The sequence below is a fragment of the Macrosteles quadrilineatus genome, unplaced genomic scaffold, assembly GCF_028750875.1.
Source record: "Macrosteles quadrilineatus isolate MER2022 unplaced genomic scaffold, UCM_ALF_1.0 Scaffold_2__2_contigs__length_208266976, whole genome shotgun sequence".
In the NCBI taxonomy this organism is placed as follows: Eukaryota; Metazoa; Arthropoda; class Insecta; order Hemiptera; family Cicadellidae; genus Macrosteles; species Macrosteles quadrilineatus.
In genome coordinates, this window is record NW_026542595.1 from 189,285,722 (window position 1) to 189,357,810 (window position 72,089).

At 35.0% G+C, this 72,089-nt stretch overlaps 1 protein-coding gene across 3 annotated transcripts; it reads left to right on the forward strand.

The window, feature by feature from the left end:
* The first annotated feature begins 11,759 nt into the window (after positions 1-11,759).
* LOC128985736 (RNA-binding protein 5-like) lies at positions 11,760-31,396 on the forward strand. 3 transcript variants are annotated; one of them, XM_054405559.1, is made up of 5 exons: positions 11,760-11,882; positions 21,800-21,870; positions 24,547-24,616; positions 25,655-25,744; positions 27,919-31,396. In XM_054405559.1, exon 5 carries the CDS (start codon positions 27,925-27,927, stop codon positions 30,619-30,621), a length of 2,697 nt encoding a protein of 898 aa, XP_054261534.1. In that variant the 5' UTR covers positions 11,760-11,882; positions 21,800-21,870; positions 24,547-24,616; positions 25,655-25,744; positions 27,919-27,924; the 3' UTR covers positions 30,622-31,396. The 3 variants fall into 3 exon arrangements, with proteins under 3 accessions (XP_054261534.1, XP_054261533.1, XP_054261535.1); XM_054405558.1 differs by having other exon boundaries at positions 25,655-31,396; XM_054405560.1 differs by lacking the exons at positions 21,800-21,870; positions 24,547-24,616 and having other exon boundaries at positions 25,655-31,396.
* The last annotated feature ends 40,693 nt before the right edge of the window (positions 31,397-72,089 follow it).

The following is a 72,089-nucleotide window of genomic DNA, read 5'->3' on the forward strand; positions in this document are numbered from 1 at the left end:
TTAAATTGTTTGTAAACAAATACAACTTGGAAAAAATGTTTGCCAGAGTTCCAATACCACCTGCTGTTTTGTGGCTTTTTAATTTATCTAACACAATTTTTACGACGATTTGGAATTAGAACAGAATTAGTACACAAAACTAGCTAATATCCTTAAAATCACAAAGTAAAGGAAAAAGTCCAGTAATAACATAAACAAAATCCATAAATTTTTACTTTCAGCAAAGAAAAGTGAAATTAATTGTGAAAATTGTCCGCTATTTAAACCATACACTTACTAACTGTACCCTAATTTTACTCTCTCCTGTGTAGCTTTAAAACATATTTAATTTTTAGTTTGCATTTTCATTACATCGTAAATTGATATGACAAGTTTAAAAATAATGCAAAATATGTAAATTGTGACAAAACCACAGTGGGATGTTTTAAACTGGAATTTGACCTGGAAATAATGTCCACGATAACCTCTACGAATATTTTACTTTAAGCAGTACCACTTGAATTCCCCCAAACAATTCAAGTGACCAATAGACGCAGCCTCATGATGAATAACTGCGCATCGCAACGTACAGACCACATGGCGCACATACAAACCCACCTGTGCGGTCATGAATATGGAGAAGAATAAATTACAATGTGCCCTTGTAAAAACTAGGTCCCACAAAACCGGCAAAATTAACTTTTACTGCCGGAAAACGGAAGTCGAGATACATACATTAGTTTTTCACTTTGCCCCTTGTTCTCTGGTAAAAATTGCTATTTTAATTTTCCCCCTAATCGGCCACTATTTCAGGCGGGACAGGTATATAAGGGCGAATTGAAATTGGAAATGCAATTGCGTTTGCAGTCTGCCCTGAATAACAGGGTTATTTGTTGTGCAAATTGTCTCGAGTATTATTTCAGTTTTGTTATGTTTTAGGTTTAATTTGTTCGGTGATATGTGGACGACATAAAGCTAAACAAAATAAACAAGTTCTGATGCTGATTATTGAAACCAATCTTTAGATCTTGAAAGCCAATTGCATTTATCATTTTTATTTAAATTTCTAAGCTTTAGCGACAACGTGATATCCATATCAGTGAAAATAGGTGGCTGCCTTATAAAAAAAAACTTATTAAGCTTGTAGAGGCCTATGGGAGACTCAGATGGAAGCACTGTTTGATGTTCATGTCGTTGACACTGATGCTTAATCTGATCTTGTCTGATCTTGTGTTTCCATCCCTCATCAAAACGTTATGAATAAACAAGGCCCCACTAGAAAAACTCGTTTTTCTTATTGGAATAAAGTAAAAAACTGTGCGGCAAAAGAAAACTGTGCGAAAGTAAATAAATGCAGCTATTAGCAACTTTCTGTACTATAAACAGAGCAAGGAAGGCTACTTTGTCAGGTAACTGTAGGAAAGAATATATATTTTTCTAAAATTATTGATTGTTTTCTTGTACTAACTAAAACCAAAGAGTAATAAATAATAAATAAATAAAATTGTCTTTATTGGTTCAAGCGTTAAGTCAATTTTACAAAACTGTTTTTCTCTTACAACTTTCGTCATCTTATACCTAACAAAGAATTAAAAACCAAAATAAGTACATAAGACTAAAAGCTATACATGAAATGAGCACATTTTTATATTCGTTTTGAAGCCTGTTAAACCTTTTTCTCTTATTTTTGAAGGGACAGAGTTGTACAATTTAGGTCCGAAATAAGCAAAGGCTCTCCGACCTACCTCATGGCTGACTTTAGGCACGTGCAACAAATCGTTCTGTCGGGTGCTGCGCTTAGAAACGTCCCGCCGGGCTGGCAGTTTTTCTCTCAAGTAGAGTGGCTTACCTAGGGATAACGTTTTGTGTATGAGAACACAAGTAGAGGCCTTACAAAAAACTTCAATGGGCAGCAATTTCGCATCACTTCTGAATGTACTTACGTGTTCTCTTTTTCTTAGGCCATAAATGAACCTGACTGCTGCATTCTGCGTTCTCTGTATTTTATTACAGTCACCTTTTAATATACTGTTTCCATATGCTGGAAGACAGTATTCAATAGCAGAGAGAACTAGCGACTTGACTATCTGGACCCTAGCGTCCTCAGGCAATAGGTATCTAAGCCTATACAGTCCGCGTAATCTACCCAATGCCTTCTGACACGCATAGGACACATGCTGCAAGAGGCTGAGGTTGTCATCTAATATCACACCAAGTGTTTTTACTTGGCTACATATTTCAAGGGCATGTCCGGAAAGAGATATCTTACCATAAGCCCCAATTTTTAGTGCATTCTGCAAGTCAGGAGGGGCAACATGGAGAACAGAGCACTTATTAACGTTTAAAGCACAAATCCTAAAATATGAACAAAAAATAAGAGTAAAACCATTGAATATTGGATACTGAAAACATTATCCAACATCAGTCTGCTTAAACGTAATCAGCGAGAAATATATAATACATCAAAACCTGCTTTCGATTTTGTATTAGGATAAAAAGGGTACATACGATACACTATTCAAAGACAATACTCATATGGGGTCTACAAACCCCCATGTTCAAGTTAGTCTCTATAACTAATGGAGGAAATGTGTGAAGGTTTTCTACTATAGCTTGAAAAAACAAATTTCAATTATATGGTCCCTCCCCATTAGGAAGCACGGGTATATCACCAAGTTCAAGATGATATATAAGTTTGTTTTTAACTTTGTCCTACGAACAAAATGTGCTTGAACAATGTAATAACGTGTTAGACAACACTAATGTAATGAGGTTTATATTAAGGCGAGTTGTTTTACACTAAGGTTCCCCGCTGGTTCTGTTTCTCTAATCTGAGTTTAATGTTATCAAGATTGCGTGAGACGACGCCATTTTTAATTTTCACGACGCAAGATTTGACCAAACAACGGGGTATTCCGTGACAGTTAAAAATTTGAGTATGAAAACATAAATCATCCAAGTTGACGTGATACTTCCGTGTATTAAATCATGTTTTGGAGACACGTTTATTTACATTACCGATATACTTAAGATAGTATTTAAATCCATAAACAACTGAATACAAGTTTAGGGTATAATCTATCAGAGCAATTGTGGTAGTAACTGTTCCAGGTTAGATTTTAAAGTCTTCAGGTTTTCTAGATTTATTTTTCAATGACAAGCTCGGGTTACTAGCTGCTAGTGTTCAATATTAATTATCTTGGTTTGCTGAAAATATTTCCAGGATTTAGAACCTTCCGGCTTTTTGATAAGGCTCAGACTTACGTTTCTTCCCTCTCTTGTCTTTTATGTTTTCAATAGTTTTAACCACTTATTCCATCAGGAGTGGTATACGATACCTTTTATAAGCACCATTCATCATTTCTCTCTCTCTCTCTCATTCATTAGAACGACATCACACAACATGAATGTTTAATAATAGGGAAACCTTCTATAACTTCCATGGATCACAGTTTCTGATACAATAACATAACGAATTGTTTTGAACCAGACATTTAACAATCACCATCTCTTCAGTCTAGACACCTAAACCCAAAACAAACTTCCAATCAACATTCATGTCATTTTTGGATCAGCAGATCGCAAAAAAATTGAAATCCATAAATTGGCAAAAAACACCTTTACATACAATACACCCTTGTTATTCATAAAGCGTAGGGCTTCGCCCCAATTAGGAGGGCGTATGACAAGTTAGGTCGGTGGACCTCCCGAGAAGGACTCGGCCGCGGACGGTAGCAGTTCCAAAATCACCGACCACTACACGAGAGGAATACGTAATCGCGAGTATTCGTCACCAAGTGACAAGCTGGCGGCGAGGTCCTCAGAGTCCAGAGGTCTTTGGACGTCCGTCAGAGTGATGGGACGCAAGTCTGGGGCGGCGGGCAGCGCTCGCACAAGAAGACATACATCTCCTTACAGAGTATTGGTAAAAACAACAAGTTTTTTTACAGTATTCAGCTGTACTTTGTAAAATCCTTTTTTGAGCAAAATAAAGTTCAATCATACATTATGTTTAAATTAGAAAATAGTTATATTTTGTACAAAACCCAGATATTTCCTTTCCCTGAGGATGTTGGTAAAGAAGGATAATCACAATTCGGTTGGAGGTGCTTTTGAATGTTTGAATGCTTCAAGTAAACCAACTAACCAAATTTCGCACAAGAAGTGCGAAGTATTAACTTTTGGTAAAACAAGCATGTTTAGTATGCAAATAATGTAAATAATAATAATAATGCAAATAATAATAGAAATCACAAGATGGTTTGAGTCATCACCTGTTAAAATAAAAACCTCAAGCAAAATAAAAGCGTTAATCACACTTCACAAAAGAAGACCAAAACTCCCTTACAAAGAAGGGAAATCCAAATAATTTGTTTTTCTATTTTGTTAAAACTTCTGTGAATAATTTAATGTTGAATGTAATAAACGTTGTAAAAAATTAAAAAAAACAAGCATATTTATTTGGCTGAGTTTCCTTTTGAAAATCCATGACAAATTGAGTTGGCATTTTTGTGGAAGACCACGTCAACATTTTTATCAAGGAATAAACAATTTATCTGTTTTCTTGAAAATGCAATGTATTATCCAATGGACTGGTCACAAGAGGTAACTCATAGAACAAAATAATGCTGTATTTGTCTAGTAATTGATCAGTACTTGTCTTGAATATAACTAAAATGTTGTTGGTTTAATTTCACAAAAAAATATATTGAACCTTCTAAAAACAGAATCCAGCTACTGTAACTATTAGTTCAGCTTTTGGTTATTTAATTTTTAATAGGTGAACTGACTCTTTATCGACTTATATACACGATTTCGAGTTCTTTATAGGCTACAATTTATGTCCTTTTACCATTAACTATGTATACTAGTACATGCTAGTACTGTATTTGCAGTTTAGGTTACTTTACGACAGCAAAGCACGAACAGATAACAATTAATTATATTAGTTCAGTGGTTCACACTGGCAAAGCACGCTGCTATATATGCAGCTTGGCCTCTTATACAACGACTTGTTAATCATGATCAAATGAGAGGACAATTGATTGTGAGCCATTGCTTTTATTAAATCCGCATCGACCATTATAGTATAAAATAAACGGTAAACTGAAGCATACATTCTCTCATTAGCTTTTCGACAACCCTTACAATGGGTAAGCAGTGGGAGTAACTATGCTATTTTATGTGTAAAACCACTATAAACAAAATGGTACAACCAATGCTATAAAGATATTGTTCAAATGTTATTGTAATTTATTTGTATTTTACCCATAAAAAGGCATAGTTATAACCCCACCCCTTACAAGTGCTTAAAGGTTGTTAATAAGCTAATGAGAGAAAGTTCATGTCTGTTTGCTGATACGCTTCTGGCATTTTTGACGTTATTTTGAACTAGGGTCTTCTCTTAGTGAAGCATTACTAATTCATTTTATGTGAAAAGTCTGCTTTATTATTCACAGTAAAAAACTAGTAAGAGTAGACATCAGACAAAGATAAAACTTATAACTTGACCATTTCCTAATGGTGATTAATTGATAAGTACAGGCAGGCGTTTGTATATAATTGGCAAAATATCTTGCCTGGTGGTTTGACGCAGTATTACAACAATAATACTGCACCTAATTCATCTTTATATTGAGCTGTCAAAGCCATACTTGGTATTACTAAAAGTTTTAAATAATAAACATTGTTTTATTATATGAACGATTAAATTTTAAATACATCACAGGAAAATCAAACACATTAAACATACGCATGTCTCCAGACCAACTAAAGTGTAAATGAGAATCCCTCCCTCCAAACGCGACATCGTTCCGGAGATCTTTTTACAACTTTGTAAAAAGTGAACATATTCTTCGCCGGCGAGTCCACGGAGCGGAAAACCAAGTGATCCACGAACCTTAGAACTTCCTGTGAGAGTCGGCGATGTGGAAACAGATCAGGGGAAGGAGGAGGTAAATGATGTGTTAACGTCGAGTCTTGAGTGACACAGACGCCGCGACGTCCCCTAGCTTCACAACCGACGTCTGTAAAAATGATACAACAGATAGAAAAAATATTATTTTGGAACTTAATTGAATCTTCATCAATATATAGCTTTAAGTAGTGCATAGCCTACATCTTCGATAAAAGTTTTGACTTTTGGATAATGAAGCCAATATCCTATTTATTTAATCCAGTTTTGTCGTCCTAGGACACTAGGCTCTAGGGGATTGTTACTCACATTACTTCAGGCTAGGCCGGAGAGCGAGCTGGCGTAGTGGTTAGAGCGCGGGACTTCAAAATTTTTCTATGATTTTTCATATATTTTTTAATAATGATTGATTGAATTTGGGATTTTAGGATTTGAACCTGGGACCTCAACAAAGTCCTGCGCTCTACCACTAGACCAGCTTGCTCCCCTAGTTATTTAAAGCTGGTAGATTGAGCTACTTAACGGGTGTTTTATTGTCTGATTATATTTTCTAATATAATTTTTCTACTGTTATAGTAATGTAAAATATGGTAGGTAACAGTAATTCTTCCTTTCAGTTTATCTTCAAGCTAGCGTTTTCGACATAAATAAGTAATTCACCTCAGTACACTTAATCGGTGACTCAATTAATAAACTAAGTCTATTCTTGTCCAAATTGGGCTAGAATTGGAATAGAACATCTAGTTCTATCCACAGTCATCAGTTTGGAATGCAAAGGGAAATAAACGGTATCAGCAATCTGACACATACTTTCTCCCATTAGCTTGTCGACAACATTTTTAATTTGGGTAAGCGATGAGAGTAACTATGATATTTAATGGGTGCAATCACAAAAGTTGTATTAACTTTTGAACCGTAATTTTTACAGGAATAGGGGGTTGAACTATTTTGTTTGGAATTATTTTATAAGGACCATCACATACACATTTAAATCAAAACCGGCTTTTTCGAAAATCCGATTTTCTCTTATTTTATGGGGGTTTTATGGGAAAACAACGTAAGCTACGATAACTTTTGAAATGTAAATTTTACAGGAATGGGAGTACTACCATTTAGTTCAGAATATAAATGGCTAAAACATACTAAATTTGTATATCAATCGTTCGGGCCACTTTCGAGAAAATTTGGATTTTCCGTTAGTTTATGGGTTTTATGGAAAAGCACCATTAAAAATCAAAATTTAAAAAAAAATTGAAAAATACCTGGATATACCGTAGAATAGTACCTACATACCACATTTCATTAAAATCGCACAACGGGTAGGTACACATACAGACAGACATTCACGGACAGACATCACTTCGAAAACCAATTTTTTGGGTTCAAGGGGGCCCAAAACGTATATAACCACTCAAAACTCAAACTAGAAAATTTTAACGAAAACAATACTACTTTCTCCATATACTATGTATAGCCCCGAGAAAGTAAAAATCATCCATGGCGACGTATTTATTACATACGTAGCTTTAACCGTGATTCGCAAGAGGGTGAAGACGCAGATAAAATATAGTGTTTTTTTAACCAACTGTACATATAATTGCATTCCAACCTGATAGGTTCTACCATTGTTAAAAATAATACATTAAAACAGATTTTCAATTCATAAATTGAGAGGCCCTCTTAATTTATGAATTGAAAGTCTGAACAAAAAATCTGATGCTTGTTAGCAATTGAAGTTGAAGTTTGATAAAAATTTTACCAAAAAGAGTGCAAAATAAATATGCTTTAAAAGATAACACATTTGGAGAGTCACATATCTTAGTAAATTGAAATGTATACTAATAATAATTTTTCAAGTGTTTAATGCACCTTTTACAAAGAATTTGCACACACGCATGGAAGTGGAATCAATTTTCTTCAAAGTGAAGACTGTAAAAAATATTGAAATCGTTTATATTTAACAAAGTACCAAGTACCCATGGATCAAAGTGATAAGGAGATAAATCCTAACAACCTCACACCCTCCGCCTCCACCAGAGGTAGTCAGTGTACAACAGTGTATCTCGACCTGTCAACGCTGGCTATGTTTACCCTCCAAAACTACTCTACTTCTGTTACTTTTCCCGCTTCTTTACGCCGCCCTTCTGTTTTTTATTATCATTTTTCCCGCGCTGGAGGGAGGGGTTTTATCGAGTGAAGATTTATCCGTAACTCTTGATGTCTGTGCCACCGCCCCTTGAAAAACAAACAACAATTTTTCTCCCCCATCCGAGTCTTGCCATCATTCTTTACGCCTATCTCTCACTTTTATTGTGTTCCTCTTCACTACCTGCTACAGTTTCGGCTTATTAAGTCTTAAAAGTGGAGGTTTAGTGTTAGTATGATTAAATTCAAGGATGACAGTTCGTAATAAACTTTTTTGTTTAATTCGTTAAGTAAGTAGAGCCGACATGTTTTTTTTATAGTTCTTACTGTTATTCTAAATTAAAGATACACATTCTTGGAGTACCTATGAAAATTTATTTTAAAAAGTCCCATATTCAAAAAATATTATAGACTTAATACCCCTTAACATTGAATTAAAAGGGATATTTACGAACCTCTTGAGAACTACTAAGCCCAACTTTAGAGAACTGGTCCAAAGCAACAGCATAACATTGTAAACAATGAAGAAATTATGCACTCTTTTGAATGTTGTGACAACTTGTTACTGCTTTGGAGATTTTTTTCCCTAGGACGCTAGGCAGGAGCCATCAGTTATATATCGAAGGCACGAGCCTGGGATTGTTTTCCACATTACTTCAGGCTAGACCTAGGGGTTGCGGCATTGTCACTTAGGTGAAATCCATTGGTGACTTAGCGGGGATCGAACCCGGGACCTCAGGGACTGAAGTACCACGCTCTAACCGCTACGCCAGCTCGCTCCCCAGCTGCTTTGGAGATTGAGAGTACAATTTCTAAAACTAATCATCCTGTTTATTGTTTTTTCCATTTGAACATTTAGGGGTAGTAAGACTTATATCTACGTGATTCAGTAAAAACCCCAAAAAACTTTAATTCAAAATAAACTCTTCCTTCCAAACTGTAACTGACAATTCCCACGCTCCACGAGATCCGTCCTGTCAAGGCTGCAAAGTTTCGCCATAATTTTGCCGCGCAGATTTTGGCGGTAAGTTCATCATATAGAATGGGTCTCCCCCTCCACACAGTAGATTTACTCGGAGCGTATAACATTACCCAGCAGCCTCATTGCCTCTGTCATCAGTATCCATAAGTTAGCAGGAGGTTGGATGTTTTATGGAGGAGCGGGAAGGTGAGAAACGATTAAAGAGATGAAAGAGAAGAGGAGAGAATGTGGCCAAACTTCACACAAAGCTCGACCTAGACGTGTGAAGTTGGGTTAACTCATTTGTGGCTACTTGGCAGAGAGTTTAATAAGGTTGACTTGGACTTTGCTTCAATTTTGCATAAGTACGTGGTAAGTGTGCATTTTGGGTATTCGTTTGTGGGTAAAGGGGTTGTTGTAAAGGGAACAAATGGGATTTTAATCTCTGTAAAGTAATGATCAAGATTTATGATCAAGAATTACTTTGTAAATATGTAAATCTATTAATTAAATTATGTTTAAATAGAGTTTAATAGGTAAAATACAAAGTAATCGTATAGGCAAAGACTGCACTGTGATAATCTTGAATATTAAAATTATAAAGTATTGAGTGGCCCACGTGAATAATAAATTAAGAAGGTAAAAAGATGCAACTATCTTTGCGTTGTAAGTACAGTATAAACATACGAAAAATAATAAACCTGAGAAAAAGGTATGGAAAACAAAACCCATTATACTTACACAGTACTACATGACTATTTGCTACTTTCTGAAACATTGCTTATAATAGCATGACCTGTGCATGAAAGTTCTTTGAAAGTTATAATACACAAATTATTATGACAGCCGTATGGGAAACAAACTTCATTTATTTTTTTTTATTTATTTTTTTATTTTAGTGGTACAAATGGACTTTAATGTGATAATTTGCATATTACATAATAAAACATTAAATTTTAAAATACTAGCTACTTGGGATGTATAAAAAATAAAATTAAAGCTCAATAGAGCAATGGGGGAATTGTTTTCATTCAGCGTCCTTGTGGTACTTTGGTTTAGAATGCTCTTCTAGGTCTCCCCCTCCTCCCTCCCAGAAAAAAAACTGCTCACAATTAAGTGAGTGGTTTTGAGAAAATCTTATGTAGATCTATATTTGTACCTAACCTATACACCAGGATTCTTCACAATGAGTCAGTGAGTGACCCACGACTACGATGAGAATTTCTTGCAAAACAAAGCTGTGTCGTACTTCAATGTTCGATAAACAAATATCAACGCACGTTTTATATTTGAACCCTTTCTTTGTGGTCTATAGGCCACTTATAGTGTCCACTGTCCATTTCAAGCTAGATATGGCATCAAACTTACCCTGTTGCATTGCTTGTAGCCTACACACATAGATACGCCACCTCTCACAATGATCTGAAAAGGACATTAGGGAGACTTCATAAAAAAGGGTTTTAATAATTTAGACCACAAGTAAATCAAGAAAAAATAATTGTAATCACATCAACGCCCTAGTTTACACCGTCGGCTCACATGACTTCAACCACATAAAAACAAAACGTAAAACCACCTAACCTAACGTACTTTCAGGACTTGAAAAAGAATCATAAGTTTTGAAGCTATGACTATAGTAAACTTAGTTATAGATAGTTATCAAAAGTCAAGCATTTGACTATATAAACTATAGTAATGGTCTAAGCATGCTATCTAGCTGTGGCTGGGCTATTAATTATTACATTTTTAATGTAGTTCAGCCGGTTTTACAACAATATATGTGTTTTCCTACAGTCACCTAACAATGTACATGTTCTCTCACTGATTTGAGAAAGCAAAGTGGCCAATTCGCTCATCAGTGAGACAATGTTAACATTGTCTCACTCTAATTACTTTGTCTCACTCCAGATTTGCAACGTGAAGGCACGAAATAGTGAGCGCGTAACATGCAGGCAACGTCGTATGCGCGCGAAATACGTTGGCAGCACTGGCTGTAAATCAGCTGGTCAGCTGTTGTACTGTTGTATTTGTCACTTCACATTGAATGTTATATTAAAAGTTCACTTCTGTGTAAAAATAGGTTATGTTTCTTCACCAATTTATTTTTTTTATGGTAACTGTAGGAAAAGTATAATGTGCAACTCGAGTTCAAAGTACAATTGCCTCACTCGAGAAACCATTCCTCACTCGCCTACGGCTCGTGAGTAAGGATTTCTCTCGAGTGAGTCAATTGCTCACTTTTCTCACTAGTTGCACAAATAACTATTCATCTATGGTTTGACAATGCGTTTGAAATTTTAATGTTATTTAGCAACCAAAATATTTTCTCAAAGTAATTTGTAGCATATTAAATGTAAAATAAAATAATAAATTTCGAAAGTATATTTTGTACGAGTATCAAAATTAATTATTTATGTGATTAATTATTTTTAGCTTTGACTTTGAACCACCTTTAAACGGTACAGCAGCCTAGCAGGGCGTTTATTTTGAGTAATTAGTTACTATCTTCATTAATTTCATTTGTAAAATATTACAAGCCAGTAAACATGTATCAAAGCTCTATCTATGACCACTTTATTCTTTAATAAAGTAACGAAAAACTACAATACAGGAATTTTATTATTTTTTAATGTACTATTATATATATAATTTAAGGTTGATTTGTGTTCACTTTATTGATTTGCTTTTTTCTGTGTGACGTAAAGTACTCAAATTTCTCTATTTTCTTATTCTCATTTCACGTTCCGCCATCTTGATTCCAGAACAAGGGAGTGATTTTGTGGTGATTTTGGTTTTATTTTTGCACTTTTAATTAACAATGCACTACTTATAGAAGATCATCGGTCATTAATAGTAGAATACATCAATGGTGATAGCAATGAGGTAAGTAATTTGAGTAGCTTATGAACGATAACGTTCTAATTTCCCAAATTAATAAACAGACTGCGTGGCTTTCCCAGATTCTCATAACAGTATCTTACGTTGAATGTTCCCCAACAATTTGACTACACAAAATTAATTTTTATTCTAACTAGCCTAGAACAGTTCAATACATTAGTATCCATATTGTAAACATCATCTTCATAAGATTATCGGCTAACTATAGGTTTTGACCTCATTATTGGCTTGAAGGATTGACCATGTCCTCAGGGAGTTCTCAGTGATGTAAGATTGAGTGCTCAGCATAAGTTGGTCAATTGAAGGAATTAGGGCCTACTTAGGCTAGTTACTATGGCTAATTTGCAAATATCGTTTTGTCATATAAAGCCCAAGTTTATATGCCCAGCCTTCGTGGTAAGCCTACAAACGTGTGTACTACCAGTACAGTAATTGACCTAGCCTAAACTAACTTAGGGCTGATCTGGTCACTTACCTTAGACTATACTTCGTTCAGACAGCTGTGGCGCTTGACGGATTAGGGGTACACTTCCATATCTGTATATAACTTATATCGTTTGGTCGGTTAGGTGGTTAACCTAACCTAACTAACCAAACTATATATATCGAATGAAATAATCGAATAATTAACCCTTTGAGTGCCGGAGACTTTATGTCACGTACTACACTAAAGTGCCATGTGAGTTATAACTAGGCCTACCCAAAAATGCCGGGCCCTTTTTGTGGCTTTTAGCAATACTTCAGTATAAACGCTATAACTTTTTTATTTATCAACCAATTTTATTATTTTTTTTTTATTTACAGAGAAATAACTACTCTACAATATAACACAATTTATAAGTATATTTCATGCAGCAGGCAGTGTGAAAATGATGAAAAATACATACCTTGAAAAGTTTTTTCAAAAAACTTCCATATTCAATGCTGTGTATCATGTGAGAAAAAAATGTTTCACTCAATAAAACTCATACCACTCTGTTTTATATTTAACTGCCAACAAACATTCCAAGTTTCATGAGAAAATAAAGTCAAATAATGAGGTAACAACGTTTTTAGTAATATTATACATTTTTCCTCGGCAGCACAGATATCACACACTAAAGTCATCATGGCCTCATAGTCCTATTCTACAAATAATTTGGCCTAAACTTATATACAATAAATTATTTTAGTGCCAAATCTGAATGATAAAATAATAAAAAGTCATTTTTGAGTAAAATAATAACATACAAAAAATATTTACAATAAGGCGAAACTGTTGGCGAACATATTTTAGCAATGATGTTGAGTGACACACTTATGGTGCAATCCTTTTTTGCACCTTTTGCACATAAATGTGGATTTCTTTCTCCTTCCACCTTCTCTTGTACTTGCTTTGCTGCAAACACAGCAGTTTTTTTCCCGGTTTTCTGGAATTTTTTCGACTAATGGGCTGTCTGCGTCGCCACCACCACGGGAGATTCTGGTCGGAGTTATGTTAGTTATGTCAGTTATGTTGGGTCTCATTTCTTGGATAACTAACCATTCTTTGGCCAGTTCCTCTACAATAAATGTAGGCCAGCCTGTTCATTGGTTTATCAGTGTTAAGTTCGTACAGCAGGTAGGAGTTGAGGAGCATACGGCTAAAAATATTAAATGTGACCTTCTTCCAAAATTTTAAAGTTTTTCTGTCATCTAAGTATTGGTAAAGCATTTGGTCACAGCCATCTACTCCCCCCATGAAGTCATTATAGTTTCTTACTTTAGGCTTATTTGTGACATGAACTGACGTCCCCCTTACCCTTGCCCTTCGCTCACTCTCTGCTTTGCCATTGGTTGTTAGTAATAGGACTTGGTTTTTCTGTGATTTTTTTTGCCTATATCCTACCATTAAGAGGTTGTCTTTCCTCAAATACTTTTTCTGCCCTACTTCAAATTTCTCTTTCATTACTTCTGGTATTCCTTTTCTTTTCTTTCGCAATGTACCTGTGAGGTTCGTTGCCTGAGTAAGCAAAAACTTTGCTAGTTTTATTGTGGTAAAAAAATTATCCACAAACACGTGGTACCCCTTGCCAAGTAAGTTTGTCATCATCAGTAGTTTCTCAACAACATAGAAACCAAGGCCCTTCTGTGTTATTTCCCTTTTGTCAGGTCCTTTAGCTCCACGATACACAAAGAAGGACATACAGTAGTGTGTGACAGAATCACAAATGCACCATAATTTAACGCCCCACCGATGTCTCTTTTTGGGCAAATACTGTAACAACTGGGAGTGGGCCTTGGTGCTTACCATGCTCTCATCAACTGAAAGGTTCTCACTAGGAGTAAAGTGAAACCTAGATACCCTATTCATGTGGTCAACTATTGGTTGAAATCTAGCGCACGGGTTATACCCAGGTTCGCGCGGACGAGGCAGTTCTGTTGTGTCAACCAAGTGGAAAAACTGAAGGATTGCTTGAAATCTGTTCCTATTGAACATTCTTGGAAACCAAGGCATAAACTGACTGCTAGTCCTTGACCAATAGCAAAATATTGTAGGTTTTACATTTAGGCCCATATTTAGTAGCACTGCTACAAAAGCCTGCATCTCGATTCGAGTTACCGGTCTCCAGGACTTGGCCCTGCTATGTTCTTTGAGTTGGTGGGTATTTGCAGTAATAAAATTAACAGCAAATTTGTTTGTATATTTTACTAGCATATCAAACAAAGCAACAGTAAAAAATAGTTTGAAATAATCTATTGGAGATGAATTCCTAGGGGGACAGTGTTTCACGCCAGACAATTCATGAAAAGTAAACGGATTATTGCCGCCAGGGTCATTTTCTTCATTTACTTCTGTCCAACCAGTTCCATCCTCACTATCCTCATTATTTTCAAGATTTTGTTCTTGGTTAGGTGCATCTAACCTAGGTCTACCCCGACGTCTTGGTGCAGGGTTTGGTGCTGGCATAGGCCTAGGATTGTCCACTCTATCCTCCTCCTCATCTGTTGAATAATTATTATTACCAAAGGACTGTAATATCCTATCTATCCTACGTTGATTGTTACCTTCATAGGGGTCGTAATCGGGGTCACTATCGGTATCATCCACAAGATCAGAAATTGAGTCACTGTCAGATTCGGCACCAGAACTACTTTCAATTTCAGAAACCTCACTCACAAAACTATCATCTAAAAAGTCGTCATCTAGAGTTCTTGCAATTGCATTGTCACTTAGTGGAGATCTAGATCGATCCATTACTAATAATCAATAACAAAACATCTCGTAAAAACACCGCACATAACCAAAAACTTGTTTACAGACAGTGAAATACGATGTCGACAATTACGCGCCAGCTGTGACAGCCATCTTGATCTCTGTGTTACAACATATGAAAACGTAGTACTATAACAAGTGAATGATTACAATTATCGCCGATTCAACGCATTATTTACAAAGAGGAAGTCTTTCTCTTTCAAAAGAATATAAAATATGTGCATATAATCGTCTTTTTCGCGTTTTAATATCGCGTTTTTAAAACGTCCGGCTAACCGGACGTTGGCACTTTTGGCTCGTTCTGAAAACGTCCGGTCACCCGGACGTTGGCACTTTTGGCTCGTTCTAAAAACGTCCGGTTCCCCGGACGTTGGCACTCAAAGGGTTAATATTATTCATTCGATTGTTCATGCCAACAGATATGGAAGTGTACCCCGGATTAGTAAGTTAGACCCTTACACACACACGCTCAAACGCAGTTGGCCCGGATGCCAGGTAGACTTGTGTGAACCTGCCAATAACTCACCAATAAGTAAGTAGGCAGTGCCCGCGCTTTTAAAAATCAATAAACGGCACTGTGTTTTACGTTTTACGGAAAAATACGACCGCACAAGTCAGTATCATGGGCATAGGCTATAAGTTACCAGGAACGCAGGAGGGTAGGCCAAAGGGTGTAAAGAGACAAATTGCTCACGCCAAAATCTATTGGTGGCCGTTTTGCGGAAAAATACGGCCGAGCACCTTAATACCTATATGGTCACGAGTTAGAGAACAACTTAACGCTCATGTCAGTATCATGGTCATACACCAGGAACGCAGGAGGGTCATACTTAAAATGGCAAACTGCGCACGCCAAAATCTATTGGTAAGAAAAAAATACCTAATGGAAGGATACCTTCACAGTCTGTAAGTTATCATGGTCATACTAGGAACACAGGAGAGGGTCATAATAAAAGGGCTCTAAATGACAAACTGCGCGTACGCCGAAATCTATAGGTGGTTGTTTTACGGAAAAATACAGCCGAGCACAATATCATAGGTTACAAGCTATGGTTTGATCAATCAAATTACGCAACTAGTAGGCCTAACTGATGAGAATAAAATGCATAAAAATACATAAGTTTAGTTCCATATATTAAATTAATTACCGTAACTACAGTAGTTGCGGTCTAACTAATTAAGTTAACCGGTGAATTAACATTGTAGACCTAATTATAAAAATTATCTTCATTTCACATGATATAACCACATACCTAGTCCTTATTTAAGTGCTATTTAAAAAATTGGCATTTGAAATTACGACAAAGTTCATTAGGTTTGTATGCATATATTATCATAATCATGTCGTGTTCGGATTCATTTTTAAAATTATTTAATGAACATTTATATATAAGTTAACTTAAACCCTTAAATTTATCAAAATTTGAGATTTGGTAAAAATAAGCGCTTACTGGTCGCCCCAGTGGTCAGTCATCCGCCTGGTCAGGCAGGTCAGACCCAGAAGCTCGTGAGTGCGCGTGCGAGATCCAAGGGTCTCCTAATCCGTCAGGTGCCACGGCTGTTTGTACACACTGTAGGCGATTTTCTCTTGGTGCTCGAGTCTCCCTGTCACAGCTTATATAGGGTCTTTTCAAGGAAACTTAATTAGGCCTATACTCTGCAGTGATTAAGCTAGGTCAAGTTACCCTTCTTAGTTTATTTTATGACAAATAAAAACGAGATAGGTAACTTACCGGTAGAGATAGGCCTAGGCCTACTTTGTAACAATGTGTACAGTTCCACAGAGAATCTGTGATATTATGGTCAGCCTATTAACAGTATTGGTGACTAAGTTGATTTTCTAAAATCCCGTAAAATCAAAATCATAGGCTTGTTTGTTCATCATAGTTTGTGCTTAGTTGTTTTTTTGTTTTTTTTTTTTATTAGGCCTACTTAAATATTTTATTTAGTTGGCTAATATAGGCTATCATTGTTTTTATTGATAGTAAATGGGCTATAAAAAAATCAAATCATAATTCAATTCTATGTTTACATACGGTTTTTAGCAAAAACAAACATAGGAACGATGAATTGGATAGGTTAATACTGTAACGAACTAGCAGGGTTGGTACGGTCTGGGAAAACCTGGAAAAGTTCAGGGAATTTGGTTGGTCTGGAAAAGTCAGGGAATTATGAAAAAATTCTGAAATTTCTCCTGAAAGACTACTATTTTTACGGATATGATGTAGGCTACATTCTGCACCTAAACATGTTTTTATCAGGGTGGTGACTAGTGGCAAATATTACTCGATATTACTCGCTCGATATTACTCCATATTATCGATTTTATTACTCCCGACCACATCGTTGGAGCTATGCTTTAGGGGGAAGGAACCTGGAACCGTGTAGGCCTAAAGCAGTTCGTTGAGGCCATACTTCGGGATAAGAAGGTCGATCTCGATCGGCCTTAGTTTTCTGAGGAAACTAGAAGAAAAGCCCTAGGGGCGTAGTTTAAAAGGCCTAGCTCAAAGAAATGTGCTAAACAGTTCCAGGCTAGTATCCTAGGAAATGAGGAGGTTTTTTAGCCGATAGTCCGGGGACAATGAGCCCGCGGGAGTCTGGCACTACTGAGTGGCCTTTGAGCATCTCAGTGTCCGTAAATGCATTTTTACCACCTCCCCATGAAAAAAAGAAAAAAAATGGCAAAAAGAAAGATATAAGCACTGATGCACATTTTTATATCCATAGTTATTTATCAGTACAGGGGAGGAATCGATATGCACATAGTTTGAAACAAGTTTAGGGAGTGATTAAATAAGTTAAATATTTACATTTTTTTATTATTTCTTGATTTTGATTGTTTGGTATCGAGTTGCGGTTTACCTGGAATAAGTATAATATCAGTCTGAAAAACCTGGAAAAGTCAGAGAATTTTGTTTTCCAAATTTAGTACCAACCCTGGTTAGGTTATTAATCCGATTTAGGCTAACTTATCACATGTTCTTTGCAGAACTGTAGGCCTACTCGTATAGTAGGGAGTCAGGAACGTCCCTTAGCTTTTCGTTGATAGAAAATATAATCATTTTTACTAAATTCTTGTTATCACTTGATAACTTACTGCCTTGTCATTGATGATAAGTTACACCTGGTTAATCCGTAAAAGGCAAGAAGGATTAAGCCGTGATTAGGCTACACGTTTTTTTTTACACAAAGTTTTCCACTTCTGTGAGCTAAATTAGGTAATTTACTTTTCCTGCCAAATATAGCAACTTTTTGCGTCTTAATTTTGGTTACCTGCAGAGTGTCGGTAAAAATCAATTGACAACTTAAAGTGGAAGATATGTTTAACTGCACGCTTTGCGCAAGCAACTCAAAGAAAACTAACTTAGTAGAGAACATTCAACGGACTTGGAGGGGATAACAGTTCTCCACTAAGTAGGCTAGTTTTCTATTGTATTTATTTAGGCCCACCTATCCTTATCGTAGTTGTCAGCTGATATTTTTCAATTTGTTATTATCAATATAATCGGATTATAAAACATATCCACACATCAAAATGAAATCATCAATAATAATGAATGTTCCCTTTAACACGTTGAGTGCGGCCATTCCCGATCGGAGACGGATGCACCGTACACTCGGCAATGCCTTTTGTATATCTTCGTTTTTGCTCTAGTGTCGTTGAAAGCGGACCTATACCACGTTATCGTGTAGTGTGTCACTTGCATTTTGCTGTGGTGTAGGTTGGTAGTAAATTTTCCCGTAAAATCCCCGTCTGGCAAGCATAAAAATCAACTTTTTGTCGCACCTTCTTCCCTCCATTTGGCACTCATAATTTAATCTTTTATTTAGCTCAAAGAGCTAAAAAAGAATAATAACGCAGCCTATTGCCTTTACTGTGCTTCTGCATCATTAGCCATTATGATGGTTTGATAGAACCACTGGTGTTCATCGCGTATGTACCTATTGTAGTTGCTCCCTCAGGTTGTGGATTTTTTCTTGAGTAAATCTGTTCTGAAATTTTCAAGATGATGTGTTGTTTTCAACTTTTTATAGATTGTCTTCTTTGAAGGGTGTGTAATAAAATCGTCTTTGTAGGCTTACATGTAATAACCGTTGGTAGGCTACTCTGAACCATTTCACACCATTCCTAAAACTTACCTGCTCTTACAATTATTTTTCGGTTTAGCCTACATGTTTCAGTAGTTCTAGTCATCCGTTTTTCTGATGTGGTTGGATCTGTTAGATCTTACTGAGCTGTGTGGAGAGCAGGTTTATACAACACAATTATCTCTGAGTTCACTAACCATTACACTAATTTAAGTTCATGTGTACACAGTAAACCGGACCCAAAAGTCTTCTACTCTGTCCATAATACACTGAGTGTCTGTATCATCCGGAAATTGAGCGATAATCGTCTTATTGTCCTTGGCTAAGGGATGGGCTTTATTGATTCTTACTTCCATAGTGTAACTGAGCTTATCAGCGGGGAATCTTTTAATGCAGTGTTTAATCTTAAGCTGTAGGTGGTAAGTCAAGTCCTCTGAAGATCAGGTTTTTTATTCTGGACCTGCCCTCATGGTCCATTTAAGTTAATTGTATGTACATTTGTTTCTCATTGCCTTCAGAGCTTTAACTTCATTCAAGGGCTTATTTGTAGCCTTCCAGACTTGTTAACCTCTCGGCTAAGTCGGTAATGTCATCTGTGGTGGCAAAATTGGCCAATTTTGTATCCAATAATTCTGCTATAAGATACCTGCGATAAGTTTGCTATGAGGAACTTCTCCATTATATATTCCGATTCTGGCTGTCTGGTATCATACTGCTGACGGTGGCTATGGCAAGGTCCACAGTTGCTTAGTACCTACGTCCGTTCTGCACTGGAGAGAAATAGGCATCAATTGTGTTGGTGTCCATAAGCACCACCGGTTGGTATGAACTGCACTTAATATGTTCGGCGTTTACTTTAGTATTAAATATTATGTTTTTATTAATAAATAAATATTTTGTACACTAATTTTACCTGTGTAAACATGTTTGTATGTAAATATGTACATGCGGAAACGCAAGCTCTTGACGCAACGGCCGTGTATGGAACAACGTGTAGAACGGCAGCGTATGTATGTTTACCGAGACGTTGTCCTTCACAGGTCTTTTTTTATAAATCGGTTCAGAAGCGCTTGGATATGCTAATTTTAATTTTAGCAGATTATGACTTGTCGTAGGGCTCTTCAACCATAGAACTACCAATTGGTTATTTTATGGTATACATTATTATTGGTTACAGTAGTTAACACGCCACTCCCCAGAATTTTAGCAACAACAAGTTTACACACAATTGCTTGTATACAAGCGACGTTTATGGATGATTTGGGATGAATTAGTCAATAGTGGTTAGGCCATACAATTTTATTACCTATTATGTCTGAAGGTCTTGGAGATTGTGTACAATGACTGCAACCCCTGCCCATAACCCTGTCCCTGTCACTCGCCCAGTAAGTCAATCCCACCAACAGTGCCGAAACAAAACGAACATGTACTCTGCCGCTTGTGTCGCCGTCACCGGAGGCAACCGCGGATGTGACCGTGAAATGAATAAGGAAATCTCTTATGTAAATATGTGTATATATTACTGTAAGAAAAAAACTCAATGAAGATGCTGCAATGAGCGGCAAAATGCACAATGAGTAGTCCAACAATCTACAAGACCTTCAGGCATAATAGGTACCTAAATAAAAATTGTATAGGCCTCTTACAGGTCTTGTCTCTGGGTTCAAATAATATTGAATAACTTACAGGTTAGTTGTTTGCTGTCAACAAGCCTACTAGGTACATTACTCTTAGCTAGTTGCTTGTGTTACCGAAAATTTAGTTGGGTACCTGGTAACCCAAAAATTTGATGATTGGATAATGTAATTAGTTTCTCCCTCCATACTTTATTCACTGGATCTGATGGCTAGTTTCTCCCTCTATGGGGCGGTTCACTAGCTCAGGACTATCATAGTCCGAGCCCAGAATCCGGAAATAACCGGTATTTGGGCCGCGACTTAAAAAATCGGGTTCACGAGCTCGAGACTATATAAGCTGCGGACCAAACTGATAGGCGGCACACAATTATTGCAGGGATAAAACCCGGTTTTAAAAGTTGGGTTCACGAGTCCAATTACAGATAGTCCTGGCTTCTGATAATTAGTCCCTATGGGTTCACGAGTCAAGTCCGAGCCCAAATGAGATGGTTCGGGCCCAAAAGAACAATGGTGTTTGGTCTCCAACTCAGACCTCGTAGGAGGCAGGTTTAAGGTGACATAATGCCGGTTTTATCTAATTAGCTCCCTTATTTTTTTTATTTTTTAAAAACTAATGTTTAAATATGGTTCCTCATTAAATTCCGATAAATATACATATACATTATACATATACATAAATATACATTATTTAACTTTCTTATTGAAAGATAACTGTGTATTTTAAGTTGTACAGCTTATTAATATTACATTCAACAGTTTATCTCCCAGTTTATATTCTCCATTGGGTTCAGCTGGTTGGCTCCTCCAGTTCCTATTCATTTCTGAAGATGCCTGGTACCCGCCTTTAGAAGACTTTGCTGAAACATTATGGGCGTAAAAGTGCTTTTCCTGTTTGATTTTTGAATGTTTACTATGCTGTCATTATGGTTTGTGGATTACAGATATATTAGCAGGAAGATCTTCTTCAATTTTCATTGATCTACAGTTCTCCTGAAAGACTTTCAATCAAAAGGTATAGCTATATTACCTAACTTCTGTATTTTCTTAATATTTCTGATTCAAAGGTATCAATACTGACAATCTAATTTTTGTTCATCACACATTTGTAATTCAATGGTAGTACAGTATAACTCAAATTATCTGAATTTCAACTATCCGAATCGCTTACAGAAATAAGTTTTAAAAACTTAAAATCACAGTTATGAGAATCGTTATGGAAAAAAGGCAGACTCCCATGATCGTGTAGAAATATTTATGGTCGCCCATTGGTCATGGAAACATGTTCACTATTGTTCACGATTGTGGACAAATCTTGCACGTCTTTTGCAGTCTTAATAGTGAATTTTTTGTCCATGAAATCTTTGAATATGCGTTCTGCGATCGCAATGGTAAACATTTGGTAAAATTATACAAATTATTGATTAAATCCGAATGAGGTAATTGATTCGGATAGTTGGAGCTCTACTGTAGCCTAGTTAATATTGTATACCTTGTATCTTTGCTATTCCCTCAAATATTGAGTTCCCAATTGTTTGGTACTTTTTATTTTCATTCCACTATGCACTGCAATGATTTAAATGATTGATCATGAATTTAGGGCCTAATGTTTATCAAGGAGATTTTGCTGTCCTTTTACTTAAAAAACGTCCTTAGGTCTTTATTTTATCCACGTTTTAACCCCCAAGTATCTAGCATTATAGGCTACACAAGATTTATGTATTTTTATCAAAAGATTGTACCTAACCAAAATTCATGCTAAACTAAACCCTAATTCTCACAAAACCATTATCATTTGTTCAGTAATATAGTAAAAATATTTTTTTAACGTAGTTCATACTATCATTTATTTAATTAAGAATGTCTGGTAATTAAATCGTCTCCAATGAGCTTCAATTTTTACCAAGTGAGCTAGTTCAAATCTGACCAACGTTGTGTTCTCTACTTCGGTGGTTCCCAAATAACAGGTAATCGTGGACCCCTAAGTGAACTAGCTAAGTAGTCGGGGACCCATTAATAATTGTCATAATTTATGATTCATAATTTCATGGAGCAGAATGTCCAGGTTAAAAATAATGTAAATACCAGAGTTAACGTTTCATTAGGAATAACTTATGACAAATGAAAAATAAAAATGCATGGGTAGTAAATAATTTCCAAAGGTTGCATGAACCCAATCTAGTTTCATTTTACAAAGCAAATGTTTAAGTTATATTCAGTGTAAATCAGTACAGTAGTTGAAAGTCGAACAAATCCCACTTCTGTTCTTAGTGTGGGAGATGGAATTCATCTTTTTTCTCTAAAATTTCATAAAATTTGGCCGTGCTTTGAAACATTTACGCGGAAGTCATCATGTTCAATGAGACGATTTCTGTACTTATTTTTCATATGACTAAGTGTTGAGAATGCCTGTTCACCACTGCAGTTTACTTCATCCATTACTTTTCCAGTTGGTTCCGACCCCTATGTGATACAATTTCACATGGTCTAGTCGTAACTAGTAGTAAAATACCCCTGCTGCAGCAAACCTGCAGACTAAGCGAATTTTAATTTTATCAAACTATATCTACAAACAACCAGTCTACAACATTTTAAAATATTCTCTATAAGAATATGCCTAACATTGAAATTTTAAATTTACAGTTTTTTCTCTCAGTCTGTTTCATTTCCTAAAGTTGAACTGAAACATATCCATTTCATACATTAAAATTAAATTTTAATTTCATCATAATACCAATAGCTATGTCCACACTTGTGTGATTTTACATGCTCTTGACGCATGCTGCACAGCACATGCAGTAGAGCACGTGACACATGCGGAGAATCCTGCTTTTTTTTTCTGAGAAACCAGAGTAGTTTCTGAATTGAATGCCTCAAAGCAAGCTGAACCAAAACTTTGGTTATTCTTGCGTTTTACCGTGCTGCTTAGGGTTGTTTTGAGTTGTTTTAACTTGTTTATTGCATTGTGCAGTGTATAAAAATCATACACCTTGATGCGCAGGTGATACAAATTATCTCTAGATATTCTAGAGATAATTTCTAGTGAAATTTTTAAACAGAGTATTTTCACTAAGCTCCAAACTACTTAATATTTAAAGTTTCTTGTTTTAAAGTAATCTTTAATCCATACAGAACAAGCATTTCTTTTGCGTTTGTACACTTCTGATATTGCACTTTTGATATTGCTTTGTGTTGTACACTTTTGACAAGCAACACTAATTCAAGCAACTGCCAGTGTCGTGATCCATAATCACACAAATAAATTACAATACAAACACCATGATGTCTTCTACACGATTTTACTCTTCTGCCAGGAGCACTTTATAGCGCACATATGTGGACACTTACGCAGCGTGCTCACAAGCATGCTTCAGCTGCGGCAAATGAAAACGAAAAATGAAAAAAGTCGAATAGAAAATTACACCAATGTGGACATAATGGACGATACTTTATTTCGACGTAATGATAACTCAGATTCGGAAGCAGAGTAGCAACACATTACAGTGGTCTGATAGTTAAAGTAGTGTGCTTGTTATTTGGTAACAAGTATTTTTTCTTATTCCTTTTGGCTTTATAAATCTCAGGGTGCAACTATCTAATTTTGGTCTTCACTTGGTGTTGGACAGCAGTAAAATCGTTGAGCTACCAATAACATAAGCTTTATATTTCAAACTTGTGACTCCTTTTACAGAGCAGCAGCCTAGCTCTTTGGACTACCATAAGATCCTACAGCTGATAAAAAGAACTTCACTTCACTGGAGGTACATTGTCATGGTCCAATTCCAATTTAGTTTATAAGCATCTTAAGTGCATGGAATATAACTACAAACAAATCATATCCTACACATCATTCGTGGTTGTAACTTAAAAAAACACTGTTACATAACTACACACATATTACTAGCTTTATAATATCAGTTTAACATGATTTTTTTATGATATGGATTCAGGTTTTTGGAAACTATTCAACAATTTTACCCTATATTCATCTTAGATGTTTCTTATAACATTTTTTATTGAAGTTAGAAAAATCTAGTGAATATGTTACAGCTATTTTAAAATGTTTGTAAATTTGATTTCCATATTCAGCTGTTAAATTAGCCCATTTCCACCAAGTTTCACTATTTTGCATTTATTTTTTGTACACAATCTACTAGGTACACAGCCATTGTGCAATTTGACTGTTTTGGAGACACTGTAAAATAAATATTTGTGTATTCAAATCCACATCAACACATAACTAACATTCACTAAAATTGTTGTTGCAAGGGAGTTTATAAAATTGAAGCACATCCGTCAGTTGTTTTACTGCTACTCTTTAAATTGTGTTATATTTGACATTATCTATTCCAAAAAAAATATCCTCTACGCTACTTTGTCCAAGGTTCTTGAACAGTGACAATGTTGTTCTTGCAGAGCATTTTTGACAAACAATGTAATTTCTCAAGAAAAATCAGAAGTGGTAAGTTTTTGTGTCAATCATTTTAACAAATAATGGTTTTGACCTTTTCCCATGTGGAATAGCACCTTCCACAATTTTAAAACTCAAGATGAAGTTCAGCAGGAATTCTCAGCGTAATCAATATAATCATGTGGTCTGGATAAAACCAGGAATAGTGTCAGTTTTCTCAAGAGTTGCATTACCATCTGTGAATCTCATGTGTGAAAGACATTGTGGACAATTACCAAAACATGTGGACATGAAATTGGACAGCATATATTTTTGTCGAAGGGTTCATTGGAATAATTTAAAAGTCTTGTTGAACCTTTCACCACAGCAATTACACAACTTGTTACAGATAAGAAATCCTAACTGGATAGCATTTCTCAATTAGTCTTCCTGGATTGTGCCAATATTCTTCTCTAAGTTTTGGATCTCCACTGATACGGTAAGGACAAAATATGTTGGTTTTTAATATATTTTGAATTTTCATGTACTTGTGTAAAAGAAAATTGTGATAAAAATAATCTGTTTCCTGTGGGTTCTACTTGGTAAAATGTCTAAACTGTGATGACTTCAAATAGACTCTCAGTATCACCATAGACAAAAAGAATTAAATATAGACTGTCAGCCATGCAGTGGTTACCATGGATATCATAGGTTCTGGCGCACACCGCTGGGAGTGCCGTGTAGTTACGTAGCGCGTAGGCCGCAACTACATGGCGCTACCAGCGGTGTGCGCCAGAACCTATGGTAACCGCAGCACAGCTGACGGTCTTTGGTATCATTGAGGTTTATTTAAGAACTACGATTAGGCCCCCAAATCACATTTTTCACTCTTCCTGCCCTGTTTGTAAATTTAATTTAATGTTTGCTTTTAATTTGTATTGGGGTTTGTCTGACTTATCTTGATCCATGTTACTTCATTTGTCAAGTCATGATTTCAAAACCTGTCTGTCTTTATTGATTCATTTTGTGAGTCTCAGCAAAAGCAAATCTTTCATTGTGTGTGTGGGAAATTTTGTAACACTATCTATAGTCCTCGACACCTTAACTTGATGAGGCAGCCCAAACTGACCTGCAGGACCATTACCCGCGTGACCCTTTTACAATCTTATTAGCGACTGTCCTAGTTCAATAAAACGATAATCTAATGTATTAATTTACTAGTTTAAGTTAGTGACATTGATTAAACAAACATTTCTGTTTGTGTTCCATCCAAATCGGACAATGTTTACAGTTTATTCTTATGTTACCCTTGATACTTTGTTTATAGCTCAAAAACCGTAAAAACTGTCTGTTTTAGACAGGATAGAAATAGAAATGTGTGTTAAATTTATGTTATTAATGTAAACGAGTAAATTAATATATCAGATTATACTTTTATTAATTATTGAACTAGGACGTTCACAGAAGCGTTGCTAATAGGATTGTAAAAGGGGCGTGTGTTGCCAGCTGTTAATGGCCCTGCAGGTCAGTTTGGGCTGCCCCAAGTTAAGGTGGCGAGGACTTGTTTATTTATCTAATAATGTTACTTTGATCACATCACACATGCCTTACATCAGCATATAAAACCTAAAAATCTTATGTTCAACCAACAGCAAGTTGATTAAATTTTTTTAACATTTCAACAAATTTAACTTTTTATTACCCCTTAGGAGAACACCTTCCGATTTTTCCAATTTGTTTTTTGGGTCTGTTGCCAAAGGGCTTACATAAAAAATAAAACTATGAAACAATTAAAATTGTGTATGACGGCTTTTAAAAATACATATTTTTAGTTGTTAAAAATGTATGGCCAAACAGCATTCATTACAGAATCCTCCTTAATTTTTTAATGATAAAAGCAATTTTTTTATTTCTTCATGGTTTTGCCTCGTAAAACAGTCTTTATGTATGGGTTTTTTTATTATTACTTGGCATGATTGAATTTTCATTATTGTTATTCTTGTATTTGAAAAGACCAAAAGTATGTTATTCATAGTATACTAACATATTTTCCCATTGTAAGATGACAATCCATCATAGGAAAATATAAGATATAATTTGATTCACAATAGTGCCTGAATGGTACTCATTATTCTATTCCCATCCAGTAAACTAGTCTGTCTGTCTGTTTGCACAAGTTTCATCTAAGTTCACATGGTCTTTGACCATTTTCAAATTCCTTTATACAAATTAAGGTTCAGATAGTTTGTCCACTTACTATAGGGTTGAAAGAAATCCGCCACCATTCCATCATTTTTCTTATTATGGTTTTTCTGCCAAAACATGATACCCGTAATTCAGTTGGTGCAATTTTAGTCTGCACACAACATTACCCGTATTTTAATGGTTGTTTCTTTGATTTTGTTAATTGTGTAATTATTTTCAGGTGTATTTAGAAGCTATTTTTTAAATTGTATGGAGGGTTAATGATTTTTTCAGCTTTACCAAAGATGGAGTTTTAAAAGCTACCTGTCAGCTGTGTTTAATTGTGTTGTATATGGTATTTTTTTCTATGTGTAGCCCCAGAGGGCAGATATGGACTGGACTGGTTACCAAATGCAATTATAATTTATCTGTCATTTAAATGCAATTGACTAATTGGTTTTTGATTATGTTGGTTATTATGAACATTAGATTGGCATGGACCGGAGAGGCTTCGATGGTGGCAGCGCCTACTACCAGAGGTCCGATAACCCTGAAGAGTATTCCAGACAACGGGACTCGGGCATGTCTCGAGATTGGGAAAGTAGGGGCGGGAGAGAAAGAGATTCCTGGGAAAATTCTGTAAACAGGTTCCTTGACAATGAAGAAAGGCGTCCGCGTGATAGAAGATCAAGAAGTAGGTCAAGGGAAAGGGATCGTGGTCGTGATAGGAGACGTTCAAGTTCTAGGGAAAGACGGGGCTATAGGGGTTCTCCAGGAAGAGGGTGGGATGATGAGAAGTTGAGAAAAAATTGGAATGATGAGGAAACACGAGGCAGGGGTTTCAGGGGAGATAGGAGGAATTGGGATGATGAATCTGGAAAGGACAGGGATTTCAGTAACAGGGAATGGAGTAGCACTCAAGGGGGTAGTCAAAAAGATGATTGGTTGGAAAAGGTTTGGGGAAAATCAGATGGATATGAGAGTAGTAATTCTTCTTGGAACAACGATTTATCAGATTTAAGAAATGATTGGCCAGAACTACCAGCTGGTGTTCAACCTATGCAAAACAGAACTATAATCATTAGAGGTCTGGCTCAACATATAACTGAAAATGATATTAGACAAGAAATTGCCAAATGTGGTCTTGACCCATCAGATATTCGCATGATCAGAAGAAAAAATGGCACCTCTAGAGGATTTGCATTTGTTGAGTTTGCTTCTACAGAAGAGGCTGTAAAATGTATGGAGTTAAAAAATGGAGAATTGATGCTAAACAACCACTACAGAGCTATCATGCAGTTTAGTCTACCTAAAGATACTCGATTACATTATTATAGTGATTGGCATTGCAAGTGCTCAGCACACAATTTCAAGAGACGAGATATTTGTTATAAATGTGGGTGCACTAGAGAAGATGCTATTGCTGATGAAGTTAGTGCATACCCTACCAACACAGTTCTTCTTCGAGGATTAGACACTTTGACAACTGAGGCAAACGTACTTGAAGCAATTCAAGTACTCTCCAATCTTCCTATAAAAAGTGTCCGTATTGGAAGGGATCCAGTTACTAGTACATCTTTAGGAGTCTGTTATATTGAAATGAACTATGTCATGGATGCTACATTTCTACATAATGCACTTTTAATGGCATCACCTGAAATTGATGGAAAAACTCCATTAGTTTCATACTACAAATCAGACACAGCTTCTCAGAGTGCCATCATTCAGGCATCTAAGGCAGGAAATTCAGCAGTTGAAGCTGCTCAGTGGAGTCATCAGAAGACTGGGGAAATGAGTCAGTATACTCTGAAAGATGTAAGTCGCCTAGCTGAGTACAGTGCAAATTTGTATGCAAAGACTCCTGAAGAGAAAAATACCTATTTAACATATTATCAGCAGTACTATCACAAATTGATTTCAGAAGGAGGTCAGATCTCATTGCCTTCAGATTCTTCTGCAGAAAACCTAGCAAAACCAGCTGCTAGTAGCACATCAAGCACAGCCCCACTGACAGAGGCTCCTGATGGGTCAGGGTCTAGGACTTACTGTATTCCTGATGTCAGCACCTATCAGTACGATAAAACCTCAGGTTATTACTATGACCCTTATACAACTCTTTACTATGATGCTAATTCCCAGTACTACTATAATTCAAAGTTAGCAAAATTTTTGTACTGGGATTCCAATAGAAATACTTTTATGCCGGCACCAACTGCTGCTACTACCTCAGGTGCTATGGCATCTATTGCTAGTGCTGCTGGAATTTCTGACGCTCTAGAAAATGGAGATCTTAAAGATGATGACAAGAAAATAAAAGACAAAACTAGTGATAAAGACAAGGTAAAAGTTGCTAAAAGAATTGCTAAAGATATGGAAAAGTGGGCAAAGACTTTGAATCATAAAAAAGAAATTGCCAAACAAAACCTGGTTGCACAGCAGTCTGTGAACACTGCTTCTCTTAGAACCCAAGGAGCTGCAGACATAGGTTTTGCTGTACTCGAAAGAAAAGATGTAACTATCCCCAGTGGAATGTCAGTAACTTCATCACCGCCAAAAACCCAACAGCAACAAGACAGCCTGGTTGCTGCATATGGTAATGGCAGTGACAGTGAAGAAGAGCCAGAAGAGACTGTTGAAGGTGAGGAAAAACAACATGTCGATTGGTCAAAACTGGCTTGTCTATTGTGCAAGAGACAGTTCCCTAGCAAAGATATCCTGGTCAAACACACCCAGCTGTCAGACTTGCATAAGCAGAATCTGAACAAATGGTACAAGTCGAGAGGTTTGGACCCTGACGATGCGCAGAAAAGAACAATGCAATACAGAGATAGGGCAAAAGAGAGAAGGTTAAAATATGGAGAGCCAGACAAACCACAGCCTAACAAATTAAAAGAGACTTACATTAAATCAAAGGAAGCGACAATCAGTTACGAAGAGCCAACCAAAATGGGTATTGGATCCGACAACTTGGGAAATAAGCTTCTGCAAAAAATGGGGTGGCAAGAAGGCATGGGTCTTGGTAAGAAGAACCAAGGAAGGACGACGATTATTGAAGCGGAAAGAAGATCAGCAACTGCAGGGTTGGGTACAAAAACTACTGGCGTAGTGCCAGGCCCAGGAGAAACTTATAAGGACTGTGTGAGGAAAATGATGTATATTAGGTATCAAGAAATAGAAGAGAATCAAGGTTAGGTCTGTTAGTAGAATATTTGACATAATATTGACAGTACAAATATTTACCTTATATGCTATGAAATGTAATTTTAATACAAATGAAAGTTATCATGTTTTAATGTTTGTAAATTTTTCATATTTTTATATCAAACTTTGAATATTTAAATAACATACTCATTTGTAAATATTTAAGCGGTTTTTACTCTCAAGGGCCGTTTTATGTGCATGTTTTGTGGTGTATATATATGTGGTGATGAATTCAAAGAGTGGGACTGTAATTTTCACTATATAGAAAAACATATTATTTATTGCATTATTATTTGTACTATGTGCAATCCAACTCTTACTCTGAATGAATTGCCAGTATTTGAAATGCCTATGAAACACACATAGAAATGTCCTCGTACAGTAAAATATTAAAAATCTATATAATTCATTTGCTTCATTAATTTATTTGTATGTCGTAACATACAGGATTATGTTTTATCTATGGCATGCAACATAATATATTTATTATTTGTGTCAATAAATCAATTGGTTATTTTCTTAGTTCAGTACTAAAGTCTCAGTGTTAAAAAAAAGTGCACTATAAATGAAAATTTAACTCAGAAAACACTTGCGAAGATGCTTATGCAAATATAAAAGATAGTGATTTTTTTCCTAACTTTTTTGCATTTTACAATTTGTAAATAATTTGTTGTAAATAAAATATGTACAGTTTTATATGTTTTGTTTTTTGCATTGTTAAAGCGTTGTAATTTTTTATTTGCTCTAATAAAGACTGTTGTCAAAATGTAGCTTTATAGTACTGTAATTTGTTTTGAAAGTTATTTAAAATAAAAGTGTATGCTTTGTCACAACGTGTATTATTGTCAAACCAGTATCCTTGGGTTGAAACATAATTAAATATTTAAAATTAACTTTTGCAAGTTCACTAAATATTAAAACATTTTTCATCAATAAACTCTTAGGTATTTGTAGTTATTTTATTTCAATTGTTTTAACTTAGCGACAACAAAAGTTTTACTACATTCAATTTTTTCTTTAAACGTTAATTTAAAACTAATGTTATCCATTTCTTTGTTGTAAACTGGTTGACTGAAATCTCAGCGATATACGATATTGTAAATTACAGTTTACTTTTAAGTTGGATATGTTTTGGTACAGTATTTAAATTCCAGTAGATTGATTAACAATAAAGGAGTTTGTGTTAAATTTATCATAGAAGTATTTAAGTTTTATAAAGCAACAGTGATCATAAAGAAAAATTGATTTAATTTTATACAGGGGTCATGAAATGGTTTGCCTGAACGTAGGAGTTATAACTGGTTATTTTATCAACAAATTGTCTAGCAAATACTAGTCATTTGTTTACTTAAGGGTCTCCAAACAAACTTTTGATAAATACCACACTGTGATTATAAGGCTATTTTATTACTTTATTTCTTCTTAAATCACACTTATTTCGCCCTAAAAATCTCCGAAAAACTACATGTTTTTTTGACAGAAAGGTTGTTCCTGATTAAACGCATAATACCTCTGGCACTTAAAAGAAAATGCCATTTTAACCCTTCAAACAAAATGCTAGCTGGTCCAAGATATGAGAAAAATGGTTTGGAGACCCTCAAGTACTAAATGCCTGTAAAAATACTGTTGTGGTTTTGTTTTGAAGTTCTTTCAAAATTTATATAACAGAACAGTCAGTCTGTCACATTGGACCTGGCCGACAGAACACATACAAAGATTTGATCACAATGTAAACAATTTTGCAACGTATTTTGTAAAATATTGTACATGCTTTATTAGTTTTTTTCCGAGGCTGTCACAAAATCATGTATCTTATCTGTATGCCTTGGATGAGACACCAATTAAAATTAGATAAAAGTAAAAAACTGGGCTAACGATTAATAAAAAAATTGCTTTAATTGATTATTGACCAAAAATTATATTGCTAGTTTGGTACAATAAAAAAATAAAACACAAGAATGGGCAGTGTGTAGGTAAAACAAGCTATGATTTGTTAAAATCATTCCTTTAAGTTTTAACCTGGGTGAAAACACAGTGAAATAGTGTAGTTCATCATCAGATGCCGTGCCGTGATTTGATAGATTTCTACCAATTCCTATTTCAAGGTAAGTAATAAAAACTAATACATTTTTTAACATTTTCAATTTTTTTTAGAAACTGGTCGACTGAGCATAATTTATGATCTAATCACCGTTAGTAAAATTCAATAAGAAAAAAACTCCTTAGTCTTTTTGCCCCCTATAATCCAAACCACAGGAGGTTTTTGTACATGCCTTAGGCGGACGCACTTGAAAAGATAATAAACGGTATCAGCATTCTGACACATACTTTCTCCCATAAGTTTGTCAACAACCTTTATCACGTGTAAGCAGTGAGAGTAAATATACGGAAATGGGATTAGTACAATTTTGATCATAATTTAAAGGATTATAATTTTTATCAAAATCGTTCGGGCCATTTTTGTGAAAATCGGATTTTCCCGTTATTTTATGGGGTTTTATGGGAAAATAACATAATCTACAATAACTTTTGACCGGTAATTTTTACAGAAATGGGATTTTTACCATTTTGTTCAGAATATAAAGGACAATGACATACTACATTTTTATCAAAATCGTTCGGGCCGTTTTTGGGAAAATCCTATTTTTCCGTTATTTTATGGGAAAATCCCCATTAAATATCAAAATTTCTAAAAAATTGAAAAAAACTACGAATGTTGTAAGGACCATTACATACTATGTTAAATAAAAACCGGTTTTTTTTAAATCCTATTTTTCGTTATTTTATGGGGTTTTTATGGAAAATAACATAATTTACCATAACTTTTGAACCGTAATTTTTAGACATATGGGATTTGTACCATTTTGTTCAGAATTTAAAACGCTACAACATACTAAATTTTTATTGAAATCGTTCGGGCCATTTTTGGGAAACATCGATTTTTCCGGTTTATTATGGGTTTTTATGGGAAATTCCCCATTAAAAATAAAAATTTCGAAAAAATTAAAAAAACGCCTGGAGATACGATGGATTAGAACCTACATACCAAATGTCATCGAAATCGGACCACAGGTGTAGTCTCTAGCTCTGTACACATCCAGACACACACACACACAGACATCACTTCGAAAACCACTTTTTTGGGTCCAGGGGGAGCCAAAACGAATATATCCACTCAAAACTCATACTCGAAAATTTTGACGAAAACAATACTTTCTCCATATACTATGGTATAGGGGGAGAAAGTAAAAAAATCGGGTATACGCCTGAAAAGAGCCCGGAACCTTCAAGGTCCCTTCCAGGACGGTCCGAAAAGATCCAGGGCTCGTCCTAATACTGTTCTATAAAACTTTCACAGTGGGTCGTCAAAGGAGAAAGAAACAATGACAGTTAAAATACGTGAATTTTATTTACAATATTAAAATATGCAGTACATTGTTAATAGATTTATATTATTACAAGATATTTACATTGTAAAAAGATAGGCTTATTTACATGTGAGGCGAGGATCTATTTCCAACGCATTTTGTAAATGTCATATGGTCGTTATGACAGTTCTTTAACACCTAGCTTGTTATTACAAAATTCCTACCCCAAACATATTTTTTTTAGAATTCACCAATACGGAAGTAGCTATTACCGTAGGTGGAACGGTAAGAAATCACGGCAAACGGCAAGAGAACGGTGGGTCGGTAAACTTGTGGAGAATAAGTTTACTGTTTTAGCTTGCTTGCTTATGGATATATTTAGATAAAGATTGGCAAATTTATTTATTTTATACTTAAGCTATATTTTTATTAAAAGCACATCATTATTCTCCATGTAGCAGCAGACCTAGGTACTTGTTAAACCTAATGATATTCAAAAATATATTTAATTGAAAATCCAATCAAGCAAATGGAAATTAGCTTAGTCTGCAGGTTTGCTGCGGTAGGTGTATTGTTGCTTCCAGCCTGCAGGCACTATTTTGTCTTATGTAAAAATCTACTTGAATAGAAGTCACTATCCTCGTCCTCATGTACCTATGGAGACCTGAGACCAGGCTCTTTTCAGGCATATGATTAGTAAACCTTTTCGGGGATTAAAATTTCGGGCTCTTTTCATGTGCTCCGCCTTATGCCTTATTGGATAGACGGCAAATGTTCCAATATCTTTCAGCGAATTTCCCACGATGGAAATATGCCAATAATGTACTGTGTTGGTACTTAGGACCAACTTACAGTACTTTGTATTTTGATGTCCCCAGAGGCCAAAAAGACCATCGGCTCAAATGTATACACGTGTCTGTTACCATGATGGATAGAACAAGGAAAAAATTATCTGATTTTGAGGAAATTTTGTAAAAACTTGTAAGTCTACGTTTATTAACCAAGTTACCAGTTTACTGTATGTATGGTTAGTTCGAAGGAATATCCGTCTTAGGGGCGGAGGGGGGTGGTATTTTTTTCAATTCCAGCTTTTTAGGTATACTTGGATAAATTGCAATATTGTAAGTTGTTAAATTCATACCAATGCTAAAAGTACAAAAAAGGTCCTATACAAGATGAACGTTTGAAATGATCAGTCATGCGTAGGCTCTATAATTTAACTACTAAGGATTAAGAGTCCTTTTTGAAGGCTAGCGGCCATCTTGGATAATTTCAAACAGCTGCTGAAGAGTTGTAAAGCTAGTTTTTTGAACTCAAAAGTTATTATAATGTAAATATCTAGTATACTAATTAGAGTCCAAACATTTTAAAACTAGATATTAAATAATATTGTTATTTTTTTCTTTTCCAAGTTTGTTCGGTTCTTCTACCTGACCGATTTTCTTAATAATATTGGTCCTGGCATATATTTTGAGTTATGCTCAAAGGCAACTCCTCCCTGTACATTTCTTATACAGTGTGTAAATTAAGTATCGAGACAAATATGTATATTTTAAACAGAAATAGATAAAAATATTCTGTTTGTAGCATTGATTCTTAACAAAGGTTCCGCAATTTTTTACACTAATTTTTTTTTAACCCCCCTAACAGGGTAGGGGGTGACTTTCTTTATTTCAAGTAGCAACCCCTATCGAGCGACCCCTCATTTTGAAGGGCTTGTCAAAAGAACCACAATGGCGCAAACCCGAGGTGAATATTTTACCCCTAAAAAAATTACGGATATTCCAAAATGGGTGCTTTTTCACATAAATCAAATTTTGGAATGCTAGCCATTTAGGTAAGGGACGAAACATCTACCTCAGGATTTTTTTAAATACAGATTTGTTTCCATATTTTTGAAATTGGTGCATTTTCACATACAGTAAATCAAATTTTGGAAAACCTGGCATTTTGGCTAGAGGTGAGATATCCACCTCGGGGTTGCGTCATTGTGTTTCTTTTGACAAATTCTTCAAAATGAGGGGTCATTCGATAGGGGTTGCTATCTGAAAAAAATAAGTCACCCCCACCCCGTTAGGGGGGTTAAAAAATATTGTTGATGTAAAAAAATACATAACCTTTATTAATCAACATCACAAACATAATATTTCTATCTATTTCGGTTTAAAAAATATGGATTTGTTTCAAGACGTAACTTGCACACAGTATGTATAGGATTTAAATTTGGCTTTTCTTTTCCGAGTTTTTCCCCTTCTACCTGACCGATTTTCATAATTTGGTCGTAAACTAAAGGTATGCATGCACAGATTTGCCATAAAGTATCATCATTCATTTATCTACTGTATTATTCGACCAAAAACCAAATATTTGTTTATATTATTACTTCAATTAAAGATGTATTTTACTAGTTCTTCTAATTACATTACTCTATATGTTTTGGTCGAAGAACCTAGAGTGAAAAACAGCTTTCATTTGAGCTTTTATATAAGATCGGAAGTGCCTGAAGAACGCTGCTGAACTTCTGAATCACGAATAGTCATTAAATAATTATCATTTTGGACTTATCTGCAATCAATCATACGGGACGCCATTTTTTTTATATGTCATGGTCTTAAAATAATCTTAAAAATAAAGGCTTTTATTTGGGATCTTGATCGGTCGAATCAGTCATGTTCAAGATACACTGTATTAGGCCTACTCAATCAAGAACATAAATTTGATTATTTCTCGGATATGGAATTCAATTATATTTACTTAATTCTAATTACATTATTCTATTTATGTTTTTATCTAAGAACCTTCAGTGAAATGCCAGCTTTCATTTGTGTTATTGATTATTAAGATCGGACGCGTACCTGAAGTAGGCTACGCAACTGAATCACGAACACCCCAAAATTTTCCAAAATTGGAGTTATTTTTCGTCGATTGTTAAATGATTTTGATTGAAACCTCAACAGTAACCGCAGATTTTGATTTTGACGGGTTCACCTAGTTGTGTATAGGCTATACAGAGTGTTTTGAAACTCTCCCGATGTGGCGTTAGTCGCCACAGTCAAACAGACTTGGACTTGGACTCCCACACCTTAAGTCTGAGGTTCAAAATCACCATATCACTGCCTCTTCAGCGCGGAGATCAAAATCAGTGCACCAAACAGAACAATGAACTATATTACAATCAATGTAATAAAATCCATATAATGCAATTGGAATTCAGGCTGCTGGGTAGAACCCTCTTAAACATTGCATTTTTTTATATTTTTTACTGTGTATAGAAGATATTTTTCAAAGTTCTGTCATAAATATTAACAGTATTATAATGGCCTGCATCTCGCCAAGTGCAAAAAAAACCACTTCCTGGGAGACTGTCCCATTACCGCACCGTCCACTTCCGTCGCAAAAGGCTTATCTGCGGTTTTCTGGTCGTCAAAAGACGTCGCAGCGGCGCATCAATCATGGCCTGTCTGGCTGATCCATCACAACATCGTCCGAGGAGCACCGCTTACTTATACATTCACGTCGTCGCCGCACGGAATAATAACACGCTTTACATTAATATATGACGGCCGTGGTGGGGGGAATCTGAATTTAAAATGGAGCGATGCATAAATGTATGTGAGGAAATGTACTGGCGGCAAATTGAAAAGATTTTCTCCTTAGGTGGCGTAAACACGGTTTCATTTCAGAACACTTACATCTCGCGGCGCGAAGCTTCTATCAAAACAACCGACCTGGCCCATTTCATCCGTTTTTATCTTGTTTGTCTCTTTTCCCGCCGTTAAGACTCGTTCGTGTAATGTTTTCTTTAGTGCGTCCCGTTTGTTTTCCAACGGTGATGTAAGTTTGGATTTTGTTTACGTAAGTATTCCTGATTTTTTTCAGTGTGTCGAAATTTGAACTTTTAATTTCAACAAGTTTATTTAAATTAGTGAACTTATATTGTAGTAAAGTATTCCGCGATATTTGTTATACAATCAATTATTATTCCCTGTCATTTCTTACCGTACTCGATTGTTTCACTTTTCAATTTTTTTTTACCACGGATGTTTGTTAACGATTAGTTATAATCGGAGTTTAAGCAAATGTCGTATGCCAACAAATATTATATCACTAACTTACAAACAACTTACTATTCCCTCAAGTTTTGCAACAAAATAAAATGAAAAATGTAGCCCCTCATCCTCGGCTCAATATTACATTAATTCCGAACAAGATCGAGATCGGGAAATAACCCGCTATACGCGAGATAAAAATTCATGTCGCGACACACTTCTAATGGAAAGCACCCTATTTACGTTTATATGAGGGATCGGATTGCGGCACGACAGCTTTACCAGGTTGTGACGAAGATGAAAGAGTGGGTTACGGAATGTTATGCCGCTCCGAGGATAAAACCCGACTCGAGCGACATATGTAAGCCCGAGACGCCATTTTGAATTCACTTTACGCAATATGAGAAATGGCATAAATCTAAGGTCCTATTGCAATTCAATGAGGTCGGGCTGCCGGGGTTGGATGCTCGGTTGGTTGGAGGGAGTGGATCGAAGAAAGGGTTGATCCCAGCCCAAATGAACCGGCGACCGCGACTTAATTAGGTTTTTCCTGGATTTCATTGAAAAAGTTTCTTTAAGTAGAGGATTGCGGGAAGGAATACTGAGTTTGGCTCTGGGGAGTTTGTGTTTGAACACTCAGCCAGATGTTTTAACCGAACTACTGCAAATAAACAGTTGTATCCCGAGTACTGCAAGCTACATTTCGTAGTTATTGATGTTTAATACTCTGTAATATGACCCATATTTGTGGGGTTTCTAACTCTATATTGAATTTCAATTCTTTTTATACTTGAAAAGTATTACAAAAGACGAAATGACTTAAACAAATTGAATCCTAGCTAATTGGATTTAATGGAAACCCATTTTGCTATTTGTGGTTTTGGTTCTTAAGTTATTTCCTTTTTAGGTTTCTTCTGGTTTCACATTTTTACGCTACTAATTAGTGTTCACATATGTATAAATTACCACACAGGATACGTTCTTACATCCTAAAACGGATCTTGGCTTCATCACCAGCTTGTTTTCTTCCAAATAGAACTTTGATAAAATGATTCAAACTAGTGTAATAATCAATTTATCAAAGTCCTCTATTTTCTTAGGAAACTGCTAATCAAATATTGTTAATTGAACATCTGGATAAGTTTTAAGTATTCCACAATCCTTGAGTTTTCACGACTTTTTATTCCACCAGGGCCAGAGAACCTCACCGTTTAGATTCTTTTCCATTTTCCAGCCAAAGTGAAGTAATACTTATTTTTGGTTATTATTTTTTTCAAAAGTGTTATTGTACTCCGCTTTTCTGTTGCAACTCACCCCAGACCTCATCGTCTCTGCTAGTCACGTGAGACAGGGCAGTATGTCAGTAGACTCCCCTAAATTTGAGCCTCAGTGCTCCCCTCGGCCATATCATTACACTTTGCATCCCTTCATCATCCCACGTGCATATTTCAAGCGTGTCTCCACTCACTCATACACTCTGAAGGTAATATTGATACAGATCATCAACCTACTTCTGGTTGATACTGTGATACGTTTAACTTTTCCTTGATGAATCCACCAGCACAGAGGTGTTTCTGTTCACCGTTCAGCCTCAGTTTTATTCTCATGTCTCTCTCTAATTAATCAACAATGTTTTTATTATATTGGGCTATTTTCATTCATTTTAACTGTTATAAAAAAAAATGAAAATAAAAAGTTTATCTATCTGTTAAAGGGAGCTACATAAAGCTGGTGATAGAACACGTAGGTGATTCATGTGCAATGCAAATGTCTGCAGATCAACTTTCTAAATTTACCTCAGTTGTTTGAAACGATATCTCCCTCAAAGCTATTATTGTTGCTTTCGGCATATTATGCCAACCGTTGATCGTATGGAGTTTGTTGTTTTAAAATCTTCAAGTTATAATTTCAGTTTCTTCCTAGTGTCGTGTGTCTGGCTAATTAAGAAATCCTCCTCTAGGGGGCGTCGCCGCAGTGGTGGGGAGTCATCACGAGCCTCTGCTGCCTGCATAATACCGTGCCTCAAATGTCGAATATAACAGCACGGCGAGCGGGGCAGCCACTTTAAATTGTATGAAACTTACATGAGCCATAAGCCTCGGAGGGAGAAAAAGAGAGAGCGCCCGGTTAAGTTTACAAATGAATACAGCGATTGAGTCGACTTATAATATCAATGTCGCTCGGTCTCTCTCTTACCCTCGTCCCCTCCTTCTCTTCCATATAGAATGTCCATATTAACTTGATAATTAGCTCGGTTATAGGACTTGCAGATGAGTCGCTGCCGTTGCCGTTCCCCGGATGAATAATAATACCGAATATATATATAAAAAGAGGGTTTTCCCCTTCCCTCCTGACTTACATATAAAATTGGGACCGATGGTTTCGTGCCATTCTAGTAGCGGCACCCGACGACGTACCACCGTGGACGTCTTCCTCTTCCGGTCAACGCCGGCCGACTCCCGCGCGGTCCGGTCGTCGTCTGCCGCGACCTTGGACTCTCCTCGCCCCCATTGGTCGACCTCCCTCCACTTCTGACTTGTCATTTGTTTCTTTTTTGCGTTTTGTCTTTTATTTACTATTTTAATTCTTATTGTTTTCTTAAATCAATTGATTTACTTTTTCTACTTTTTGTTTATTTTGCAATCTCCAATAACTGACTATAATCCATCATTTGTGCTCTTAAACTTTCCGATGTTTTTTCATTGTGTTTTTGTTTTTATTGTGAACGTGTATCTTTATCTTTGTGCAAAAGTGAAAGTGAGATGTGATAAGTGAAAGAAGATGTGCACGTGGAAAAGGCAAGTTTACATGGACAGAACATTTTCTTTATGCTTATTAAATCTTAGTTATGTTTTTAATTTATTTTAATAAACTCAGTTTATTCATAATTTTATTTTATACTTATCCTTTTAGACGTCCTTATGCATCTACTGGTGTCATTTATTATACAAAAATCAATGTTCATAAAATTAAGTTTCTCACTCAACTTAAAGCTAATAGGGCAACATTACATATACCTCTAATTTATTATTAACACGTCTTTAAAAATGAGACCCCTGCAAGAAGCTTGCCTTATACTGTAGTAGTTATTTTAAAACTTGTACACTTCTTCTTTCATTGTGAATACGAGCACCACATTATTCCTTAAACCTAAATTTAAAAAATACAATTTATGATATTTACCTGAGAACTGAGACCTCCCATATAGGATTATTAGATTTTTTTAAATTATTGTTGCGTGTTATTAGAATTAAAGCCAATGAAAGTTTTTTTTTACCAAAATATTATTGTAATAATCATTAATTATTGAAATTTTAATATAGTGTTGCACCAGGAAAATATTTTCAATACATTATTAGATATACCTTGGAAAATTATTTAAGAATTATCATATAATTAAGGACACATAATATACGATTTATATTATGGAAAACGCTGTTGTAACATTTACCAATAATGCATTTGGATGAAAAAATAATTTATGGTTTTCACATTATCCTTATTTGATTAGAGAAACTTGCAATCAATTGTTATAATTTTACTTCACGAATATCTGACTTCATTTTTACTTACTTCATCTGCACAACACATCCTTCAATTTGCAACGAAAATATATAATACATTATTAAATAAAAACATATGTGCAATTAAACGTATGTATAATTAGACAAATTCTACGAAATATTATCAATATTACACAGAATAAATAATATATTGTTATTTAGGGAGTTTTACACAATTTTTAAAATATATCACGTCCTTTGATTTTTACCTTTCTATACACCGACAAATCATATCGTTTATACATACGGATACATTGTGATATATTTAGCCAATTCATTGTAGAGGTAGATTAGACAACTTATTTTTTATTTTATTCATTTGAAGTATTTAAGTTTTAAATATATGCCAGTGGAACTGACATTGGCTGTTACACCGGGCTTTATTCTAAAAAAAATAAAATGCATTGTACTTATATGGGGAATATTACTGTAGATTTGGATATTAATACAAAAAATAAGATAAATTTGGCCCAGTAGTATTTTGTTTATGCTATAACAATGCACGCTATGACCATTAAAGGTATTGTTTTATTGTATGATTAAATGTATAATTGATATTGATCAGAATCGTTTTACAACATATTTATACAACTTTGCAAGTTCAAAAATTAACTGTTGTCATCGACAGAAATATACTCCTCAATGTTGTATTTAATAATCAACGTTTGAATAAAAATATTACTTATTTCCTATAAATAAAAATATTAAAAAGAGTTTTCCATCCTTGAAGTTAAAAGCAACATACAATACATGTTAAAAACAAGTATTTTTCATACTATGACCATACGTTAAGTGGCCATGGATTAATTTTAAAATATATCACAATCAGTCTCTATTGTTTTTATTGCTCAATTTATATTCGACATCATGAATAACACTTGCATTATTATACTAGACCTACCTACGTATCATGATTAAATACATAAATTATAAAAATAAGTAAACTGATAAACTTCGCCAAACTATAATTTATTTCACTAATAACTGTACATTTGTGTTTTCTATTATTTTATAATTTCATGAAAATTTGGCCGTTGCACCAAGTGGAGGAAGATGTTCAATATTAGTCTTTGCAAATGTACACAAAAAATTCCTATAAGATAATATCAGTCATAGACATCATCATATTCAAATACATATACAATTAACAAATTATACCGTTTAAACACTATAATCACTCGGAAATTTCAATAGATTCAGAAGCTGTAATAATTGACTGCCACAGTCCGAAGGATGAAATTATGAAACAAAAATAAATTAAAAAGTATTTGGAATTTGTCTTAGAAATATTTCTCAAACATCATACAATATTTTGAAAAATACAAGTAGCCGTCGGCTCGCTTGAGTCCCATCGCAGATTTCTCCCTCTAAAATTCACCCTTCTCATCCCTTGTTTATGTTTCTTATCCACTTGAAAACACTCGTCTGTGGGTTTCTTATATTAATTGCTAATTAGCAGTTTATTGCCGCCAAAATAATTTCCGTTGTTCCCCGTCTAATCCGGAGTAGGACAATAACTGTCCGTCTAATCCGCAAACTTACGGATTCAAACGTTTTAAACTAAGGTTTTCTGTAAATAATGCAACTGTTTAGGTAAAGATTGTTCGCCGTATGTTTTGTTTCAAACAAGGTATTTAGAGTTGAGATCTAAATATATTTTAAATATTAAATTTCATTTTTTAGCCCCTAAACTGCGTAGTATGGACTATAGACTAAACTATAATGTACCTCGTTTTGCAGATGAAATATAGTGTTTGAAGTCCACTACATATGTTTCGCCAAATATGGCATTCTCAAGTGGTTACAGAAACATTTTATCCAAATTGGACTCGTCAACATGTTACTTCAAAAATACAAAAAAATTTACATTATTTGGCTTAAAAATATGTAGTAGACTTCAAACACTATATTTCAACTGCAAGACGAGATACGTAATAGTTTAGTCTATTAAAATACAGAAAATACAAAAATCGGATGTTTCAAGTTGGTCCATAAATTAGGTAACAATTTGTATTACGCTTAAAGATTTTTTTGTAGTATAATGGTTTATGTGAGTAACTAATTTTTTACATGCCAACGTGTGTACTTTTTAAAGATGATCAAAACCAAATATTTAATATAGAAGCTAAAAGAATATTAAGGATGGAATTGATTATGTCTTTATCATACTATTTCTTTAGACCCACAAAAAGTAATGCATATTGCAATGTTACGTTAGGGTTTAGATTTACTTTTATAACTTAACGCTATACAAAAATGTTATTGATTTATTTTTGTTTTTCTAGGTTTTAATGTGTAGTTTTTCTTCGAGTTGACATATTAAAATGATATAGGCCTACACTGTGATTAAAATGTATTAGCCTTATGGGGGTAAACGAAATTAAAAGCACTGTATTTTAATTAAACTTTCAATATATATTAATATTCAATTAAATACCAACTTTTAACTTTTAAAATTAAAAGATAAACTTATTATGGCCGATCCTTGTCTAGTATTTAGGGGAGGAGAGATCCCGGCACGGTCTTGCTTAATTAATTTTACGTAGCTTCCGAAAAAGAGATCATTAGCAGACACGCAGCACGACTCGCACGCGACTCTGTGCTTTATTGACTGTGAACAATCGTTCCAGCGAGGGTCATTTTGGCATATCATTCTTAACTGTCATATTCATAGACGATTTGTATAAATAGCCGGAATAATATTATTAGTCATTTTGTATAGCGCAGTTCATACACTAATTTAATTATATTGTTGCCTCTTTGTTGGGGCCGTAAGAGTTACGGTACACAAAAATATAACCCTCGATTGAGGAAAACACATAAAAGGTGTTCTTTAACATTTTACAAATACTGAACCATTAAAACAATGTGATATATTTTGACCCATAATAAAAATTCAATATGTCTATGGAGTATGTAAAAATGCTTTTAATAATTTGGGTTTTAAAAAGTTCTGATACGTTAAAAAATTAGTAAAAGTAATACATTGTCAACTGTAAAAATAATAAGCACATGTTTTTTCTGTAATATCAGTATATTTTCCACAAATTACTACAGTATTCAATTTTCTAGATACTTTTACTTTTACACCTAAATACAATTTCAATACTTTCGAATGTTACTTTTCAATTAATTCTTTCCCAGGATCATTCAACATACAAGTACAGTACTTCACTATTTCGAAGATTACTTTATCACTATGTATCCTTTAAATATGATTTTGCTAATCCAAAACCATACTTTACGTAAACAACAATTACTTCGTCGAATAAATAAAACTATGTATGTGGCCATTCGAAAAACTCAAATGCTTTCAAAAAATACTTAACGTACCCCAACCGAACTCAACTCAAATTCTATCCAATTTCCAAAATTGATAACCAATTTTCCAAATTACTACCCCAACCCTCACGTCAGAGTTGCCGCAGACCAGCAATTCCAATAGGTCGCCTCCCATAGATCGTCCGATAGCCAGCAGGTGCCGCCTATGGTCGGTACCGGTAGTGGCGGTAGTGATCGTAGATCTTCAGCTGGTACGAAGCCGGATGTGATAATTCCACTTCCGCAATGATTGGTAATATTTCGTTACACCATGTGCTGGTATTGGGCTTCTAAGCCGACAGGTTAAGTGTGGATAATCTATAGGACCAGGGGATTGAAAAATGGGCGTTAGTTAGGTGGGCTACAACTTAAATGTTTTTAAGTGCAAACATTGTCAACAAAGTTCTAAATGTATAAACAGTCTAGACTCAAGAGAATTATTAGCCTTCACATATCGAGGTGTATAGACAAGTGACAGTTGTCTTTAAACTCCTTTTCGCACATGTAACTTATGTGAATTGTTAATTTTTTTTTTCTAAAAAAATTGCTTTTATCGTGTTATTAATCATTTTCAACTAAATGTTGTGTTTTATTAATTACATAAATAACACTCTAACTAAAAAAATCTTGAATACAAATCACATTGTAGATACACTGGTTCATGTAAGAAAGCGTTTTTATTTCACATAATAATGATTTTTCACCTCCCAATAAAGCTTCTGGCAAGCCTAGCTTTTATTATTTTCAGATTAAACCAATTGGTTGCTCTATGTAGCGTGCAATTTTTCAGAACTTATTACACAGCTTATATATTAAATAAATAAATAAAAGACGAGCCTGTTGAAAGCATGTTGAAGTAATAAAATACTCTACCAAATAAAACAATAGAATAAATTCAGCTAGATTCTAATAAACCAAATTCACAACAACACAAATACGCGGCAACTAATTGGGTCCATTCAATTAAATACCAACAAATATTATTCTATGTGCCCAATTCAACTAAAACTCTACCATCCAACCATTCCATTACACAAGTATGTACATAAATATTAATACCTAGAGACAGCAGCGGCGCCGAAGATATTCTACCTACGCCGACAATTAGGCAGCCAGTTAACACCGAAACAAAACAATTACCCATAACTCATGCAAATGACGTACAATCAGGACCCATTATGTCAGTTTCTTTGTCCTGTTGACTCGTATGTCCCGCGGCTCGTAGACGCGTGTCACATTCCAGCGGACGTAACTTTGTCGAGGAATCCCGCGTTGATTTAGGACGCTTTAAATTAAAACGTTCCATGGAAAATATGACGAGTCTTCATCACCTTGCTTTCGGCATTGTTAAAGTTAGCGGCTTGTGGTAAAGAGTCGTGTTTTAGGCTAGCTTTTGAATTACGGTTACTTTAGAGTTCATACGTAAGGACGCAGGTGAGAAAAGGCTAAGTATTAAAAATGCATAGTTCAATGAGATCAAAATAGATGGAGTAATAATAGACTACCTGTTTTATACAATATCATCATGTTCTTTTTTAGTCACCTGACAATTTTCAAGTTTGTCCTGTTCGGTGTATAAAAAGGTTGACCGCACAATTTTCTAACTGAAATGTATTACATGATACTAAACTATTACTTCTTCTTTAGTATTCATGGACAAAGTGAATTGTTAATCCACCCTAAGATACGAAAGGAAAATTTGACGCACTTTGGCCTTCTGTGAGGGTACATAATGAAACTCAGATAAAATGGAAATATGATAGTCTAAAATGGAATGAGAAGTCTTTTTACACTTTTTGTAATCAATGATCCTGTTACCTTTCTATAATATTAGAAAAACAATATGCTATCTATGTTTTTGAACTAGAAGTTGCTCGACATATTCCTCATGTATACGCCAGTGGTATTGTCAATGAAGGGATCTCAAACCAGGTACAAAACCATCACTGTTTGAGAATATGCCGGGAACTGACCCTGTCGCTCTCGCAACCAAATCCGAGACTCAAACTTTTAGGCTAGAAACACTCCAAAATGTTAAATTATATTCCATTCCAGCATTGATAAGTCAAAAATACAAATTCAAAGATTGAGATCTGAAATCTGATCTCGCTTCTAGTTGAGTTGAAACCTACAACGTGACAAGATTAGTATAAATTACACAAGGCCGGGCAAAAAAGAATAACACTATAAACATCAAAATTTTAGGACAGTTAAATGACAAGAGGACAAACTTAAAGCACAAATGTTTAAAACTAATTTTCTGTTGAAATCTCAAAATAGGATTACCTATGTTTTCTGCGCGTCAAAGTGATTAAATTACTGATCCCCATCAACTTCCGCAATTACTCAGTGATATTTTCCCAGCAAACACTTTGAACTTATCTCAAACTCGAGTGTAAACACTTAAATAAGCGAATCCGGCTTGGAGATGTAATAAAGTGGCAGGTTTACATTTAATATTGGATTAGAGCTTAGAAGTTGGCGGCCTTCGTCACTCGCGAGTTAAAGACAAATCCAAAGTTGGGATTGGGCCAAAACTCATCAGGAATTCCCAAGAACAATGTTCGGAGTTAACACAATCGCGAACATGTAAATGTAGTCGTTAAACAAGCTTTAGCAACTGTGAGCGCTGAGCGATCGCTCTAGATTGAATCGGAGGATTTGTCAAGTGTTGACACAACTTTTAACCCTGTATCAGACAAGTTGATGATTAGTTTGTGATATTAGACTGTGTTTCTTTATTGTAACAGGTGTATTAATTACTCGATTCCTCTCTTCCAAAAGAGGCGAGGAAAAGAACAATGCGCTTCAAAAATCTACTTCCTTGTGCTTAATGTGCAAATGTTTTTACGTTAATGTAATTTAGGTTTCTTTTCACTGGGGACCAATTATTATTTACTTCCAAATGCTCTGCCTTAAACTAAAACATTGAACGTCCATTAGGCGAAGCCTGAGGAATTATAACATTAATAAACCAATATGCTAGAAATAAACATGATTTACCTTTTTTGTGGAATTTCGACCTAGTGGGTTCAGCTATTTTGCAATCATAGAGAGATAAGTATTTTAATTTCAAGACACACATGGTCAACATAGTGTTGATGCTTGCCTACTGACGATATCCACGAAGCAACTCTTTGATCACTTGAATTAATTAAACGAATATATTTTTTAATTTGTCTACGCAACATTAATATCCTCATAATATCGTAGAATAATATTTAGTAAGCTGAATGTTGCCTTCTGTAAAATAATGATCCCACGGATTCTCTAAACAGAACAGTGCAAGCTAGCTAACTTATTATGGCATTAGGGTTTCGATGAATAAAAAAGTGCAATTCACAACAGCCACTATTTAGGTCTGGGGCAGTTCCCAAGAGATAAACGATGTACGGGCACCTGTTTCTCCGTTGACAAATGGGCTCCATTTGAGGGGGTGGTTCTGGAACAGGTGATAAGAAGGCACCTGTAACTATCTCTAGTACATTAAACTGAGTGGTGAGCTAAATTAACTCGTCTCCTGTCTTTTATATGTCCGGTGGAGATAAAAACCTGCACTAACTCAGAAGCAAGAAGCAAGGAAGTTTATGTTTGTTTTATAACACTTACCAAATTAATTTTCTTTGTTCGTTACATAAAAAAGTCATTTATATCAATTCTATTACTACGATTGATTTTACATATCGTTGATACACAAACAATTTTCTAAATTGCAATAGTATTTAGACGATGAACTAACTGTTTCTTTAGTCAGGACCATTATAGCCCAAAGATAGAGGGCAGCTCTGTCCAGTTTTGAAGTATCGAAAAACAACTGCTTTACGTCATTTTCTATGCAACTTCTAATTTTGCAATCATTACTATCGCTCAGCTTCTCTTCCATCTGTTTCACATGCACAAAATGCTTTACATTATGTACTACTGAAATGTACCATCTATTTTTAGTGATATGACATATAAATGTAACCAGTACTTGTTGTTTACTTCTTGTTTCTACATGAAGTGTTCGCCTTCAAATCTGAAGGTTTTTGGTTAGCTCCCAACAGAATTAATTCTTGACCAATATTTCATTCTTCTTTTGGCTATCTATTAATGATGGTATCCAACAAGAGGTCGACGTTCGTTAGATAATGACGAGACCGAGATATTTTCCTTAAAAAGGTTAAAAATAAGAATTGCGAAAAACACAATAGCACGAAAAAACCTTTCTCTCAAAATACAAAATCTACTCAGCATATTTTCACTAAAATCTCCACCCTAATTCTTTCCGTCGTATCCCTAGTGTCCCTACCCTTTATATAACTTTGACTGGTATAAATCTAGCATTTGAACATAACTTCGACAAGAATGAATCGCAACACGCGGTGGCGGCGTGGAGTGACGAGACCTTGGCAGAATCAATGGCAGTTTATGTCCTTCGGTAATGACACACGCATCCTGTTGCAACCTTTGTCCAGGACATTGGTATTCCTGCAGCGCGCCGCCAGCTCCTGGTAGACCGCCGTGGAACAGAGCAACATTGGGAGTCTGAAGAAATAGATGTAAGATTCGAGGGATTAGGCTTTGGAATGAGTTGGTTGTCGCCAAGAGTTAATTTAATCTTTTGAACATTTGGAATTTAGTCAGGCTTGGAAGATTTCGGTTTTGGAATGAGATGGTTGTTTACTTTACAGTTTCGTATTTTTTTAAGATTGTCTAGGATATAGAACTGGATCACAAGCAATATGAAACCTCCTAAAGACATACATTTTAAATGTCCTGATCGAAGGACCCATACTTCTGTACTGTAACCGAATCAACTTAACGGGCAATTTATAAACAACTAGTGTCCCTGTTGCTCGAAATCGAGCAATTGCTAAGTATTAAAGGCGTTATTTTAAAACGAATTAACATCTATAATTTTTGGTGACCTTAAAAGATTCGACTCAAAGATTATGGAACACTCAAGATGTAGGCTACATAACAGATAGATATAATCATCATTTCTTGTAAATATCTTATAATTTTTCAAAAGCTGATCTTGTTTTTTAGTGTTTTCTACAAATAGCCTTACTCGCCACATTAGGTTGTCCATAATAACGATTATAAATTTAAAAAGAACACATTATTTCTATTTCTTCTCCTTGGTGGTGTTCTATGACTTTCCTATATTTCCATAGTTTGCAAATCGGCTCTTCCAATGATTAATAAGAAATGCAGCACAGTCTTTATTCAGTTTTCTTTTTAGTATACCAATTTATCCAGGCTCTCTGCCTTTTTTCCATTGTAATATTTACGCCAACCCTATTCAACCAAGTAAGTAAATGTTTGTAGCAAAGTAACTGTTAAAATTAGCAAACTTATTGACTGTTTACAATCAACATATATTCTTCTTCTCACTTTTAATTTCTGACAACAGCTGGAGTTTCATAACAATGTTTGTTTCCCATGTTAATCTTATGGAGAAATACGAAACTTCAAAGGGCCCCAGGGCCTCACTCTATAATTATTTCCTTAAAAAGAAAGTTTCCTGCACAACTTCACGTTACACTCCTTCCAATGACACCAAAAACATGTCAATCGGTTCAGTAGTTTCGGAGGAGTAATTGTCACAAAAAACCTGCTTGCGTATTAAATAAGTATAGAATAGATGTAAGAATAAAACAAATAAATTGATTATGGTCAAACGTGACATGGTTTCGTTACTCGATGTAGTTTGTTATTTAATTGCTGTTTGTTTGCAAATAACCTGCTACAAGAAACGTGTAAACATCTTAAGCCTCTACAATTTAAGAAATTTTATGAATTTAAAAAAATATTGATCTAATATTATTAAGATGATTTTAATAAACAACCAATCTATAGCGGTTTGAATACTTTTCATAACTATGAACTAGATGACAGATAACAACATTTTGCACTTAATTTATTTTGGCAATCATCAATAAGTGAAGTAAGTAACTTGATTGAGACATAAATGAGTGACATGTATCCAACTTTATTTACGTAAATTGTTAATATTTTCTTTGAACAACACTTTTTTTGGTTCTGGGGACCCTAAAATGAAATAGAGTTTTCGGACGAATGTCTTGCCCTAAACGTCATATACATAGGTATATTGATATATAGATGTATAGACGTATAGATGTTTTCCAATAAGCCAACTGTCTAAAAGCCTTATTTGACGAGTATAACAAAACAAATGTTTTATCTTTTTTTTAAATGTGCGTGTGTGTAGTAGTATGTAAACCTGTTAATAGTAGGTGGCAATATACACTTAAGACAATTGAAATAGTTCACAAAAAACGTCAGGGTTAACACAACACTACTTAAATAAGCTACCATTTTCCACTTCTGCAGTTTAACACTGTAATAAATCCAGAGTTTGCAACAGGTAGCAACTTCGCCTTTATTTGACTCCGGGCCAATCGTTCCCGCACGCGTCGCATAGGGTCCTCGCCTCAACGCCGTTTAGCCCATTTAAATCAGCCCGGGGCTCAATGAGTCAACGGGCCATTAACCGTTTAAGCTTTCAATTGTACAAGGAGCAAACTTAAATTGTAATTAAATAGATCCCAGCCGTCCTCGAGGGACATCGGGCTTTAATACGGCAATAAAATTGGGCTCAGAGGGGTAGGGAAATAAATGAAGTGAGGACACAGGGGTAGTTTTTTTTTTCAGTGGATCAAAGGAGAGGGTGGACGATCAAATAAATTGCGTCGAGTTAGCGGCAACGCCTTCCTACCCCGTCGCATATGACAGGGGATGCTGGGGTGGTTTATTAGAAAAATGTCAAAGTCAAACCAACGGTCAGCCATCGGGTATTAGAAGTGATCCCGGCGCGAGGATGATATTGCTTTTTTGCAGTCATTATGACAAGATAAATCATAAATTGATATCATATAAAAATATGTGCAAGCTCATTTCATTGAGAAACATTACGAGTCATTTTGCAGAAGAACTTTTGGGAGGATTTGTGTTACAAAGTGTATCAAAACTCTCTGGTGTAACTAGCTTTCTCATTAGGTTGGGTAAAAAGTATTGTTTATTCCTGCTTTTTAACAACAATTTATAGGTCTCTATGCTTATAGAACATTTTAAGTACAGAAATATTCTGCAAATATGAAAATAAATACAAGGATTCAATTTGTGATAAGTCATGTTAAATCTCAAGAAAATTGCTCCGACTTTTCATATCGGAGATATAACTTCCAGTTGATTCAAGATAGAATTTATTTATAATTATACACTTTCAAACCAGGATTGTGTTTATAATACTTCATCCAACCTGCAATAGGCTTGAATAGGTTCTAGTTATCTTCAGGAGAAAGTCACTTTTGAAAGTAGTTCTAGAATTTTAAGTCTACATTTTGTACATTACAAACATTGTTATCAAAAGGTTTATGCAGCATATACAACATTTCAATCAAGTAGATCTTGATCATAGACCCAAGCAACAGAGTAGAGACAGGTGTATGGTAGCCGTGACCGAAGTGTGCTGTGTGCCGTGTACAAGAGAAGCCAGGCAGCTGTCCCGAAGGACATAAGATCCTCACCTGCTCACCGATAGCGTAATTGACCCAAATTTGGTTTCGTTCCGGTCACGCCTCATTAGCGAATCCTCTAAATTGACCACTGAACAACTCCTTTTTTACTGTATCGTAAAACGAATCATAATCCTTCCAGCTTTCACTATTAATTAGAACTTAGGCAATATGATGAGCTGCACGACTACAATTTGATAGATCCACCTCTTAAAACTGAAATTACATAAACATGTGCTTTTAAACCGTGTAAAGAATGTATTTAATTAAAGTGAGGGATTGTTTAATCACGTTCGGATATTAAAGAGAGAATTTTGAATATTCTGTCTATCTGTGTGCCCTCGCAATCACGCATCACGCAAAAGATAAACTGAAATTTTGCAAGAAAACTTCGTTTGTACTTATACAAACAGTGGTTTGTGTGTCTTGTAACTAAAGTGTTGCCGTTTGGATTTTTCTTACATTGAAGCTTCGTTCAAAGCCTATACTAGAAGTGACTTAAAAAAGTAAACATTTTTACTCAATTTAACCAAAAGAAAATCCTTATTTTAATATTTTTTTCCTACAGTCACCCGACAAAGTTGGCTTCCTTGTACTGTTTATAGTACAGAAAGCTGCTAATTGCTGCATATTTATACTTTGCCGTACGGTTTATACTTTGCCGTACGGTTTATACTTTGCCGCACATCAGGATTCCAACGAAACAACACAAAACAGCGTGGTTCCATTATGCACGTAATCCGTGTACGCTTGGAAATAGGTTGGCAACACTTAAAGATAATTATACTATGAGCAGCTGATTGACTATTATAACTACGATTTAACCTGTCATTTCGTGTTTTTAGTTTCGGTATTTCTGAACTTTCTGGACTTTTCTTTTAAACGTTTTTAAAACCTTCCTACGATCTTAATAAACAAGAAAATACCTTTTCAGCATTTTTTTTAGGCGCGGAAACCACTTCAAATTACAAAAACATACGGAACTATATTATCAAAACGCGGAGCACATTTCTTGCCGAGGAAAAATAGCGGAGTGATATGGACCGCGGGTACTACTTTCTCTAGGGCACCATTTGTGTTGCCAGCTGAACCTAAAAACGTGTTGCATAGTGTTTGAAAGACTAATTATTTATATGCTTTATAGTGACTGTAGGAAAAATATAATGTGTAACACGAGTGAAAAATGCCTTTGCTGCACTCGAGATCATTCCACACTCGCCTGCGGCTCGTGCGTAAACATTGCTCTCGTGTGCAGCAAAGTGCCACTTTCACCACTAGTTACACAAATAACTATATATTAATTCTTTCCACTACCGTTGACAAAATTTTATTTTACAACATTTTTGAACAGCTAAACATGTGGATTGATTACAGTAGGCCTTAGAAAAACGATTAGTTGCAAGACCGATACATGTACTTCATGTTCATGGTAATACTAGCTGTTCTATACTGTAGCTTCAACGTGGTTTTGTCTATTATATTGCGAAGAGTCCGAAATCGTTAGTATAACACAAACGTTCGACTAAAAACAATTAATCTTATAAAAAACATAAAATATAATTTTACTTTACAACGTTACTATATCCTACGCAAAAAAAACTAAGCTAACTAAACGATATCTAAAAAGTGTGGTCAAATGAATCATGACACAAATAAAAACACCGGCCCTAGTGTGAACCCCTGAGGGAGTCCGTGTTGGTTTCCCTTGGCGTGTTTGCTATCAGCACTTGTCAACGATTTGTTACCTCCTAACCTCCGTGTCACCGATCATATCATCCAGCTGCACCTCTCTGACAGCTTTATAAAACACGACATTACATGAAACATGTGAAAATTAAGACATTTTATAAGTGATGCGGATTAATTAAAAATTGTCGTTTTATGAGAGGATTTACCTATTTTTTTTAACAATTCGTTGCTAGATAAATGATGTATTGTTAATGATTGGGATTTGTTGTATAATCTTACTGTATTTGCAATAATCAGGAGGAGTAAATTTGTATTTGAGTGGGTATACATTTGTAAGGTTGTTTATTTAGAGGGTAAATAAGGCATTCGTATTTCAACGCTTTCGTAGGGGCTTTTATATATATTTTTTATTATAATTTTGAACTCAGACTATATTGATTCTCGTTGATTACTCATAGAATTGTACTCTAGGAAAAGTGTTTAAAATTAAAATAATTTATTTTGCGCACCACTACTTGTTGTCCAATACCGATATGAGTTGTAATTTTCTCCGTATACAAATGGTATAGTTTAACTGTGTAGTGCTGCAAATTCGTGGTTTCATATCCTTCATCAAACTCAACAATCACTGAACAAATTAGATAGTCCAACTCCGAAGATCGTCATTCTGATATTGGCTAAATCATGTTGTGCTTGTCTAGCTAATTGCTCATTTAACCAAAACGTGATGCATCCTAGTAGAGTGATCACTTAATTAAAGTGTTGTTCATTAGCAAACAGCACAAATGGTAAATAAACGAGTTCGCTTTGCTGTAAGTAAATTAATAGAAGCAGGTGTGCCAACAGACATGATAGCCAAACGAAATTATCGCGCAGGAGGAATCCTAATTCACCCACTTCCTAGGCAAGATCCATTAGTTAGCTAACGAGAGCAACACCGCTCGTTTAAGGTTGGTAGGCGTTCTTCATCAGCTGGACGATTGTGTAAGAAAAGTGGTATCCAGTGTTGGTTTAATCAACACTTTTAATTGAGAATGTTAACCGAGTTTAGAATTGAACTGCCTTCTGTATACAGATAACAAAATGTTGCAGGGCCTTAACCGATAGTGAAGAATTTTGGCAAATTAAATTGGTCAAATTTTAAAGTTTTGTTGTTGTTTGAACTTGGTACTTTGGACCGTTTACAATCCTATGTAACAAACAACCATGTTATTCGTCAAAGAAAATTCATTAACAAAGTGATTTCATGACTGTAAAATGATTTAAAGATTGTAAAATCAAATCATTTTATGACAACCGTTTAAATCCGTTAAATCTATTTCTGAAAGCAGTTGTTGGTGCTCGTGAGTTTATATGTATCTACTTGTACTATATCAAACAATGGATTAGGTGTGGTTTGCATTTTCAAGAGCTCCTGCCAGAGTCCTTACTCATGTTGCAGATACTACTTATTTATTGTAATAACGTTTTGACTTTTGAGTAATTTATTATAAAATCATAGGCTAAAAGTGATGAGTGTATGTAACTTCGATGGAGTGAATTTCATTAATGTTTAAACTCATATTTAACAATTTATATTATAACCAATACTCGGAAGTTCTTTCAACCATTTCCAACAAAATATTAGGAAGTTAAATATCTTCTCTTAAATTGTTGACAAACATTCAAATTCACAATACTTTACAGGTGTGCCATTAATCCTTCCCATATGATCAAATTGGTGATTATTGTTATGTTTGCAACCCTTTTAACCCCATCTATGATTTCATCTGGATCCCTTACCCCTGTTGCAAATACTACTTATTCGACAATGAGATGGATAAACTAAAAAAATCACATTGAATGTGAAGAGTGGAAGAAAGTATCGTCGTGAAATGATGCTAAACATTTGATGTACACCTATAAAGTCTTCAACAATGTTATGCAACAATTCTTGAAGCTTCACCCTAACATTTAACAGACTCGTAGACCTTTGCAGGTGCACCCCTTTCCAACACTATTACACCGATTTACCTGATCTCTAATAGTTTTCCCCCAGCATTCCCATAGCGTCACAGAATGTTATCTGTTATCTGCTGCTGAAGCTGGCAATTTCTCAGACCAACTTTACTGCCGAGTAGACAATACAGTATTATACTTGCAGATGCTTCTGTGCTACAATGGTGTGCATTTAGCGCGACAATGCCAGGGTCAGGGATCGTACGTGCTGTTACGTGATCTATGACTTCTCCCGGCAGTTTTTGAAGTCTTCATTGTTTATCCACTTTTCTTTGCTTTGCTTCCATTCATTGTATCTGTAACAAAGAGGCTGGGGTCGTGGGTGTAGTTTAAAACAGGTCGCGATGTGAACTGAGACATTCTTAGAATGCGGTTTCTACAGTGTTATAAAAGTTAACAAGACCCCTGGTATTTTAGTTTATGTCTATGTTTATGTAGCTTTCTCCATTAGCATTGTACATACAAACAGACTTTCGCAACAGGTGTACAACTAAGTAACTTGAAAGTATAAGTATTTGTATAACTTCAATGTAGATGATTTTTAGTTTCATAGAATACTTACAAATTAAAAATGTTCACAATATTATACACATTAAGCTTTCCAAGAAAGATCTCGTATGCTCAACGTCTCCTAGGAAGACGTGGCAAACAGGAAGGAATACAGTGGAAAAAGTATAGTTAGTGAATAATCAACACCTGAAGAGAAACTGTAATTAAGTTGACAAATCAAAGGAAGGAAACATATTTTGAAGAGGGGAAATACTGGAAGAAACCATGCTATTTTTCGTATTTTATAGCACTCCCCAAAAATGACAATGCGACTTCAATAATATTTTCCTATCATTGTATTTATTCAATTACAAGAATCACGATTTTAAATCAACATGCATCATGTGTACTACTGTAACGCTTGCCTTCATCAACACTCAGTCCCATCAAAGGACAGTGACGTGTTCACGCATGTTACGTCACGCTCGACTGACGCCACCGCGACACCGTGGTACAAACTCCCCCTTCCCCCGGGACCCGACCAATTTGAAAGAACACCCTTGTTAATCAATCCCCTTTCTTTCCCGCCAATTACCTCACCCCCGCTTCATTTTCAACTTTTTAAAAGTCTTTAGAAACGTTATCAGTTTTGTTAGTTCGCGGACACATTTTTGACAGAAGGGCTGAGTGAGTCCTCCCAGCCGCAATTATCAAGGGTGGTATTAAACGTGAGTCATTCGTTTAAGTTTAAGAAGACATCTGTCGTCGGGACATGATTTTGGTCACTTTTGGTCTACGATTTCGATTTATGTTTTGTTAGAAAGGCGGGACAATTTGAGGAATTCGATAATCAAAATACAATTGATCTCCTGGTTTATAACGTTTTCCCTGTGTTTTAATCCACTCGCCTTAAATTTGGGCATGCATGTTTTACACTCGTTTTTTTTACCCCTTTAGTTCTTGGATTGGCCAGCACAGTAGTTAGTTCGTGCCTAACAATATCAAAGGGAATTTCTTCCACCATGTATGTTCAATTCCAAAATCAATTTGTCTGAAGAATGAAACTTAATCACGTATTACCCATTACTTTATCACCATTACCATACATTTTCATTCACCACCTTTTGTTTGTTGTTTTTTAATACAACAGCATACTCAAAATAGTTCAAATTTTATGACAATCTTTAGTCTACTTATTACAAGATGATTTCGTTCGCACACTACGATCCTGCCATTAAGACAACGAATTTTCAAGTGGATGAAGCCATCCAAACATAAATATGTACATTCTTTAACAAATTCCCATAAATTTGTATATGCAACTGAGCCTAGAGACATATCCTGTATACCCTTATCCCCATGTTTTCCAATTGGTATAGTAAAAAAAAAGTTAAAACTATGTTACAAGTTGGTTTTGACATATCTTTTTGTAATAAATAAATATCATCTACATATAATCTCTAAAGTGATCAATTATTCTTTAAACTAAAATATACTAATACATTACACCCCACACACACCACAAAGTACTTTGCACATAAACAATCGAACTATTCTGAATACATTACTGCAATACAGACGTCGAAAAAGAAAAGTGGTCCCAGTATGGAACCTGGTGGTATGCCATTACCAGTGATCGTCGGAACACCTGGCGACAGACTCCAGCAATACCTAAACAACCGACTTGTTGCCATCCCGAGGCAGTTTTTGGAGTGATTGACATAGAGATGTTATCACTGCCCGAGGTGTCTCGCGTTGAGCTCTTTGATCGCCCGACGTTTCTTGTTTCCCTCCTTAGTGGAATCTCCAGCACTTTGAAGCGTTTCTGTTATTTTGTGTAAAGTGTTTGTGTTAATTTCTCATCTATGGACAAAACGCTGGGTAGCCGAGTGGCTATAGTGTTTACCTTAAAATCTAAGATAGCAGGCTTGATCCCAATCAATTTCTACACACCAGTCAAACAATTATACTACAATAAAAGGTCGACGTTATGCAACAACACAATGAGTTAAAGCTCCTTGACTAAAAACGTAAAAAGATACAAAATAGTAATTAAACATCACAAGATAATGATAAGTGTTACAAATGAAGAGTTTGAGTTTTAATAAACACCAAGTGGACATAAAAATAGAACTTTGACCCTTATGATCAACATGTAATCGATGTCCAAAACCAAATTACTGGTGTTTTCGTTTCTCCTAGTTGTTTGATAAAAAGTGGGCAAGATTATGAACATTGGTGTTTAACTTAATGTAGCTATGAATAAGGTGATTTCCAAATTTATTACATTTAATTCCTTACTAGGCAATAAATAACAAAGGGTTGTCTTCAAATCGGAATTCGTTATTTTGACTGATTTTCAAGTCACATTTCTCATGCGACTGTGCGGAATCCTAACTGTATTACCTTTTTCAAATCATATAATGACATATGTTGATTTAATGTCGATACTTTAAACGTGTCCTTCTTCGTACATTCCCCATCTCAAACTACTATTACTTGAAGCATTGATTCTACAAAAAGTTCACAGATTGATTAGTTTCTCATGCCGTTCATCACTGCCTCCTTACTAGATACAAACCCGAAGAGAGGCGCCACAGTAACGTATAATTCACACTTTTTCTCTGCAGTGCAGACGACGCGATATGTTACCTGCGCCTACAAGACGTCTTCTGCCTCCTCGGCCGTTTACTTCTTCCGACACTTTACCATCGGCAAGTATGTTCATAACCTTGACGTTTGTCTTCGTCTGTCACGCCAATAACCACTAGTGGTCACCACAACTTATTTCGTAAGTAATCCCAGTAGAAAGTGGAGTTCCCACGACGCCAGCGCTCCTGGTGGTCACGCCGCCAACTGATGGCACGGTAGCCACCGGAGTTAACTCCCCAGTCGTCCACGATGCGCCCCTAGCGCTGCGGTCGTGCTGACCAGTAATTGAAGGATGCCGCCAAACTGCTGTTTGATGACCGCCAACCACTCTATTCCCGGGGATTTTGGCCGACGATTGGCTACGCGCAGAACACCCCAAGGGCTTAATTACGAGGGAAGAACACAGGTTTGCAGGAGAAACCGCGCGTTTCTTCTGCATTAGGACCAATTTACTACTTTTCCTTGATTGCTAGATAAAAGTATTGGAAACTACTTGTGCTTTTTCGTTAAGTGCCGTAAAGTCTTTCAAGAGAGTCCCAATACCTATGTTGTCTTAAATGTGTGTTGTGGATTCCAGATCCAAAAACGTCACGCGCATTTACTAATCGAGACAGAAAACTTCCACAACAATATTTCAAATAAGATAAACATAACATAAATTTAAAAAAGAAACTTCGACCGAAGATTATATAATACTTCCAAATTTATAACTTTCAATTTGCCACTAAGGATAAAAAATTAGAGTGAATACAAATTTTGCTATGAAAAATCTACCTATATGAGAAATAGTTCCTGTAACATGAAGAAAAACAATAAAATAATTTAAAATACGAATAGCTTAACTTAACACAAAATGTCTATATTGGTATAGTTTTACAGTTAGTAAGAAATCAGTGAGGCAGTTGTTTAACCTGTAAAATGTATCTTAATAAGTTTATAATCAAAGACAATCATTCAGACGCCCAAGCTTTCACATGCGTCTCTCAATATTAAATCACCACCATAATTAGTTAGCTATGACTTCAATTTATTTTCAATTTCACAAGACTCTTGCAAACGTGAAAATTTATTACATATTTTGTGGTTTCTCTTAATAATTTATTTTAAAATTTCTATGTGAACTGTGCCGAATCATTTATTTGAATTGAATGTTACACCAAGGGAGATTGATGTGGGGTAGTACAGTAAAACGTTTTTATGGAGATTCGCTCCTTATAAAAGAGAGTGTTTTCCTTATGATCCCAACAGTATGATTCAGTATAATAAATATCATTTTTGTACATATATTAAAAATCTCGTTTACATAGAGTTATGGAAACAATATTCTATTATATATTTTTGTACCCAATAAACCCGTCTGTATCTTTAAAAAAGGCTACACTTTCTCTACGTTGCTTTCATAACGGAGGCGTCAACAAAACTGCTTTAAGAGTCCTGCTTTAAGTAAAAAATGTTAATTCAAGGTAGGAGAATATGTTAAAAAGAAATTTGCAAAATGAAGGAGACTTTCAGTTTTACATAATTATATCAGACGGATTCGAAAGTGCAGGAGTTCTTGGAATGTCACGGTTATGGGTGTAGGTTTCTTAATGGTCTACATTACGGAACTGAGCATTAGAGTGTTTCTTAATTTATTCAAATCTTTTTTACATTTACACTCCTTGGAATTTTGTCTTTTAGTTTGTTTACTTCACTTACTCATATGAATTTTAATTTCGGATATGTATAGTTACGATATGTTTCTCAAAGAATGGAAGAATTTTCCATCGCAATATTAAGGTGATATAACGTATTTGATTTTATTTCATGATTGAGTAGATGAATAATACATTTTTTTTTTCAAAAAAGCCTTTCAATATATTGAAGAGAACTTAATCGCCTAAATTATAAATAATGTATTTACACGTTCAGATTTTACCTTCTCAATGTCTTTTATCAATTTTAGATATGAACTGTGTAGAGTTGTATGGTTACTTATAGATTTTAATGGAACATAATTATAATAACAAATCTAACTTCTCTGAAAATATTGGTGTCAAATAATTCAAATTTTTAGGATAACAACTACAGATTTCAGTCGTGTAGGATATAAAATAATTATTTTTTTAATATTCCCTTAAGGACTTCTAGTCCATAGGTAAACGATATGTATAATTTGCATTTTCCTCAAGTCGATGTAGCTACTATTACAACATACAAACATATTTCTGTACAAATTTTGAATACTGTAACTCAAACGTGTGGTGTGATGATTGAGCTTGTTCTGAAAAATAAATGATCCACACACTAGGCCTATAGGAAAAGTGAAGAAAAAGTGTTTCCATATATTGACCCATAGGGGAAAATAAAGGATTGGTAACTGAACCAAAAAACATTACCTAAAGCTTTAATACCAATCAATGAATACTGCTGTTTTCATAAATAAGTCAACTTAGTTTGTTTTTTATGAACATATTTGTATCAAATTTAAAAAATACATTCATTTCTTACTAAACTACAGTATTAACATTTTTCAACAAAACACTTTTTTACCCTCCGTGTTGCAGCAAACCTAAGTACTCGTTAAACTAATTTGATTTAAATTGGGAATAAATGTGCAATTTTTAAGGAGACATTTTAGTGTAAATCCAATCAGGCAAATGGAAATTGACTAAGTCTGCAGGTTTGCTGTGGCGGGGGTATTTTACATCTTTAAGAGTACATCAAGTCTTCCCCATTAATTTGTCATAGAAATTCTCTTGCAGCATAGTTAATGTAAATCGCCCTGGTCATCGGGGAGGATGCTGTATAGGACCAAGGATGGACACAGGATCCGGAAGTTGGCAGGAAGTGACAGTTCCTACCTCCGCCGCTGCACCGTGACAGTAGCACTGATGCTATCACTTCCTGGGCACGCATCTAAATCTACATCCCATGGGACAACATATTTGCACAAAAACTGGGATTAAAGCACGGATATTATAACATAAACTTTATGAATCATAACCGTAAACAAATTAAAAATATAGTTTGAAATTAAAAATGTTTGTATTTTTATCTAAATGGAGCTTTAACAAACGTATAAACCAGATGTCCAGGTTTTAGTGTAAGATTGGCCCAGTGACTTAATTTGTATATGTTTATAATCCGAACAGTTTATGTTCTAATGCCTGTGAATTAAAGTACTTCAGTAATGTAATGACAGTGCAAGTGTGCTTATAGTTAGTTTTTCACAGTGTGCATCATACAAACACAATTGACGATTGCAAAGTATAACTTAAATTCAAATTTCGATGCAATATTCGTACATACATAGAGTTGTACTAATGCTAGCCTGATGGAGGAGCTAAAGACAATTTAAATTTAGTCAACAACTTATTAGAACTCGAATAATGCTGAACGAGAAACACTCGTCAAAACCTGCTTCTTATTTTACAATGAGTTGAGAAGTCTATTAGTAATATCCTAAAACGATGGTGAAATTTTTCTTTTTAGATTGAGTTTGACTGCAGCACATGAGGAATACAATATTGCCAGATAGCGTTTAATACATGTGTTATTTGATTACATAAACGATGCTACAGTTTGTACCATTCATTCTCTGCACCTTGGTAAAAAGGTCAATGAATTCTAAACAAATTAGTATTGTACATCAATTCCACAATCAATTCCTACGTTCATTATTATCCTAAAACATACTATAACTCTAAAATAGAAATTTCTAGCTCTATCAAAGCTCTGTCAAAGCTGATGACTAAAGGTTGATGGTACACAAACAATAAATAAATCACTTAAATGAGTTTAAACTACTAAATACGTCTCTGGAAGGTTATTTCAAACGTTATGTTTATCCCTATTAAATACTTCAAAATATAGGTCACTAATAACCCAAGCCTTGCCAGGAGGGACGGGCGAGGCATTACAACGTTAATGCTCGTATGCTAATCTGCTGGATTGCCTTACACTGGCCGTAGCAAGTTTGAATTACACCCGTCACTAAATTGATGCCTCTTCCAGCATATTTACAACACGCCCTATCAGTTTGCTTGATATTTATCGATATTACCAGTGATGTTAGAGGCCTGGAGTAAATTGTATTCATGCAAACAAACATGCATGCTTGCTTTATAAAGCAGAAAATAACTAGTGAGATTCTGCTATAAAAAAGACAAACGTATATTTTAGACGAAAACTGTGTCTGTTTTTGATATCTTCTTTCACTGAAGTTCAGTTTTAATTTAATACGCGAGATCGTTTTTGTGAACATCTTGAGTTTGCGAACCATACAAAACACAATACAAAATCTTGCTGTTTCATTAGCTCGCAAACCTCTCAGCATACTTGCTAAATTTTATTTGCTGATTTTAAGGTTGCTTAGATAGGTACAAAACATATTTTTAAAAACTACATTTAAAGATTCACGTACTGCATCGACCCTTGTTTTCCTGTATTTATTTAGAGAAGGAAAACTTATCTATTCCTTATTTGATAAAAATGAATTTGAATCACACTAACGAATTCCGATATTCGTAGTTAAAGAGGAGACCAAAATTTAGTAAATTAAGTTTAGCTTAGCGACACAACCTGCCACTAATATAATAAAATATATAATATGTAATATATATGGTCTTTCTTAGAATGTATTGAGCTCTTATGGACTCCAAAAACCTCTAACTGCACAGTCTGGTTTAGTTGTAGTTAATGATGTAAAAGTATGGCTATACATTAAATGGTCAGTATTTGTTCATCTTGACCAAATATTGAAATGTTGAAGAATATCCTCCATGTATCTATAGCTACAAGGGTTTTAATTGCATAATATACATGTCTAATGGACAAACTCGTTCTGTTTTCACACAGAATATACGCACACATCCTACATTCCCCTACTGTTTACAAACCGAAATCCTCAGGGGTTTCGCAGTTGGAGTTTCAGTTAGGAAGGACATAAGAATGAAAAATAGTCCATTAGGGTTTATAGAAGATACTGCTGTCAGCTGGAAGGTTGCTGAAGAAATAACCAAGACGGACGGCGGCGGAGAAGCGCTCTGGAGAAATTAATATCTCTCTAGGGGCTGATTGATCGGAGCCGGGATAGTTTGACGTCTGGACGCAATCAGGAGGAAAAACAAGGAGTGAGAGAGACAGGAGATCAGTGGGCGGGACCTCTCCGACCAATCGTACAGCTGCTTCTAAGATGCCGCCTCCAGTCGCCGCCTCCGACAAATAAAATAAATAGTTTGTGGTAATGGAGTCGGGAAATGTCTCAGCAGATACCGGAGACGCGAACGTGAAGCAATTTTGGAGTTGATGAACTTAAAATTTGAGTGTTTTGTAATTATTGTACACATACCTACGAAACACTCCTTTAAGGTCTTAGATATTGACAACAATTACAAGTTTAAAATATAGAATTAGCATTGTTAATAATCAGACCCATTCAAAGAATCGGCTTAAATAACATAACAGATAACAATGTTAAAATTTTTCTCAAGTATTTTAGTGGCTGTTATTTTTAGGAAGTTATCTGACACAATATGATTTGTAAAACTCATTTTATTGTATGTTTGCGTCTCATAGGTAGACAAGTACCTATGGCATAATTTATTTTTGACTGATAAAATTACTTTAAAAGATATATTGAGCGAAAACAGTGAGGAAACTAAAACTTTCTAACCAATCACAGTAGGTGTGCACACAATAAGTTGTACGCAATTGCTGCTGTTCAAGTTATAATACTTGTTTTGTTTATTTGTATGAGGTAGGTAGCCGAGAATAGTCGCTACAAATTCTGCCTGTCCCCTACTTAACAAATTGTGTGCAGTAAAGTCTGGACTCAGATTTGTCCTTTTGCTATCAATTAATTAATGTAGCTATCTAATAAAAGGTCAAAATTATAATAGTGATAAGGCTAGAGCTTGGACAGTTTCCTTGCACAGTAAAGTAAAATTACAGTGGGGTAAACCCACTGTAAAAATACTTATAATAATAAATGTTGATATTGTCCATTTTCAAAGGTATTATTTATGCATATAACTTTAACTCCATATCCTATAGGATGAAATGTATAGGCAGTATCACAATACTATACGTTTTACTCAAAAGTTAGAAAGTAGCATTTATATGCAAATACAAACTACCCCATTAGCGCAAAAAATCTAACCCACACTTAAGCAATCATCACAAGATAATTTATCATGTTTCATCTGTTTATGAGTTTTTAAAAAGTCTCCATATTTTAAGCTATGTGTACGTGTTAAACTCCACTATCAACCGTAAGTAGGGAGGGATAATGGTTGATAGTTTTTGGTTGCGCCTTGCAAGAGAAGAATGCAATTCTATTACAGTATCACGATTGCCAGCTAAACCCCTGCCGTATAAATATTTCGGCGCCTAGTCAAATCATGGATGAAACATAGACTGAATGCTGAAATCAATTGCACAAACATACAATCGCTAAATATGTATAAATAAAAGTTGGTCTTGGTTTTACTGTTCTTAAACATTTTACTAGGACACAGTAGTTGTAGGAGTGTGAGTGTAGTTTCTAATAATAGTTGAGTCACTCATTACAGACAGAAGAAATGCTTCTAATACTAAGTGAGCTCAATAAAAACCTTAAATTGTTCAGGAAATACTTCAGACTCATACGATTTTCACGGAGGTAAGTAGAATATATTCTGTAGAACAATTTGAATTGACATCTACATCAAAAGTTTCCATAATGACATCATAATTGTGAAAACATTGTACAGTAAAAAAAAACATATACATTCTATGAAAACATAGAATGATGTAAATAATGATAATTAACAGGTTTCTTATTTGACAGATATCTTGTAAACAAAAAATAAATAACATTGAACGATGAGAAAATGAATAAGTAGGGTGTCATTGATAGGGTCTATAAAGTATCATTTTAGTGTTACCCATAAAGTAGCTCTAAAACAATAAGAAAATCTATTTGGTAGCACTAATACTAATGTTAATACTCATGCTTAATACTTTCAATGTTTCATGGACAGTGTTGTGATAAAGAGCATCAAATTTAGCCATCTAATGATATATTATATCTAAAGAAAATATAGATTAAACATATTATAAACCCAAGCAATTTTTTTATAAATATAAATTTAAATATAAATAAATGGGTATAAGTCTCTCACGTGAGGATAAACTCATCTGTACTAGAAAGGTCATCACACTAAAACCATTCTCAAATTTAAATTTAAAATTTAAATCCTTAATGAATAAAAACAATCCTTTGGATACTACAGGTCTTGGTTAAAAACTACGCAGTTAATCCCCACTAGGTATTTTAACCAAACGAATAAAACACACATGTTTAAAAATTATTCCCAAATGTGAACGCTATAAATTTCTCACGTTTCAAGGAAAATCTACTCTTTTCACCTAAACCCGAGTGGCTCGATTTCCGAACCAAATTTACTTTGCAAATTTAACTTGACATCCGTCGAAATCAATTTTTCAAATATCTCTTCATGTAAATCCCCGACCAGTTACAATTAACCAAATGGACAATATGGAGAATATTTGAGTTCAAGCCCGAGGACATAAAAGCGACCGGTCAACGAAGATTCTATTTCAACATCACCTGCAGTGGAGTGGAAATTGATCGGCTCAGCGTTCAACGTTCAACGTTCAGCGAATCTACTCGCCTTTCTCATGTAAATGACGTCACCGACAGCCCTGCGGGATAATGCCGGTAATAATTTAGTGGACAATATGTAAAACGGGTTGAAATTAATTTTGAATAAGGTAATTAGATTGTTTGAAGACTGGAACGGTGAGTTCACACGTTTGCGATTCGGTAAGTAATTAATCAGTTGTCGACAGTTTTAATTGTATTTAGAGAAAATAATGAATTGGTAATGATGGGGATGGATCGTGGTAGTTTTGTATTGAAGCTGCGATTATAAACTAGTACACTCATTTGAATAGCTATAGTTTTTTTTCCTAGGACGCTAGGCACGAGCCTGGGATTGTTTTCCACATTACTTCAGGCTAGACATAGGGGTTGCGGAATTATCACTTGGATAAAATCATTGGTGATTTGGCGGGATTTGAACCCGGGACCTCTTGGAGCGAAGTCCCCTGCTCTTACCACTAGACCAGCTCGTTCCCCCTGAGTAGCTACAGTAAGTCTAAATGAAATACAACAATGAAATAGACATTACAATTTTTGTAATTGGCCATAGTTTGAAATAAAAGCAGTAAGAATTAAATTCTGAAATTTTGCAAAAACAAAAAAGCTTCATTTGTGTATCCACAGTTATCGTTTATGAAGTAAAACTAATTAATGACCAGCATGATCAGGTAATGGAAATGGGGTGTACCTTGAAAAGATGAAAAGTCCAATTTTTATTACATCTATCGCGTGGAGCTTATAAAACATTAGTTTTCACATTGTACAGTAGTTTGCTTGAGCAGTATATGATATTTATCTTGGTCTAATTCGGCATATATTTATTTTATACTATCAACTTTTTAAACAAAAACACATGTTAAAATTACTTCCCTGCAGCAGCTAACTTAAGTACTCGTTAAACCAAATGTTATTTAAATAGGGAATAAATCGGACATGTAAAAGAAATATTTTTGTAAAAATTGAACTAGGCAAATGATAATGCACTTTAGTCTGCAGCTTTGCTAAGGTGGGGTATTATAACGTGTCACTTGATAATGCATCAAGACATGTCATAGTGATTGGTAAACATGCTAAGTATCTATTGAGAAGAGGTAAATAACCAATTAGTCATGATAGTTTACGTCTCAACAGTATATACTCAACAAGTTATTATCCATATCTACCTTGTATGCAATATCCGTTACAATTAATCAAACTCTTAGCTCAAAACAATACCAACTCATTACACACTGTTTACACTTTTACAAAGTCATCCCCTTACACATAAATCATAACGAAGCACTCAACCCTTGCCGGAACAATCGCGCGAATTTGTTGACAAATGATCAAAATATACATCTGTTGATGTAGTTTTGTACCCCGCACGTTGTACAATAGGATGCATGTCCCCCCGGTCCCCCCTGGTCCCCCCTGGTCACCATTGATAGGGAAATGAGAGCACATCCATCACAGATCTACGCACCTAGTTGGGTCCGTAGCTTCCTTTAACTACGGACAATTTACTGTACAAAGTGAACGCTTTGTGAGGGTGATTTATCTGAGCGAGGGTGTAAGCGGTTTTTGAACACCTGTTTGGCGCTAAATGGGGAGATTTATAATGTCCTCGGATTCTGGAACTTTGTCTCCTTGGATTTAATATAAAGTTTTCTCCGGGGGATGTTGGGGTTCACAATGGGTGCTGCGTGAGTTTTTGTGTGCAAAATGTGGAGAGTATTTTCTAAAAGAACGTGCACATGAAAGAAATTGTATTTTATAAATTGTTAACTGTAAGAAATTATTGTAAACTATGCAAACTAGAAGGTGGAATAATTAATAAAAAAAGATATCTACAAAATACTTGTAAAATATAATAAATGGCTATGAAATGTTGATTGTCATAAGATTTGATTGAGTTTTCAATTATTTAAAAATTATTTATATACATTTTTATAAACATTTGGTAATATTAGTGATGATTTTTTCCATGTAAGTTACTCACACACGTTTCTTTGTCAAAAAGTATTCGATTTTTCGATTGGAATATTTGCAAAATAGTATTACTGTAAAGTTAAATATTTTATGTGGATTGTTAACAACGTGTTTTTTCCTGAGACTAGTGTCATTCATTTTCCAAAGAATTCATTAAATGCGGACGTTTTTTTCCACAAAATTAATAATTGTTTAAGGAAATCCTTTTTGCAATTGTTGTTATAATCTTTATGTAGCTTACCTCAACTTGCCTATTCGTGTATGTAGATGTGAATTCTAAGTTTTCCCAAAACTTCATATATTGCTCTATTTAAAATATTTATATTTAGTAAAAAAAGTATTTTGATTACAAACTTTGTTCAGAATCATATCATATATGGAAACATGTATCCAAAGCACTTCACTACCCGATGTTCTAGTTTAAGGCACAAATAAACAAGACTGTATAAAAAACACACTTTATGATACAATATACCACTTTATGGTCCAATATATCCTATAACCGGTCAAATCCCATAAAATCCACCCATAATGTGTGATTTTCATCCCTTGATCCATTGTCGCGGTCATATCCCATATCCATTCACCATAGGCGCAGATGCTGTACCATATGGGACATAACCGTTAGTCACCATGAGGGCGTAACCCGTGTCTTGATCAGTGACAAATTGTCCGCAAGTAGCCGCTAAACCTGCTAATTCATTAACAGCCCCATCTGTACTCCAATCTGCTCTACACCACCCCTCACTGTAGCTCTTAGGCCGGGATTGATACATAAATTAGTCTAAACTTTAAGCCAATTAATAGTTGTAGTCCTGTTAACGTTTAGCACATTCAGTAAACGAAGGCTAAAAGGAAGATAGAAAAGAGTGTTCATTTTTTGTCAGTATAATGAGTATTTTTGTAAAAATAAGTAAGGTTATGAATGCGGATCTAAATTGTTTTGATGGAAAAAATAAGCTTGAATGTCATAGAACTCAGGAGTCATAGGAGACAGTTATTATTTGTGTTTTATATTCTTTTAATTTTTGTATTTAATTTTTTTTTCTTGGAATGTCGGAGGTTGGGCAGAATTACAACACCTTCTCAATTAAACAGAATGTATGTTTTTTTTATTTAACAATCGTATTTAAATATTATTCCTTATTCTTGTATTTTATACTTTTCTATACCTACGTCTTTGGGAACATCAACAAATATACTCCTAAAACTTACATCAAATACTCCTGTTTCTTGATACACGAACCCAATGTCATTTATGTTATTCTGTACCCAATGTCAAATCTAATTTCATAAAACCACAACATAAATCGGAAAAAGAAGAATAAGGACACGCTGAACAAATGGATATTAAAATCAGGGCCAGCCAGAGCCAGCCGACAGATGGCAGAACACATGGTGGCTGATTCTGGGCGTATCGTCTTATATCATGAGGACATCCAGGACATTGGGCTGTGGAGGGAGGTATGGAAATGTGGACATAAGTCACAGACCTGGACCTGACATACATATATCTCAGCTTTTAATCCCACGAGCGACCACCTGAATGTTATCCAGAGTGCAGATTAAATTTTAATATTCAGTTGTGCTCGGACTTTTATAGTTTATTTCAGTAGTTTGGCTTAGTGGTTGGTGATGAATAGTGTTTGGGGTTTTTGTGAAATAGAAGATATATTTGTTGGATGTTACTAATTGAATCAGTTTATTTAGGATGTGTAAATTTACAGTTCTGTGGAATGAGAAAATAAATACTAAACATAATATTGAATTATGATAACATCGTCGTTAGATTGAGAGTAATAATCATTAAACAACAAGCTTTAAACAATCTAAATCAAAACTATTTATTGTATGAAAGATGGAAGTACAAGCGTTGTAATCGTAGAAATAAAAAAGTAATGTGCAACACATAGCGAACCATGCAAATATACAAACTTACAAAGAACAAGGCGATTCTTTCTACTCACTACTTTCCACCCATATATTAGATCACTGCAAAAAAAAACTCTGTTAAAACAAACAAACCATTTTACATAAAACACCTTTGAAGTTTTCAAAGGCAGTCTGGACATTTGTAATGTTTTAAAATGTTCGTATCAAAATCCAAAGAATATGTCATTTTAGTATAAATATTCCTTAATAACAATGTAATAATAATAATTTTAAGGTTTTTTATGTACATTATTAATTAAATAGCTGAAGCTTCACAGAAATATTGCTGGTGTACCAAGGAAAGGCTTAAGCATACATTTTTATATTAAGACTTACAAAAAGGGGGTACAATAATAATACTTACAATAATTACACTTCTTGTGTTAATTATTATTATTTGGTTGTATTTATTTGTAAATGTTGATTAGAGTTGGCTAAATTTGGTTAATTATAGTCTAGTTCCACCATCTGCCAGCATCGCATTCGAAATCTTTGTTTTCATTTGGCCCTATTTTATTTTTTTGTTAGTGTGTCTGTTGTGTATTTTTTACTACTCTTATCAACAGCAGTAGTGAAGAAGTTAGTTCTGTAAGTTATTCTGCTTCATAATGAAGATGTGAGTTTGAACCTCCAGTGGTTTTGACGAGAAACATGACCACTCGACAGAACGACAGGTACTCTACCTTTAGTATGATATACAGGTAATGCAGAGGCTAAACGCTAAAACTGTAGTAGGGGTCTCGTTCTCCGTTTAGTTGTCTGTATACTCTTACTAAAGGTGAGAATACCAAGAAAACTACGAGGAATTTGAGAATAATACTGTTGTAGAGCACAATTTTACATACATTTTCTATCAAACCTTATTTGGCTATTTATTTTCGTCCCAGTGGTCTGCACACTCATCTTCAAAGTGAAAAGACCAATAAAACCGTTGAGACGTAACATACGAGAATACCACAAATAGAGAACCGAGGAGGGAGAGAGAGGGTCAAGAAGGGGACGTCCAAACAATAAAAGTCCTCGTTCAATACCTTAAATTTATCTGGGCCTAAATAATTCATGAAGTCGCAAGAGCCAAAAAATAAATGAAGTCGATGTAAAAGTCGGGGTTAATCCCTCTTTCAATTAGTTAAAAGCATGTGTAAAATCTTATTTAATTTATCTTCCGAGATTTGAAAGTCCGATTTCTGTCCCTACACAATCACGAGATGGCAATGTGACCGCACCGACCGCACTTTACGCGTTCAACCATTCGAGTA

Bases quoted from the DNA above. Each gene is read 5' to 3' on its own strand.
- LOC128985736 (XM_054405558.1), top strand. From the start codon at position 27,925: ATGGACCGGAGAGGCTTCGATGGTGGCAGCGCCTACTACCAGAGGTCC.